At 35.9% G+C, this 72089-nt stretch overlaps 1 protein-coding gene across 1 annotated transcript; it reads right to left on the reverse strand.

The window, feature by feature from the left end:
- Positions 1-37854: 37854 nt before the first annotated feature.
- On the reverse strand, positions 37855-39590 carry LOC130882470 (elongation factor 1-alpha 1-like). The gene has a single exon (XM_057782600.1). It carries the CDS (start codon positions 39527-39529, stop codon positions 38141-38143), a length of 1389 nt encoding a protein of 462 aa, XP_057638583.1. The 5' UTR covers positions 39530-39590; the 3' UTR covers positions 37855-38140.
- Positions 39591-72089: the final 32499 nt, after the last annotated feature.

The raw sequence follows: 72089 nt of genomic DNA on the forward strand, positions 1-72089 counted from the left end.
AATATTACATACAAAGTTTAATGGTCAGAGGGACTCAGGGCTGTATTTCAAAGGGGTAGTTAGATAATTAATTTGATTACAAATGTTCCCACTGTTATAAAACAACTCAAGAAACTGACTAAACTGTCTAACATATTAACCCCATGCTTTTATAGAAAATCTTCTTGATGTCACTGATAAACATCTACACAATTATTTCTATTGACGAGGAACCTACAGCATTACTGACAATATATTTCATTCCTGAAGTCCATGTATTCCTCTATTAAATGTCATTACTCTTTTAACTATTTCATACATTGTTTTATACTTGTTACATATAATATTACTATTTCCTACCCTGTTGTTTCCTGCTCTGTTAGTATAATATTATTCATGTGCATGTTTTCATGGATAACCATTTGGTACTGGATAGCCAACTGGTCACTATCTCATATTCACATGTGTAGTATGATTACTTAAAACCTAGAGACAGATATTAGGGTTCACTTCCCACAGCTCCTTACAATCTAATCACTCAGAGTCTTAACATTAACTATAATTGTTTGTCTGATGGCTCAGGCTTATTATCAACTAGCTCTTTCATATAAATTAACCCATTTCTATTAATCTCTGTATTGCCACATGGCCTGTGACTTGCCAGTAATGCGCTGGCGTCTTACTCTTCCAGGCAGCTTCTTTCTTTCTATATTTAGTATGACTTTCCTGCCCACCTATATTCTGCTCTGGCATAGGGAATTTTAAAGAACCTCTCAATATAGTTACTGATTCACATATGCAGAAAGAGTTGTCTTATATATTGAATTTATATCAGATGATACAGATTTGACTTTATTATTCATTCAGGTGCAAGACATAATCAGGCATAGGCTTTGTCCTATATACATAACACACATCCTATCCCATATGAGTCTGCGAAGTCCTCTAGAAAAAGTTAATGCAGAAATTGATCAATTATTGATTGGAAGTGTGTTGCAGGCCTCTGAGTTTCATAAAAACATCATGTCAATAGCAAAGTATTAAAGAAAGAGTTTCCTATTACATGGCAACAAGCTAAGGAGATTATAAAGAGATATCCTTCTTGCTCTTTCTATAACCAAACACCATTGCCTGCATGGAGTAAACCAAAGAATACTCAAAGGAATGAAATCCATCAGATGGGTGTGTTAAACTTTGCAGAATTTGGTAAATTAAAATATGTGCACCACACCATAGACATGTACTCTTGTTTTCAATGGGCAACTGCCTTGAGCTCAGAAAAGGCTGATTCAGTAATCACACATTTTTTAGAAGTTATGGCCATCATAGGCATTCCTGCATAAATAAAGACAGACAATGGTCCAGCATATGTATCTAAGAAAATGAAATGGTTTTTGTTTATTATAATATAAAAGCACATTACAGGTATACCAAATAAACCTACAGGTCAGGCAGTTATAGAAAGGTCAAATTGTACTATAAAGGATATGCTGAGCAAACAGAAAGGGATAGAAAATGACCTTGAGTTTTCTTTTCTTTCTTTCGTTCTTTTTTGTTTGGTTTTTTTTTTTTTTTTTTTTTTTTTTTTTTTTTTTTTTTTTTTTTTTTTGACAGGGTTTCTCTGTAGTATTGGAGCCTGTCCTGGAATTAGCTCTTGTACACCAGGCTGGTCTCAAACTGACAGAGATCCACCCGCCTCTGTCTCCCGAGTGCTAGGATTAAAGGTGTTCACCACCACCACCCGGCTAACCTTAAATTTTCTCAACATTAATGAGAAAGGACCAACAGCTGCAGAGACACATTAGATAATGGGGAAAAAATCTTCTGAACTAAATCAACCAATGTATTTCAAGGATGTGTTGACCTCACAATGGAAACCAGGAGATATGATACATTGGGGAAGGAGTTTTGTTCTTGTTTCCACTTGATATCCATAGATGGAAAACTGTGGATATCATCAAAATTAATTAAGATTCACTTTGAAAAGGAGAATCCTCTTTAAAAAAAGAGAAATGACAGCTCATCCACAATGGTGACAACCATACTTGTGGTAAGGAAAGCATATAGGGTTGGGGCAGGGTTCTGCTTTTATCTTTACAGGAAAGTACACATCTTCAAAAATTTAAGAGACCCTGGATGTTTGGATGCTGAAAGAAGGAAAAATAACTATCCACTAAGGATCATCTAGAGAAATAAATATGAATTATGAGGGTCAGGTACTGGATACACATACATTTAAACACACACACATAAACTTGTATATTTGTAAATATATTCAGCTGGTTTTGGAGTTGGACAATGCCTCTGTACTTCTCTAAATCCAAGCTTGTTCTTAAAAGGAACATTCAGAGTTTCTGTCTCATATTTGGAGTCATCTGGTATGGGATAGAAGGAAGACTTTAGGAAAAAATTTACTTTCTCCATGTCTATTTTGTCTATATTGTATTTTTTATTGAATACGTGTCTCTATGAATAATATTAAAGATTTCTGTGATGAACAATAGATTTTCCTACAGATCCTTTTCCTGCAGTAATCTTTGAAGTTTCCAGGAAGAAGATGGGGCCCCACAGCAACAACTCCACCTGGTTGAGATGACATCATGATGCTGATAGTATCATGAAGACTGTATATTTTTTGGGGGGGAGGAGTACCAGCTCCTGAAATGATGTACCTTCTCCTTTGACCAGAACTCCAAATAAGAACTTTGGCAAAAACCCTATCGACTCGGAAATTGTTTGCAACTATACTAGACAGTAATCTTGAAACTTAACCATAATCACTTTACTTTTGCAGGATCCCATAAAGAGAACATCACCCCCATGACAGCAGGAAGCAATTTTAGAGCACGATACCCCCTCCCCCCAAAATTTGTCCTTGGGGTTGGGAATACTGTTTAGGGGTTGTTGATTGTTACTTGTTGTTGATTGTTACTTGTATCAGGTAGAGGGTTGGGGTGGAAACTATATTTACTTAAAAAATGAGAAGAATAACAATAATGGGTATTAGAGTAAATACTTGTGAGTTATTATTTATGTGTAATTTACATTGATATAGTTTTTATATATTGATACAAGTTCAAATTATACTTGTTACTTCTGTTTACAATTTTTGTGCAGCTATGCAAACTTATTCTGTCAGATTGTATACAAGCATGTTTCTACCTCTTTTTAGGATATTTTGTATATTGATACAACCTTTAGGATATATTTTCATAATGAACTATATATTATTCTTACCTCTAAACAAGATATTTACACATTGTTTACTTTTTGAGTTAATTGTACTCATTTGCTGCACATTTGTTTACAGATTATTTAATGTTGTGACTTTAAGTTATACAAGTATTAAATATTAGGTCAATAGTTGTTCATATTTGTTATGCATACAGTCAGATTAATTAGGTTCTTTAGATACATAGAGATTGTATTCTGTCTAGATAGAAAATCTTCAACCACTTCAAGGATCTGTAGAACATGGCATTTAAGGAACTTAGGATTCTGTTGACATGAGACATAATTGCTCCTGACAGAACCAATCATTTCCCAAGAGAATGTTGAGCACAGAAAACACTCCACTTGGAGTTTGTTTTCTTCTTGTCACATTTAGCATTTGGGCAAGGAATTTCCCATGCCTCCACCACTGACAAAGTACATAGTATCTGGAAATGGATAAGAAAGGACACAAAGAAAAAGACTGTAAAATCTTGCCAAGGTAGGGTAAGACGGTTCTGAAATTTTTCCTGCCTCTGAAAATGGTCTTTCAGTTATGCTAGGCCTTAGCCAAAGTTGGTCGCTTCAACATTACAAATGAGACTTCAGATGATTGCTTAGGTAGCTAATTGTCTCTGTCATATATTGCTTGCTTTGGAAGCTGCTTGATTGCACTTCCTGCCTGCTCAAGTAATATTACTTCCCTCTCATGCCTTCGATGGGGTTGAAGATTAGATAATTGTAGCTACATTCCTCTTATGATTTACTTAGGCTTATTTATGATACAAGATTTAGACTCTTTGGAATAGAAAGTTTATTGAAATATTTGTCATGTATTCCTTGCTTAATATGGCTCATGTTGTTTTTAATTTTATACTTGATAACTGTTCCTATTGTATATAGTTTTTTATTGGATTTGGATCACTCCTGTTTAGACAAAAATGGGAGATGATGGGGAAAGCCTTGTTAACCAAAATTTTTAAGAGGTGAGTCTTAGTTAAGGCATGACTTGGCTGGGACCCAGGTAAAAAAGTATGCATCTTTATATGTGGGCTCTCTGTGTGTCTTCCCATGCGGTTGAGGACAGTCTGGATCTTCCATTCCTGTTTTGTGAGTTTTTCCCCTTATAATAGATAAAATATAATTGTTTTATTTTTAGTTATCCTGGTTATTTTTACATATGCATCTATTTATAAATGTGCAAATATAAATAAAAGTTGCTCAGTTAATATGATGTTATTCATGTGTATGTTTTCAGGGCTAATCATTTGGTACTGGATAGCCATTTGGTGTGCTCTTCTCTAAAGAAGACAATTTATATCACTCTCAGCATCCATTAGCTGGCTGTTGTTCTTCGTGTAAGGTTGAGGACTCTGGGCTTTACCCCAGTTCACTTTGGCATATCTATTGTTATTGTCTTTGAAAAGCACATGTGTAGACAATGATGCTGATACTTTTTGGGCATAGCTTCTGACATTTCTAGGATGCACAAACTTACAGCAAGCTCCCTGATCTTCCATATCTTATAATTTTTCCACCCACTCTTCAGCAATGCTCCATGAGTTTTAGGTGCAAGAGTTGTTTCCTGGAATCACTGTGGAAGTCACAAAAAGCTTTTAACATAAACTCAGTGGTTTGAAAGGAGAGGATTTAGGATAATGGGTCTATATGAACTTTGTTAGAAATATTATGCTTTGATTAGAATGTATCAATGCAGTGAAGAATACAAAGACTTCTGTGTGAGGAACTGTCCTGGGACTAGTCCCTCTTCACAGAACTGCTCTCAATTAAGGACTAGAATTACTCTGTACTTCCATTTCTGTCTCTCAATTAATTTATATTTTCACATCCCTTTGAAAAATAAGTAATATAGCTAAATTTCTAGAACTGACAGTTGTCAGAGGAAAGCATGCAATAGAATATCCTGGTATTTTCCTACTTCTTGAAATCTAAAATTTATTATGCGATTTTATATAAGGATCTTCAGTGCTTCTAGATTCTTGTTTCCTTACTTAGTCTTGCAACCAGACCCAATGAAGGCAAAAGTAATATTAAATATTAAAATCACGGTATTGATATTTAACTCATAATGAGAACAGTTTTCAAATCTTCAAGTCTAAATCTTTCTATTTCTTCAATCATTTATTCAAATTCTTTTATTAAAGTTTCTTATTTCATTATAATATCCCTCTAAATATTGTGGAAGTGTGTAGTATACTTTAAATTTTAATAGTATGAAGCTTATCCTTACCTTGCTTCTTTTCTTTAAAATCAGAAACCAGAAATTAAGTAAATTTTCCAACTTTTGGCTTATGTTGTGCATGTATGTAAAGATCCTAGACTCATTAACAGTTTAACGTGGTATTTTTTGTCAATTATCAAATAAAACAGTATGACAGTGTCCTGGGATGAGTTCTTTCTAGAAAAACAGTTCACTTCCTATATAATTTATCTCCTATGTAAGGAAACAATGTTCACTTCTATTCCTTATAGAGATTATATTTGAGGTAGAAAGTAAGAATAAAAATTATGTGTAAAACATATTAATAGATTTTAATGGTAGAAATAAAGGGGCTCTGGTGACTTGAGAGTCACAAGAGTTTGACAGTCTACTCTGTGAAGATTGTAACAGTAACAGTTCAGTTAAGTTTTAATGAGGTGATAAGAACTGTGTAAAAAATTGAGGGAAGGAGATGAAGCAGGTTATTGAAATGACACTCAAACTTATCATGGAATAAATAATAACATGTGGCACATGTTCTATAGATCACCCTGTAAGGCAGATGTATCAGCTGGTGATGAAACATATGAAAGATAAATAAAAGGCATGGCCTTTCTTTAAGTTATTTGAGAAAAATAAGCATAATTTAGTTTTTCTATATAATTATGTATTTATGAACTTTTGAGTTTCAATATAGTGCTCAGTATTTGGGATTTTACATTATATTGCTACTATGTGTACTGATTGCACTGTACTTTCTCTTTTTAAAGTGTTGTCCTACTTTGGAATGCATTTGGTTTTAAACATTTATATGCCAACAGTTACCACTGGGGATCATGCATTGCATGATGATCGCAAAGTCAAATATGTATGTAGAAATGGATGAAAGAAGCATTGGGAAAGTCACTGAATTTTCATAACCGTGCTCACACAGAAACTTGCAGCGTGTGAACACGTTCTGCCTCTTCACACATACATAAATGTGAATCACTTTTCAGGTTTTTTTTTTTTATTTTTCATCTTCATGATAAATTGGGAAAGCAATTAGACTTCAAAATTCCTATTTATCCAAGTTAATAGTGTTAAATGCAGATGAAGAATGTGTAGGCAATCTCTCTCTTTCACATGTGCACTCACCCTTCAAGCTGATTCCTACAAAACACCTAGCCAACTGTGTCAGAAAGGAAAAAGCCTATTCGAGATAGTAGCAAATCTTTCATGCATTATCATCTCTCTGCCTTCTCTTGCCTAGCTAACCTAATTTGAGTCTGCCTTAGCCACTCACCTTTGACATAAAGCTTTCAGGTGGTGATTCTGTGAAGAAATTAGCTTTGATAATATAATTCTATCTTTTGGATGTCTTGGCCTAGAGTATTTATCATCATTTAGGAAAGTGGTTGAAATGTCAGCTTTAGGATGGAAGTTGCAGGGATATGATATATGTTGAATCCCTTTGGTTGGCTTTACCTATGGCTTGAGCATAAAATGGATCGCAGAAACCTTTCTTTTTTTTCCTTCTTCTTTCTTCACAGTGGTATTCAAAATTTATCTTTATCACTGAAACAATTCAGTTAGTGGCTCTTCAAGAAACAGAATATAGTCCTACTATCTACACCTTATCAATGTCTATTTATCATTGTAAGTTGATGTCTATGTAAAACAGAATGTAAATGGCATTGGTCCAAAGATTTTTATTAAAGGAAGAATTAAATAGATGTTGATTCCATTCTCATAATGCTTTCCTTCTGTATTTTAAAAAAATTCTGACTCTCATTCTGAGCTTTGTAGAAATTACCATTCCGAAACTAGTTAAATAATTTAATTTGTAGATAAGCCATTAGAACAATAGGAAATCATTTACCAGTTCAAGCCTGTTGGTGTTGCCAGTGAACAGTTCAGCAGAATCTTTCTGCTAGTGTTCCAGTATCAGGCATACTTTCACTCTTCACGGCCTAATGTTTTCTCTCTTTCTCCCTTCTAGTATGCCTCAGAGCGAAGCAGAAAATTTTGATCCCTGCAGAATGATGTCATGATGCCAGGGCCTGTTCTACTGAATCTCTAGAAAAATATACGCCCTCATCCCTATGGGTTCACTTATTTCTCATCTTATTATTGTCTCACAAAGCATATAAGAAATGAATTAGTGCCTGAACAGAAAGGTGGCTTTCCCCATTATCTCTTGCCATCCGGTGTGGCCCTTAGCAAAATAGTCTTCCTAATCTAAAGTATTTCCTTCAAACCATAAGATCTATTAAAAGACTGTGCTGGAAAAAACAGGTAATTACAGAAGTGGAGCATGGGTTCATGGGTAAGGTGGTTGCAAACCAGTCTGAGATGTATTCTGGTCTGGATACTCATGAAACTGGAGGGCCAGCATAGTTTACCAGGGGAGAGGGAAAATAAAAAATTTGATTTTTTTTTCAATGTATTCTGGTCTGGAGGATACTCATGAAACTGGAGGGCCAGCATAGTTTACCAGGAGAGAGGGAAAATAAAAAATTTGATTTTTTTTCAAAGACCATTATCCAAATCAACTTTCCTCAATATATCTATCATGGAAATCACTTTAACTTTCAAGGAATGAATAACTTATTTCAAACTGCTGACCTGCTCTCCGTATTCCTTCAAACTGTTGAACCATTGGACAAAATATTCCAGCAAGAGGGCTTTACGTGCACCCTCCCTAGGCTTTGAGCCAGACTTTGTGTTGCTCCTGGGATGATTAAGCACATACCTACTTTTGCACCTGAGTCACTCAGATATTTTCTTTCTTTATTCTCCTAAATACTGCCTGCTTAAAACCAACTTATTGGGCCATCCTTCTTGCCCTGCTCTTTCCTGCAGAAATTTGCTATTCTTATACATATGGAAGACTGATCTCTCTGTTTTTTCTCTGTTACACTACTTCGGTGGGTCATCTTGTTAAGTAAAAGCCCTTGATATCATGGTTTTCAAGCTGATGGTGGTGGCACATGACTTTAATCCCAGAACCCAGGAAGGAGAGGAAGGAGGATTTCTGTGAGAGTGAAGCCAGCTTGGTCTACAAAGAGGTCCAGGACTGCCAGCGTTACACAGAGAATCTCTTTCTTGGGAAAAAAAAAAAATATCATTAGAAAAAATGTCCTTGTCAAATCCCTTTATATCCCTTCCCATTACATATCTGATATGATGACCTGACAGAGTAGTCTCTGCCTGTGTTTTGGCTCATTTTGTAATGAAAATTACCTAGAGAATTTACAAGAAACACCATAACCTTTACTTTCCCAGTCTTTTTTTTTTTAAAAAAATATTTATTTATTTATTATGTATACAATATTCTGTCTGTGTATAAGACTGCAGGCCAGAAGAGAGCACTAGACCTCATTACAGATGGTTGTGAGCCACCATGTGGTTGCTGGGAATTGAACTCAGGACCTTTGAAAGAGTAGGCAATGCTCTTAATCACTGAGCCATCTCTCCAGCCCCACTTCCCCAGTCTTATCAATGTGTGAATAACTGCTTAGTCTTAATGTTCAACCTACTTCTTTGCTTCTTTTCATTGAAATTTCTTTACATGAGCCCAACAAAAAAACTAGTTGGTTCCATCTTCATTGCTATCAACCTTTACCTATCTATGTACTTTATAATACTTGCATAACTTTGGATCACGTACCACTGTGCATTCCTCTATTAATTCCTATCCAAACCTGTAATTTTTTGAAGGTACAAGATAAGCTCCACTTCCAGATTTTCACTGTAACTGATGAATATTTGATGCTTGGTGAGTATCATTAATAGTAATTTACTAGAACTTCCTCTTTTATACAATTGAATTGAAATAAAATTTCTCCCTTCAGAAAACTAGGATCATCTCACCTCTCTCATAAAGAACAATAGTCTTAATAAATGTTCCTATTAAGCCAATGTGTATCAATTGGTTGGGATTTCAAAGCACCATATCTGAAACTACAGAGGTTAACTCAGTAGGCAGAATTGAAGAATTGCCAGGGCACTCATGAAGCAATTCAGCAAGCAGTGAAGAAATTTCTCTTTCGAGTTTTAACAAAGAACATGCTGAGGTTACTGCACAGTGACAGATTGCAGTATTGATCTCTCAACAATCATCCTAGGAAATAAACATTTGATCACACAAAGAGTGGCATTCAAAAAATAAAGTTTAAAATAAGTGTGATAACAAAAGCTGTAACTATGGGAACACTCCACTCCCAGAGATTTGAATTAAATTATGAAATCTCAGAGGAATTTTTTTCATCATCCCTAACAAAAGGTGATGCTTAGCAAAAGAAATGACAGCTTGTAAGTTCTTAGACGTGTTTCTCATGCAGGCCTGTCAGTCATATGGCCCCTCCATTAGGAGGAAAGATTAGTGATAAAATTCTGAGATAGCACACAGACTCAGAAAATGGAGACTCAGCCATCCCTGTGGCCTGGCTATTTTCCAGTGGTCCTCAGAAAATCTATTTCATCTCAAGTGCTAGAAAAATTAGTAAATGATGAGATAGATCCCTGTTCCTTGTGGTTTTGCAGGTAGAAATGAAAGAGTTACAGTATATTTCGAGACATAGCTCTGAAATAATTTGCATTTCAAATAAGAGCAGAATGTTATGGGGGAAATTATATCCCCTTTGGCATGTTTCCAAGCTAAATTTGGGATACCAGAAAAATCTGAATAAATTATGAAGCCTACACAAAGTATCTTAGAAAGTGATTTAAACCTAGCCTTCCCCAGTTTTGATGCTTCCAAAAACCTACTTGACATCTTGACTTTTGTGGTGTAATGACATTCTGTAATGTTATTTTTAAATTACTGAAGTTTCTACATTAAAATAAGATCAGAAATTTTATTTAATAAAGAAATAATAAGCCAAAAGTTTGGGTCAAACTTCAACTCTCAACATAGATGAAGAAATAATAATCTTTAGAAATATTTGACTTAAGAATACTTTTCCCACCACCCTCCTTACCTCCGTCTCTCCTTCCCCATCTCTATGCTAATAGGAGACATGAGGGCCAAAATGGACAAGTTAGGGAGGAACAGAGAGGTGGAGCAACAAAAGAGATGTCTTAATAGAAAGAGCCATTATATCATCAGAGAGAAAGCAGGTGCTAGGGAAATTCCCAGGAATTCACACAAATGACCCTAATTAAGACTCCTAGCAGAGTGAAGAAGGTGCCTGAACTGACCTTTCTCTATAATCAGAGTAGTGACTACCCTAATTGTCATCATTAAATTTACATCTAGTACCTGATGAGAACAGATACCGTAAACAAAAATAAATAAATAAATAAAATAAAAGGCCGGGCGGTGGTGGCGCACGCCTTTAATCCCAGCACTCGGGAGGCAGAGGCAGGCGGATCTCTGGGAGTTCGAGGCCAGCCTGGTCTATAAGAGCTAGTTCCAGGACAGGCTCCAAAGCTACAGAGAAACCCTGTCTCAACAAAACAAAACAAAACAAAACAAAACAAAACAAAACAAAACAAAACAAAACAACAACAAAAAAAAGAGAACAGATACCGTGATCCACAAGCAAGCACTGGACTGAGCTCCTGGAGCTTAGTTGAATAGAGGAAAGGGAGATCATATGAGCAAGAGTGGTCAAGATTATGACTGGGAAAACCACTGAGACAGCTGACTCAAGATAGTAGGAACTCATGGATACTGGACTAGCAGCTGTGGATCCTGTATGGAATCAAACTAAGCCCTCTGAATGTGACAGTTATGGGCTTGATTTGTTTGGCAGTTTTTAGGCAGTGGGACCAGGACTTATCCTAAGTACCTGAACTGCCTTTTTGGAGCCCATTCCCTATGGTGGGTTAAATTACTCAGCCAGATACAGGGAGGAGGGTTTGGTCCTACCTCAACTTGGTATACCAGACTTTGTTGACTCCCCAAGGGAGGACTTAACTCCTCTGAGGAGTGAATGGGAGGTAGCCTGGGCAGAGGCTGGGGTCAGGAGAAATAGAGGGAGTGCAAACTGGGGCTAGTATGTAAAGTTAAAATATTTTAAATTAAAAAAAAAGAACTAAAAGAACTTGAATATATGCATATGTACAGGAGGTAACGTGATTAAACTCTGGGTTTCTCTGGTTCAGGACAAATTATTCAAACTATGTAGGGGTTGTTTCCAGAGATGGTTCAGCACTTAAGAGCATGCACTGTTCCTTCAGAGGACTTGTGTTTACTTCCTGGAATCCGAATTCCAGAGATGCAGGGATGGTACAACATAAGAAAATGAGTCAGTGTAATCCACCATGTAAATAAATTAGAAAAACAAAACAAAACATGATCATCTCATTAGATGCTAAAAAGCCTTCAACAAAATTCAAATCCTTTTGTTTAAAATTACCTGCTGCTTCAGTTTCAGAGTGATCATACCCTCTGAAATCTAGAAACAATTGAATTGATATTTATCTCCCAATACAAGGCACCCCCCCCCCCCGCCTCTCTCTCATTGGAAGCCCCACATGGAGGGCCATCTTTCAGCTTCCGGCCTCAACTTGTTTGGTTTATAAGTTCCAGGGTAGGGGTGTGTGAATTAGAAATGTTAGGTAGAAAAAACAGAGGCACAATACACACATACACACACACACACAGATACAGAATAGAGTCAGTGGGTAACTCAGTTAATACTGAATCAGCCCGTTCTTATTTCTAATGATATTTAAATACTGGAACCCAAACAAGGGGAAGAAAACAAGACCTCTTTACTATGTTACAAGCAATGTAATTACCATTTTAATACCCAGAACACCATTAACCACACCTTAGGTCAAGACATCCCTTCAGTAGGCACAACTTAAGTAAAACTTCCTATCAGTAAACTTGAAGGATTAAGAATAGGGCTGTGCAATCTTGTCTACTTCCCCTCTCCATGCGGATGACTATATGATTTTCTTTGGGTTCACTTTCTTATTTAACTTCTCTAGGATCACAAATTGTATGCTTAATGTCTTTTATTTATGGCTAGAAACCGATTATGAGTGAGTACATCCCATGTTCCTCTTTTTGGGTCTGGGATACCTCACTCAGGATAGTGTTTTCTATTTCCATCCATTTGCACGCAAAATTCGAGAAGTCATTGTTTTTTACTGCTGAGTAGTACTCTAATATGTATATATTCCACAATTTCTTCATCCATTCCTCCATTGAAGGGCATCTAGGTTGTTTCCAGGTTTTGGCTATTACAAACAATGCTGCTATGAACATAGTTGAACAGATACTTTTGTCATTTGATGGGGTATCTCTTGGGTATATTCCCAATAGTGGTATTACTGGATCATGGGGTAGGTTGATCCCAAATTTCCTGAGAAATCGCCACACTGATTTCCAAAGTGGTTGCGCAAGTTTGCATTCCCACCAGCAATGAATGAGTGTGCCTCTTTCTCCACAACCTCGCCAGCAAAGGCTATCATTGGTGTTTTTGATTTTAGCCATTCTGACAGGTGTAAGATGGTATCTCAAGATTGCAGGGCAAAAACTGGGAACTTGCGGGTGAGATGGCATGGGGCAAAGGGGAAATAGGATGAGAAACATGAGAAGGGGAGGATGGGAGGAGCTCGGGGGACTGGGATGGTTGGGATATAGGAAGGGAGGATACGGGAGCAGCGAAGTATATACCCTATCTAAGGGAGCCATCTTAGGGTTGGCAAGAGACTTGACTCTTGAGGGTTCGCAGGTGTCCAGGAATATGTTCCCAGCTGGTACCTTGGGCAACTAAGGAGAGGGAACCTGAAATGACCCTATCCTATACTGATGAATATCTTGCATATCACCTTAGAACCTTCATCTGGCGATGGATCGAGGTAGAGACAGAGTCTCAATTTGGAGCAACAGTCTGAGCTCTTAAGGTCCAAATGAGGAGCAGAAGGAGGGAGAAGATGAGCAAGGAAATCAGGACCACGAGGGATGCACCCACCCACTGTGACAGTGGAACTGATCTATTGGGAGCCCACCAAGGCCAGCTGGTCTGGGACTGAATAAGCATGGGTTGATTCTGGACTCTCTGAGCATGGCGGACAATGAAGGCAGATGAGAAGCCAAGGACAATGGCACTAGGCTTCGATCCTAATACATGAACTGGCTTTGTGGGAGCTTAGCCTGTTTAGACGCTCACCTTCCTGGACGTAGATAGAAGACCTTCGTCTTCCCGCAGGGCAGAGAATTTGGACTGCTCTTCAGTATCGAGAAGGAGGGGGAATGGTGTGGGGGGAGGAGAAGAGGAGTGGGGATAGGGGGAGGGGAGTGGGGGGAGGGGGGAGGGGGCAATATTTGGGAGGAGGGGAAGGAAATGGGAAACGGGGAGCAGGTGGAAATTTTAATTAAAAAAGAATAAAAAATAAATAAAAATAAAAAAAAAAAGAATAGGGCTGAACTCTGTATCTTAATGGGTCCACTTCTGTGGACTCTAACACTTTCTCCCTCTTCCCCTCTTTCTCTCTCTCCCCCATCTCTTCTTCCCTCTCTCTCCCTCCCTCTCACAAACACACACACACACACACACACACACACACACACACACAGAGAGAGAGAGAGAGAATAAATATTAAAATATATGCAAACATCCCTCCTCATTGAGTTAATGTACTATTCCAGAGTATTTAGCCTTGTTTATCCTGAGATTTTAAACAGCTACTATCAGCATTCATTCCTTCTGTGAATATTGGCATGCAGTTTATGAGGAAGACTCTGTGCCTCTTCTACTTTTTCTGTTTACTTTGCTCTTCTGCTGATCAGTTCTTGCTCCCTTAATTTTAAAGGAAAATCATAGGAATGAAATGTACCCAGTCACAAAGAAAGAAGAATTGCCTGAATACCAAGGAAGGACACTCCTTAACTCTAGTCTTGCTCATACCGCTGAATGTGGCATAGTCATTTTTCTTTTTTTTTTTTTCTTTTTTTTTTCTCTCTGCTCTGTATTTTCTTTGACTGGGGTTGAGTTTTGTCTCCTGTTTTTGTTTGTTTGTTTGTTTGTTTTTTGGTCTGAGTGCTATTCCTTGAGAGAAACCACAGTGGCTGTGCAGGTGGAAGCCAAGACTATTAGTAGCTAAATGTTCTTCTCAAGAGTGAACTGCCAAGGAAAAAGCCAAGGCCCATCTAAGGGATAGCTACAGAGCTGTTATCTGTTGACATGGTGCATATTTCCAAAGTCTTTTCAGATAGACCCATCTTTTAAAATTAAATAAATGATACAGCTTTTAAAACTTTTTCTAAACTTAGAATTATTAAAAGAGCAGGCAAGATCGCTAAGTGGGCAAAGCTTTGCAGATAATACTGATGATCTGAGTTCCAACCCTAGGACCTACATGGTAGAAAAGAGAACTGGCTCTAGCAAGTCTTCATTTGACCTCTAAAGGGTCACTGTGACATATGAATACACACATACACACACATACATACACACACTATATATATATGTAAATGTATTAAAGTAAATAATGATTCAAGTTGTCAAGTATTACAACTGTCAGATGGTCACCATGATGCAGTATATAGACACATTGAGACACAATGACACACGTGTATTCACAGAGATACCCACGTGTACACAATATTTTTTTTACTCACTTATTTTGAAAAGTCGTGAATGGCAATGTGTGTATGTTTATTTCAAAGTCACCCAGGATTATAAACAGAATGAGAAAAATGTTTTCTGTCACCTAATGTAAATTGCTCAATTCACTGTTGCATACTCTGCTTGAGACAATATCACATTCAGAATAACATATATGAGGTACCTGTTCTGTAAACTAATGAAGGAATTCTATCTCTGGGGCTGTCAATTACTTTCAGTCTTGCTAAATTCATTTGAAAATCAATCTGTTTTCCAGGCATGGGTTATTTGTCTGAGCAAACGGAAACATTTTGCTTAACAGACACTGTTCTGATTGTGGCTGCCACCCGAGCTACCTCATCAACGGTGTACTATGTAGCAACATGTTTTCAGCCTCTTTACATCTGATGAAAATTAGAATGTTCTATTTCTCCCATGATAAACACTTTACCTACCATTTCATCTCCAAATTTAAAAAAAAAATCACGCTTTACAGAGGTACCTCAAAATCTGTAACCAAAACAAAATTGGCCTTATGTGTTTTCCCATATTCTATTGGGAATGATTTCTTATTTCCTACTGCTCATGAGCTCAGAGCATCCTTTATCTGTCACTACACTTTGGCCACGTGTATGAAATCAATCCACCATGGATTTGATCCTATGAAACTTTAAATAAGATATCCTCCACCTAATTTTTCTTTTAGGGATTAATGCTGAAGATCAGAGAAGCAGAGCAGCCACTAGAGAGTTCTTACAGCTACCAATGCTGAGACCAAAGACATGATCCTCTCTTCAGACTGCCTTCTCAGACTGCATCCTCTGACTGCGTGGATAGACTGCATCTCCACCAGAACCTCAGACTGCACTGAGCTCCTGTCTCCTCCCGTCTTATCTTTCTCTCTGCCCAGTCATATCACTTCTGTCTCCACATCCCTAGTGCTGGGATTAAAGGTATGTTATTCCAAGCACTGGGATCACCTTTGTGTAAACTGTTTCTCTTTTAGACAAATTCAATCTCATGTATCCCAGGGTGGGCTTGAACTAACAGAGATTCCTCTGCCTCTCCTCCCAAGTCCTACTATTAAAGGTGTGTGCCACCACTTATTGGCCTCTAGTGACTTAGTTCTGCCCTCTGATCTTCAAGCAAGCTTTACTTGTTAGATCAAAAACAAAATATCACTACAGAGAACCAGTGCTCTAGGCATTGCAAACTGTCTCCAGGGACACAGCTGCTTGAGAAAATGTTCTAGTCACTGGAAACACAGACATTTATGAGGGAGTGAAGGGAAAGGAACTTCTAAGTACATTATTGAAACAGCTCCAAATACTGACTATTTATGAAGAACTCACTATGTGTTGAGAACTTGTTTATGTTAACAGTCACCATTCTAATCAGCAGTCACTGTAACATTCAATAAAACAGTGCTACAAATGAAAGTATTGGGATTAAAAAACAAAGTGACTTTTGCAACGGAAGATTATGTAAATCCAATAGACACACCTAAAGCTAAACATGGCTCAGAGGGGAAAGATAGACCTGACTGTAACTGTGAAAGAGTGTACACACCTCTCAGAAACCATATTTGGAAAGTAGCTGGCAAACGGGCCAAAGCCTGGGAAGTGCTGTCTAATGCTTGCTCTTCAGTGACAGCACTGGGTCTTTTCATTCCTGCACCTTTCTTGGCTAGCATCTTCCCTTCACCTCAACCAAGTCCAGGCAAAACTAATTGTATTCTTTTTCCAACTCTGTTATCCTAAGTTAGAAATGAAGAGATATATAAATTCTCTGCTAAAACATATCTTACTGGTCTGTAGCAATCATCCCAATATATTAACCACATTCAATTAAATCCAAATGCATGCTCATTCAGATATTTCAGGTATATTCTATAAAACATTCCTATTTTTTTTTTGGTTGTTTATGGCAGGTAGTTGGTGCCAATGAAGAAAACAAAAAAAATGACTACACTGCCTTTCTCTTTGGCTTATCACATAGATGCTTTTGTATTAAAAATACAGATACTCTTTGGAAGGCTAAGTTTACCATATTGATTATTTATTTAATCCTTTAAAGAAAATATACCAACCTCTATTCTTATCAATGACATTTTGCTGTATGTTAATAATATATCCTTATGAAATTTATTGATTGGATTCTTCTCTATAATAATAACTTGAGGAATAAGGTACAACTGTTGGTAGAGAGTTTTCTGAGCATATGTCTCTGGGTTTAATTATAAAAATAAACAGGTAAATTTAAAAGTTAAAACCTTTAGAAATCACACATGTATGAGTCAACATCTTCTTCTAGTTAATCACTAATATGAACACTCACTTTAAACAGCTTGGAGGTTTCAATGTCTGAGTTCTTGGAATTTGCTGTATCAGCCAGTACGTTCTTATGATTTTGTTGACTTCACGACTTTTCATGACACTATTTCTAAAGATATTGCAAGGTTCATTATCTATTTGAAAGAAACTTACTATACTGAAATTACATAGGACTACCACAAAGTTACTTTTGTGGGCTTTTGAATCTGCTACTACAAGCTTTTTTAACTCTCACTTTTGTTCACTATTTAAAATAAAAGTAGACTAGCAATCCCTGCTAACCATTTCAAAAAGTCATATATTTTTATTTTCAGAAGAAGATGGAGAGAAAAAAATCTAGACTTCTTTATTTTATGGTCATTACCATTTAGAGTAGCATGGGTTCAATGTTATAAATTCCCCATCTGGTTGATTGCCATCCAGCTCCATTATGTTTAGCTAATTAAAATTAACTGTGGAGTTGTGCTGTTATTGTGTAGATATGGCACCATTCAAACAATTGATTCGGATAATTAAGGAAAGCAAATTTGGTTTAGGAATTAAACCCTGACACTGAAAAAAAGAGTGAGAAAACTTAGTTTAGACCCCTACACTGCTACCGCAGTAGCTGTCATGATACTTTTAGATCAGTGGTATTGCAGGTGACAGAAGCTTAGGAAAGTCATCACAGATATGTTTTCTCCTACTGTAGAGAATAATGAGGTTGAGGTTTATTATAGATTTTCATTGTAAGTTACTTGTCCTTATTTATTTAAATTTTAAATTGCATTAGTTCATCATGAAAATAAATGATAAAATTTTAATTTATAAGGAATATGTATTTGAGATCAGGGTATATAAATATATGTGTACTTGCATGTATGTATATGTGTGTGTGTGTGTATATGTGTATGTATGTGTGTGCGCTAATCAACCCTTTAGTTTGTACATATGGTTTAGAACATGCTTTGTTTTTCTGCTCTATGGTAGCTCAGGTCAACCAAAATAATATCTTTCAGACTTTTGAATGACAAAGTAAAAGTTAGGGTTCCATTTTATGAGTGAGTAAGTATTCTGTTGTATGTGCTAGTGTGTTTATTTGTCCATCATCTATTGGTTGGCACTAAAGCTACGTGATAATCATGAATTGTGTTGGTGGTAGTTTGAATGTTTAGGCTTATATTAAGAATGGTTAGCTTCTTTGCCAGGCGGTGGTGGCGCACGCCTTTAATCCCAGCACTTGGGAGGCAGAGGCAGGCAGATCTCTGTGAGTTCGAGACCAGCCTGGTCTACAGAGCTAGTTCCAGGACAGGCTCCAAAACCACAGAGAAACCCTGTCTTGAAAAACCAAAAAAAAAAAAAAAGAATAGTTAGCTTAAAAACTGATGTACAGTTTGGGAAAGATAAGAGGTCTGGCCTTGTGGGAAGAAAAGTATCACTGGGGGTTGGCACTGAGGTTCCAAAAGCCCATGCAATTCCAAGTGTCACTCTTCCTGGTGATTGTGGGTTAAATGAAAACTCTCAATTTCTATCCTAGTGTCATACCCACATACATGCTTCCATGCTACCCACCATGATGGTCCTGGACTCTAACCCTCTGAAACTATAAGCCCTCATTAAACTCTTATATAAGTTCCCTTGTTCCTAATGTTTCATCACAGAAATAGCAAAGGAACTAGGGCAATGTTTTATTAACATGTGCGTAGAAATCAATCTTTGACACTGAATAAATTGCCCACAATAATTTGAGACACAGGAGATAAATGTGATATCCATCATTATTTGCAGCTTCCATTTCTTTGGATATCTGTTATCCGTAGAATAGCAATAAATTTGGCTATTTTATGTTTGTCGTGAATCTGTTCCAAAAGTCACTACTTCTTAGTGTCTGTAAAGATAAGAGGTCAAATAATTATCTCTCTATGAGTTCATTGGTTGATTGTGTTAGTAGTTCATGAGGATTAATTGAGATTATGCATGTTAAAAGACCAGAAAAAATAAGAACAAGAACCACTGGTATTGCTTTTTATATGTGCAGCAGTCCTTCAATGGAAAGAAATGTGAAAGCCTCCATAATTTACTTTATAAAAGAACCATTGAGAGTTCATTATGTTTTCTGCTGACAAAATTCAGTCATATCTTCATCTGTTTATTTGACTGACAATATCTCTGACACATATACAAACAATTCATAGTCCTTAAACTTGACACACTTAAAACCTTGATTTCACACTTACATAACAAATTTGAAGTGATCAGGGTATTTTGGAGTTTAAACTTATGTTTTACCGCTTGCATAAAAATGATGGATTATGGAATTTTACATAGGTAAAATAATGGAATTGTACTTTCAGTGAAAGTAGTTCACAAACTCCTCAAATGACATATTACAAAATCCCAAAAGTCCCTTTGATCTATCTCTTTGTTGAGAAATAGAGTGAAAACAAACTTGCCATGCGTTTTTAGGAATCTCTTAACCAAAATCTCACTTGGAATTCAAGCAGAAAATGAGAAGGTTTGAAATACACTTTAGGAGATAATTACTACCAAGTAATTTATGATACCAAGCAAAGCCAGAGGACAAAATTCTACTGTTCAGAACCTAGTAAATGGAAACCAAGCAGTCTGCATGCCTGATATTATGTTACAATTAATTGAATAATAACAGAAAGTATACATTATAACAATCAAATGCTGGGAGCTATCATAAAGTTTGAAGTTATGTCAGTGTATATTCATCACATACACACCTTTTATTTATTGTCAGTTCAAAGAGATGTTGATAATCTATAAAAATAGCTTGAAAAGATAAGATGGAGGGAGAAAGTGATGATTGTCTAAAAACATGAGAGGAAATATGACAGATGGAGAAATTGCTACACCTTACACTTACATAAAGCCTATTTTTTTCAAGTTCAAACTGAAGCTGATTTATTATCTCTGCACTGAGTTAAGAAACTAGTTCAAAACTCTGGAGACAAAGGCATGAGACAAAGAAAGAGAGGAGGGAAGCCTCAATAGAGACGGTCTGGTTTATTGTATCAATTCCTTAGCTATAATGCTGCATTTATTTGTCTAAAGAGTATATTCCTTTGAATTATGCCGTTTTGAAAAAAAGTAATGCCTCAATGAAAATTTTATTAATGCAAATAATAAATGAAACCTGGAATTTAACTCTTGGTTATGCCTTGAGTATTTTCTGCATTTTCCATGTATATTGTTTTCTACCTTGTCTTACTTAGACTGTCTACTAATCTGCCAAAACACCATGACCAAAATAAACTTGGGGAGTGGTATAGGAGGTTCTCCTGTTTGTGTGTTGTTTGTGTGTTGCTTTCATTGGTTAAATAAAGAGACTGCTTTGGCCTTTTGAAAGGGCAGCCCTTAAGTGGGTGGAATAGACAGAACAGAATTCTGGGAAGAAAGGAAGTGTGGCAGACACCATGAATCTCTGGCCTGAGAGGGATGTAGGTTAGAATCTTGCCAGTAAGCCACTGTCACATGGTGATACACAGATTTAAGAGAAATGGGTTAATCAAGATGTGAGAGTTGGCCAAGAAGAGTTATTAAATTAATACAATTTCTGTGTGGTTATTTCAGGTATAAGCTAACCAGGCGGCAGAAGGCAGCCCGGTCCCCTCCTACATCAGGGGAGTTGTAAGTTAAAATGGCCAAATGGAACAGGACACTAAGCAATCACTGAGGAGCCTGTCTCTGAACCCAGAACCAGTGAAAGAAGCACACCCTGGATCTGAGACCTGAACCAGGCAAAGAAACAACTTTATCCCTGAACCCAGAACCAAACAAACATGCTGTGACTCTGAAATCAGTGCCAAAGAAGCACACTTTGACCCAAGAATCAGAGCCAGTGAAAAATAAAATATGTCCTGGTTCTAAGATTAGAGTCAAAAGGCTAAAAATGACCAGTGAAAGAAACACAGTTTAGCCATAACATCAGAGCCACCTATGCCCCTGTCAATCTAAACTATCCAATCACTGGACAGGGAAAACTAACCAATGCCTCTTCTCCCTGGGGAATTTCTGCTCCTTAGAAGCACTATATAAGCCTCTCTATCTTTGCAGCTCCACAGCTACAAGACTTTCCCCTACAGGAGTGTCTTAGTTACTGGGCTGTGCAGCAACACCATGACCAAGACATGCTCTTATAAAATAAAGTGCTTAATGGGGTCTTGCTTGTAATTTTAGGAGGTTACTCCATGATCATAATGACGAGAAGCAGACAATTATGGCACTGAAGCTGTAGCTGAGACCTTTTTCATCCTGATTTCTAGACAACAGAAAGGAGAGAGAGAGAGAGGGAGAGAGAGAGAGAGAGAGAGAGAGAGAGAGAGAGAGAGAGAGAGAGAGAGATTGGTCCTGATGTGGTCTTTTAAAACCTGAAGCCTGCCTTCAGTGACATAGCTTCTCCAACAAAGTCGTATCCAAAGTGTATCTACTACAACAAGGGCAAGGGTACACCTCCTAATAATTCCCAAATAGTTCTACTAACTGTGATCAAACATACAAGCCTACAAAAGCCATTCTCATTCAAATCACTACGGAAACAGGATTTCTTCCAGGTTGCAACTCTCAAGTCATACTCCAGCACTGAGGGAAGTCAATGCAAGAACTTAAAGAGAAACCTGGAGGCACAAGCTGAAACAGAAACCATAGAGTTATTATGCTTACTGGCTTGATTCTGCTTGCTGTTTATTCATGTCTGTACTATCTGTTCAGGTTTGCAGCACCCATAGAGGGCGGGATCAGTTGTTAAACAAGAAACTTCCATATTGGCTTGCCCAGAGGTCAATTGGATAGAGTTATTTACTCAGTTGATGTATTTCTTCTTAAACTACTCTACCTTCTGTCAAGTTGACAAAAAACTAATCAGTAAGTAAACAGATTACAGTTATCATCATTCCCAATCATGATGAATTGAAAATTTACCTTATTATGTATAGTAAATCCAACAGGATTAAGCAATAAATACATCTCCCTTTTTTCCATATATTTTAACATTTTTTAAGCATATGAGTAGCATTAAAATGTAAAAAAAAATGTCCATGGCTAAATAACAGTTTTTTTAATCTTGGCACAGGGTAGGTCATACACATCATTTCAGTATACAAATGTGAATACCACAGGTGTGAATATTACCTCTTTCCTTTAGCCTTGAAACTGAAAGCATTTACACATACATTAAATTTGCCTTGTGGATAAAATCAGAACAGTTTAATTTCAGAACTGGCAAAGCAAGTACTAGACAAATTGGTCAGTCTTGAAAAACACTGGCTTCTTTTGCAGATGACCTGGGTTCAATTTCTGGAACATATTTAGTGACTCACAACTTCAGTTCAGAAAATCAAAACACTGTTTTGACCTCTACTCATTAGGCATGGATTCAAAACACAAGCGGATATTCAGGTAAAACAGTCATATACATAAAATATAAAAAGATAATTAAGGAATGATTATAACTTTTGCTAGCTACCATCTTTCCAGCCTTACTCACCTCTTCACAGACACACAAACACAAATACACACACATCAATCAAATTAATCTTTTCTTAATAGGACTATATTATATAGAGATGATGTATAATATTTATATCTATTGTAATTTCAATTTTGTTGTAGTTTATAATATAATATGAAGTTTTAATATCTATTATATATTATATATTCTTTATTTTCCTCATGTCTCAGAGTGTTTTGAACACAAATAATTTATGCATTATAGAAAACTTTATAATACATTTCTGTCGCTCCTCAAAAATGACTTGATCAACTAAAGAAGCACAGACCTAGAGGATTTTAGAAAACTCTAGAGTCAATATGGAAAAGTCATAAATAATACTAGTTCTAAATACTTAATTCTTATTAAAATTCAATCTTAAAGTAAAAAAAAATAAAAAAGAGGACAGAGAGCAATCAACTTGATACTTTCACATTTCTGGCTTTAGAGGATTAGGGAGACAATGTGGTGTCCAGGACTGTACTGGCTGTATCAAAGATCCAGCAGGGTAAAAACTGTGGTCAATTGCTTTAATAAAGGAAATATAATTGATGTGCTGTTGCCTGGAAGCATCAAGTACCTGAAAACAAAGAATAGGAGAGGAAGAAATCAAAGGGTAACATTAGCAAAATGGGATAAATGGGTCGCAAAGAGTGTATAGACCACGAATCTCACACAAGATATCAACATTAGGAATCTTTCTAGAAGCTTGTGATTGTGGATCTTCATATAGAGACATTGAGCTATGATCTAAATGCCACTTCAAGGAAGAAATGAATCTGAATGTCAGACTGGGTGGTGATTAATTTGCTGTGATTTATTGTTGAGGTGATAAAGAACAGAATTTGGTCCTATTTCATAAAGAACTTTAACTGATAAAGCAAAGTTTGGTCCTTGTCAGGTAATACCTGTATATCAATGTACTTCATGGTATAGACACATTAAAGGAAAAAACTTTATCATCTCAATAGCCCTCAAGGTTTTCTCTTTTTTTAATCTGATGCTCACCATGACTAAAACAATTCGAATTCTTACAAAACATTTATTAAAGTTAAATTTCTAATACCAATAAAAGATATCCAAGAAAGACAAATAGAAAATAACCAACTTAATGAAATATTTGAAGTCTTGCCCTAAGAGTTCTTCACAAATCAACAGTTTTAATAAGGTCTGTATTAACAAACTTTGCTGAACTTCAAGGAATTTAATAAGAAGAGTAAGAGAATATGATCATGAATATAAAGTTTAGAAAAATGAAAATGATTTCTCTTTCTCTTTTCTCTGTCTCTATATTTCAGGTAGATTAACTTAAAGTTTAGAGCTGCTAGAAGTTTTCACTGGCAGGGGAGAATTTAGGACCTTCTATTGTGGTTCAGATCAACAGCATTCACTGGAATCCTCCCTCCATATCTATGACAACATCTGAGCTGGATGCCAAATATACAGTCTCAGCATTAAAAAGTGATATCCTGTACAAATTCATAATGTACAGAGGCTAAAAGGTATTAGTGACTACTTTTAGAGTCACAGAGTTTCCTAATATGTATCCACTGGATACAAGTTGAATTCTACCTTCCATTATATTTCCCAAATTTAAAATTAGACCACATCTCACCACTTAGCTATTTCTTACAAACAGACTCAGGAGAGAAAAAAAAAAAGATTTATTGCTTCATTACACTTTTAGGCTCAAGTGGATAATTGCAATCCTGTGATCTAGAGATGGTCTTCCTTAAACTAAGTAGGTTATAAACAAAGTCAAAAGTCAACAATACAGGCAATAAACAAGTTGAGAAGAGGGGATAATAGGAGTGGGAAGGAGGTAGGAGAGGGTATAGGCATAATCAGAATACATTACACACATGTATGAAATTGCCAAAAAATAAAAAGTAAAAATAAGAATGCAGGTTGTTCATGGATACATAAGTTGCTATATTCCTCATTTAAAATCAGCTAGAAATTGCTAGACACAGTGGGCTGCATCCGTAGTTCTAGTTACTAGAGAGGCTAAAGCCAGAAGATCTTTTGGACCCAGAAGTTCTTTGTACACTATAGACTTCATCTTCATCTTAAACAATACTATAAAAACAATCAACAAAGGTTAATGAATGCTAATTCAGTTCTTTATCTTGATTTTCAAAAATTATATTAGTTCTAATATGACTTTTATAGCAAGTTCATACTCCATCAAGTGTATTTGCCTGCTGAACCATGACATCTTTATGTTTTTTAATACTTCATATGTTTTGTTTGTCTTTTAGTTGTCAATATATAACACCAAAATCAGAATTCCAGAAAATATGTTTTTCATGAAAAAGACCATGAAAGAATGAAATAATAATAGATGTTATTGTATTCTTTATTGCGGTTTTCTGAAAAATAGCTTCTAATAGAATCACCTTTAATTCTGGAACTTGGGAAGTAGAGACAGGAAGATCACTCAAGAGTTCTTAGCTACACTACATATTTCTTTCTGTGGGTACAAAGTGAATTCATAGAAAAAATTATTAATGAGCAAATAGTTCCTGCAAATGTAAAATCACTTGCAACAGTTTTCAAGCAAAAGTAAATACTTGTACTGAAATTAGACATATGGTAATACTAACTATAATTATTTTACAATATAAACATGAACTGTAATTGATTATAATTAGAATAAAGCATATTGAAGTATAATTAGCCATTTACGTCTAACACCTAAGAGTTTACAACTTCTAAAGCAAATTTGAATAACAAATACATTTTTCTGAGTACAGAATAATAAAAAGAAAATATTGGTAAGGTAACAAAAGAAACAAAGTTCAATAGATAAAAATTATAATGCTAAGGCACAGTTTAGTATTTCAGTAATGAATAGATTCTTCACAATAAGGCATATATAAGCAGAGAATAAATGCTGAAAATCATTTAAAAGGTAGTCTATATTATGCTTTCTTTTGCTATTCAAATGCATAATGAAAAAATGAAGTAGAGGAGGAGAGGGAAATAATAAATCAAACATGACATGAAGAGAAGAGAAGACAAGAAAAGAGAAGACAAGAGAAGAGAACAGAAGACGAGAGGAGAGGAGAAAAGACAAGTCAAGACAAGAGAAGACAAGAAAAAAGGGAGAAGATAACACTAGACATGAGAATAGACATTAAACCTCTTCCTCTGATGGCAGTCACTTAGGCAGATGGGGGATAAAAGGTCTGAGTAATTCAATATTTAAAGGTAAATAATTCATGAAGTTCATGTGCCTTACTATGCTAAATGCCTGTATTCCTGTACAACCAATCCTAAATAACAATTGCTTATGCCCATGTTCCCAGACAACAGCAGTAATTTTTACTACAGTGCCACCATGTTTCAGGTTTCTGGGTTCTTTATTCTTAACAGCTATGAAGGAAAGAAACGTCTCTAGGAAAATACACACAGGGCCATGAGAACAGGGAAGAAACCACAGCAAGGGGAAGCTGCTTCAAATGGCTTAGCAATGTGACCCATGCTAAGTAACTGTATCTCAGTTTTTGAAATCTAAAATGAATTGTTGGTTTTCATGAATCTGTGAGACTATGGGGAAAGTAGTTTATTTGTAGTTGTTTGCCATCTGGGACTTTGACAGTTGAGTGTGTGGTGAGTGACTCAGATGTATTAAAGTTCTATAAGGAAAGAATAGGAGGTGTATATGTGAGAAATTACCAAAAATAAACAAATTTTAGCCATAGACTGTAAAGATGTCTCAGTGGTTATGTTGTTATAAGCATGAAAATTAAAGTTTATATACCAGCACTCATATAAGAGCCAGACAGTTCCTCGTATTTATAAACCTAGCAATGATATAGTTGGAGAGAGAATTTCTGAAAGTTCCTGGATTTCACTATGCTCCATGAACAAAAAGAGACTCTGACTCAAAGGAACAAGGAAAGAGGGAACCCAATACTTCCTTTGATCTCCCCCAAATAAGCATAGACCCATGCATACATATATATATGTATATGACATTAAACACACACATACACATCAAACACAGATACACACATTCACATGTACATGAACACACATCAAAATAATTTTTAAAAGGATTATTTGCAATGCCGATCAAACTTGGGTAATATAACTTAAAATAATAAATAGAATACATAGGAACTAGCTAATAACATGAAACACTTTGTATATGCACACTACATTTTGTGTGAGTAAAGCTCAATATTTGAAATCATCTACAATCACTATCTAAATGGTCAACTGTTTAAAAAATAAATCCACATCCACCACTCTCCCTCCTGAGATGTATGAACCCCTAATTAAAAACTTCCACAAAAGAGTGAAATATTTGTTACAAGTGGTTAACCAGAGCTAATATGTATATGTTAGTACATTCCATACACTCAGTTAGGATCCACTATTGGTGATGTATATCCTATGGTTTGGAAAAACCATATATAATGAAAATCAGTTCCTACACCTCACCTATATCTTAAAGGATACTTCCCAAGTGTTCTTCTAACAATTTTACTGTTCCAGATTTCAAGCTGATATATTTGATCCACTTGGAATTAATATTTGTGCAGGGTAATAGAAACAGTGCTACCTTCATTCTTTTGTATGGGAGCATCCATTTCTCCAGTGGCCTTTTGCTTTGTTGAATATGCTATACTTTCTCCAGAATATGATGTTGGAATCGTTGACCAGATGTCTGTAGTTAAATATGTTCATGGTTGAGCCTTCTGTTTTGTTCCATTGGATTAAGTCTCTCTTTTAGTGTCAGTACCATATGGTTTTATTAATTTCTCAATAACATAATTTGATATATGCAATGATAATCGCTGCAGTATTATTATTTACTCAGGAAGGTTTATATAACTCCAGTACATAAGTTACTCAGAGCCTGTAAGTGACCATTCCCTGGCCCTGGCGACCTCCAACCACAAGGTTGTACCCACAGAACACCCTAAGGACCAGTCCTTCCAGAAGCAGGTGACCAGGCTCAACCCTATAGAATAAAAAGTCCAAGCTCAGAAACTAAAATCTTACCAGTGCTGATCCTGGAAATCCCCACTCTGTTGAGCTCCGCACCCCAAGAAGCCCTATAAAATCCCTGTCCTAGGCTCAGGTCTCTGCTGTGTCTTGCCTGAGCAGAGGCAGCCACCCTACTAGCGTTTTCCCTCCCAATAAATCTCTTATGAGACATTTGTTGCGTAGTGTGACTATGGTATTTTTTGGCTCCCTATAGCCAGAATACCTTTGCCCTATAAACTGGAACACTTGCATTGAGGAACCCTTCCTCTCTAGATCAGAGCTGTAACACTTACATTTAGAAAATCTTTTTCTCTGGAGCAGAATGATAATCCTTGCAATAAGGAAGCCTTTCTATTCAGAGCTAGAACATTTTCACAGGATGCTTTCTGGTTAATGTTCTGTAGAGGTGTTTTTTTTTTTAATTTCTATTAAGAATGTTATGATAATTTTCATTGACATTACGTTGAATCACTAAGGTGTTTTTAGTTGAGTAGTCATTTAAATAATATTATTTCTAGGACTCAATGAGCCATTGTGATGGTAGGGAAACTGTGTATGTCTGTGTGATGCACGCCTATCTACATGTGATTTCACACTACACAACAAATCTCTCTTAAGAGATTTATTGGAAGGTAAACGCTAGTAGGGTGGCTGCCTCTGCTCAGGCAAGACGCAACAGAGACCTGAGCAGAGGACAGAGATTTTATAGGGCTTCTTGGGGAGTGGCGCTCAACAGAGTGGGGATTTCCTGAGCTCGGACTTTTTATTTTATAGGGCTGAGCTTGATGTCTAGGGGCCTAGCTTCCACAACCTGCACTAGACTGGATCAGCTGAACCCATGCTCTGAGTATTTTCGATTTTAAGAACTGCTCAATCTGTGATTATTTATTGAGCTTTGAAGAGTTGTAAGTGTTATATGTTCTCTATCAATACATATCGATCTAAGAATATATTAATCTATGCTAAATCTTGTTATATTAAACTGCACAAAATAGTTTCTCTGAGCCAATGATAATCGCACTGGGATTTGTCTCTATTGCAATGCACTGGCTTTTTGGGATCCTAGTCTATTTAGATGCACACTTTCCTAAGCCTGGATGGAGGGGGGAGGACCTTGGACTTCCCACAGGGCAGGATACCCTGCCCTCTCTTAGGACTAATGGGAGGGGATGGTGAGTGGGGGAATGGGAGGGCCATGGGAGGAGGGGAGAAAGTGGAAATTTTGAATGATATTATTTATAAAAAATAAAAAATTATTAGAAGAAAACAAAATAGTTTCTCTGGTTATTTTCATTTGTTCATAGCTTTAAAATGTTCTTACTTTAGAAATACAGGCTTTATTAGACATTCATTTACTAGAAATTCTTGACTTAATTGTTATACAAGCACATAGCTGATAAAATATTAGCAGTAAAATAAAAAAGGTTTTGTTATATTTTTATTAGTCAATTTTGCTTGGATGTCTTTAAATGTGATATAGTTGTATAAGAACTCAGTATAGATTGGTATGGAGTAGACTGTATTTCAAATGTTCTAGTAAAATGTGTGTGTATACACACACACACACACACACACACACATATATATATATATACATTCAAACATGAAGAGACATTCCGTCACGAATAGAAACAGAGTTTTGGGCTGATGATGGTCATCCTTTTCAGTATTATGTGCCCCAAAGTATTTACAGAAGGTATGGAGGGTGCTTTACTACACTGGAATATTTAGGAACTTCTTTTAACAAATTTTAAATATATTTCACTTAAAACATTATGACATCATAACCCCTTTCCCTATCCTCCCTCCAATTTTTTCTCTGTGCCCCCAATCTAAAATTGATAATCCCTTTTATACACACACATCCACACTCTCACACATACAAATAAATACAAAGTGTTGAGTCTCTTTTTGTCATTTATGTGTATATGGTTGCAGACTGACCACTATCAGGAAGTTTATTCTTTGAAGAGGTTAATCTTCTATCTCTCTGCAGTCATTAGCTGTGTTCAGGAATTTCTTAACTAGAAATACAATATTTTCAAGGAAGAGAAAAAATTTTAAATATACAATGATAGCAAATCTCAGCTGCTCCAAACTACATCAAATGACATGTAGCAGTAGACGGTATGAATCAAGAACTCAGACACTGGGTGTTTTTACAAAAGCATTAATTGTGACAGGGTACTCAGTGGGAATCTATTCCTTACTACTTTTGCCATAATAAATTAAATTATTTCATGACAACTGTGAAAAGTTATGTTTTTCTTTTACAAAAATGTTCATAGAAAAATATGACCAGTTGGCAAATTAAAAAAAAAAGTTGCAAATCAAATTCTAACAGAAATTGACCTTTTTTCCTCACTCCTCCACTACCTAAAACTGGTAAAACACACTCAATATTTGTAGTAAAATTTGACAAGACCACATATTAGAAATGTAATTTTCCTGACCTCCTAAAGAGACCACTTGTTTGAATCTGTAAATCAATAGTGTCCTACTTTTCACTGCTAGTCAACTTCTTCTAAGAATAATTATTTCCCAAACCAAATGTTTGACATTGTATTTAAGGTTTCCTTCATCAACTTTATTTCTATGTACAGTTGCTGTAAAAATTAGAAGTATAAACCATTGCCTCTGAATACATGAGGTAATGTAGTGTTGTGCTATGAAGGGTTCTATTGTCTTTTCCTTTAAAAGTTCTGCCCTAGATATGGTAACACAGCTTAGTGTGTGACTGCACTTGCACTGGAACCTGGACACCTGAGTTTAATACCTGGAACCCATACAAAAGTGAGTGGAGCTGGGCAGTGGTGGTGCACATCTTTAAACCCAGAATTCAGGAGACAGACGCAGGCAGATCTCTGTGAGTTTGAGGTCAGCCTTGGCTAAAAGAGCTAGTCCCAGGAGAGCCGGGCGGTGGTGGCACACGCCTTTAATCCCAGCACTCGGGAGGCAGAGGCATGCAGATCTCTGTGAGTTCGAGACCAGCCTGGTCTACAAGAGCTAGTTCTAGGACATGCTCCAAAACCACAGAGAAACCCTGTCTCGAAAAACCAAAAAAAAAAAAAAAAAAAAAAAAAAAAAAAAAGCTACAGAGAAACACTGTCTACAAATAAAAGTGACTGGAAAGACAAATCTTCCACAGTGTTGTCTCTGACCTCCATATATTATACATGGAGTTCTCTCTCCTAGACACAGACACAGTAATAAAGAAATAATCATTGTTTGATGGTGGTGCTGTACACTTTTAATTACAGCTCTTAGAAGATGGAGGTAGGCGGATTTCTGTGAGTTCTAGGCCAGTCTGGAATAGAGAACTAGTTCTAGAACATCCAGAAATACACACACACACAAAACTGTTTCTCACAAACAAACAAACAAAAAATCAGTGAAAGAATCATCCATACCAAATGGTACATGGTTTATGAGAACAAACTCCAGTTGTCCAATCAAAAATAAAATTGATTTTGGATACTTCAGAATTTATTTATTTTAAAAAAATGTGATGAGTGTATATTTCATTCTACAGAAATGACTAATAATGTAAAGATACGTAAAGCAAAGAATTGTACCCTAAAATAATAACAGTAGGAAAGAAGAAAAGTGAGAAGAATCCAAATTCATGTGATTGTAATTGATGTAATTTTAAATACATCAGGTACAATTTCAACAGAAAACATAGGAAATTAGTTAAACAGGAAATGGAAAGATAAATAAAACATCAACTTATAAGGAAAGAATACAACACACAGTGACTTCATTATGTTTCTTATTGCTGTGATAAAATACTTTCACAAAAGTAACTCGAGGGACGGAAGGCTAAGTTCTCCTTCATACTTTGAGTTTATAATCCACATTGCTTTTGTAGTCAAGACAGAGACAAAGAGAATAAGAAACACAGAAGCTCATTTGGCAACATTCTTTTTAATTTTAGTTCATGATTCTTGGTTGTGGCGGTGTAAAACCAAGTAATTATACTGTCCTCTGTTGTGAAGGGTCTTCTCACCTCAGAGTCATCAACATTACATACCTGACAGGTAGGCCAGAGGCTAAATAATCTGTCACCTCTGTACCTGGATGCTTATCTTCTAACTGATTCCAGATTATGTTAAGCCGACACTTAACCTAGTGATCTGTGCTTATAATAATTTAGAGCTACAAGCATTTTAGTTCCACTGGGAAGTGATGTATAAAAGGATTAAGACTCACTAAAGAAGTTAGAGTATTTTCCAGTAGTCCTTCTTTTCTCAGAATGAACTTCCTTTTTCAGAAGCTCTAGCCTTTTAAATTCTGTTTGCCTTATATTGTCCTCCTGTATCACCTTAATCACAACAGAATGACTCCTTTAGTTAGTTTGGGACTATAGAAGCTATGAATAAAAGGGTACATAATCCCAGTATGTCTGTAGACTATGATAAGGGTTCCAATATCATTCTTAAGTGTGTTAACAGACTACAGAATGGAATATGGCAGAAAGATCGAAGAAGGTGAGTTCAGTAAAAAAAGAATATAGACAACTTTCCTTGTAAGAAGAAAGATTTTTATAGAGAAGCTTTCTAAGATGACAGAGGACAATAATCTAAAGTTTTGACTAACCATAATCAAAATTATTTTCTGAAAAAAATCACTACCTGTTAGGAAGACATACAATGGAGAAAGGAAGAAGAAAAATTAGGAAATGAAATTCACACATTATTAAGAATCTAAATATCAATGTAAAGAAACAAAACAGAATCAGACAGAAACAAAACAATGAGTTGTTATGTTGACATTCCAGCTTACATGGAATCGAATGTCTGCTGTCCACCATTATCATTCTGGAAACCACTGAATCTGTGAAGCATAGAGGATGATAATTAGATATTGTCAATTGAAATAATGAAGTAATTGATGACATCTATTAAGATTTTACTTTCTTGAAACTCATAACATGTTTAATGTTTAATTTTTTTTAAGTTTTTGTTTGTTTGTTTGTTTGTTTTTGATTTTTTGAGACAGGGTTTCTCTGTAGCTTTTTAGTTCCTGTCCTGGAACTAGCTCTTGTAGACCAGGCTGGCCTCGAACTCACAGAGATCCGCCTGCCTCTGCCTCCCGAGTGCTGGGATTAAAGGCGTGCGCCACCACCGCCCGGCTTAAATTATTTTTTGATTTACTTTTATTATTTATGTGTGTCACATGTTGTGTGAGAGTTGTGGAGGCCCAAAAGATGGGATCCCCTTGATGCTGGAGACCAAGATGTTTGTGAGCTGCCAAATGTTGGTGCTGGATCTGAACTCTGGTCCTCCTAATAGAGCAGCTACTGCTCTTAATCATCTCTATCTACAATTATTAGTTTTTAATCTCTCCAATTGTAAGATAGTTCTGTAGTTCATCTTTAAGAATCTCAGGCAATGAAAGGAAAAATAACACACACAACTGTTTTTAGCTAGAGAATAATTTTGCAAAGTATCTGCCAAATACTAAGTTGGCTTGTGTATGCCTCTCATACATTTTTGTAAGCAGTTTTTCAATGATCAAATAGAAAATTTTCACACTGCCTTCCCTCGTATTACAGGAAAAACTTCATTTAAAAAATGTCATTCAGTCAAAGCAATGATGATATTTATTTTATTCATTAATGGGCAATTTGGTCAGATATTGGCGAGAGAAGCAGCTCTTGGTTCCACCTGGCAAAGGTTACCATGGCTCAAAGCTGCAATTATCTGGAGCCTTGCTCACTCTCATATCAGGCCACAATGAGACCAAAGGCCTTTCCCCGTGTGTTCTTGGACTCATATTAGCAGAAGGACTTAGTTCTCAGTTTAGTTCTCAGGGTCAACAATCACAAAAGAGACTAGACCAAGAAACAAACTGAGGAAGAAAGAGTAAGAGAGAGAAAGGTAAAAACAAACAAACAACAATAATAGAAAACAACCTGCTGTGTTTATGTGGCCTGGCCTCAGAAATTATTATAGATGTACTGTTCTTCAAATTGAATGTATCATTATAACTCTGTTTCCCATGTCCAATCTCCAGTCTTATTCCAAGTTCTGTAGCCAAATACATGTGGCAGTCTTTCTTGGCCCCCTCCCATGTTTTGACCTCCTGTGGAACCCAAAGGTCTTTCACTTCTAACCTCCCTATCCCATCTAGTTGCTTTGTCCCATCACCAACTTCAGGAAGCACTCCCTGCTAACACAGTGCCACTCCTACACGAACAACAAGGAGACTGAGTGGGTATCCACACCTCTCCTTCTGCTCCTTCAGATTCAGTCTCTCCCAGCCTTATACCCAGCTCTGAGGTAGAAAGCCTTTTAGAGACCTTCTTTCCTCTTTGACAAAGGAAATGTTAAATCTAAAAAAAAAAAAAAAAAAAAGTTCTAACACAAAAACTCCAGAAAATATGGGACACTGTGAAATCTAAGAATAATAATATAATAAAGAGAAAATTCCCTACTCAAAGGCCCAGAAAATATCATCAGCAAAATCATAAAAGAAATTTTTCCTAACATAAATAAGGAGATGTCTATAGGGTACAAGAAGCATATAGAACACCAAATACATTGGACCAGAAAAGAATGGCCCCTTAACACATATTAATCAGAACACTAAATATACAGGACAAAGAAAGAATATTTAAAGTGCAAGAGGAAAAGACCAAGTATCATATATAGGTATACCTATTGGAATTAAACCTGACAGCTCACTGGAGACTCTGAAAGCCAGAAGGTCATAGAGAGACATGTTATATACTCTACGAAACCACAGATGCCAACCTATACTACTATACCCAGGGAAATGTTCAATAACCATAGATGGTGAAAATAAGATATTCAACGAGAAAAGCAAATTTACTAAATATTTATCTGCATATCCAGCATTACAGAAGGTGGCAAAAGAAGAACTCCAAACTAAGGAGATTAAATACAACCATACATACATAGGAAATTGATTATTGAATACTATCAAAGCAAAGGAATTGCAATACACACACATATGCACACACACACATACACACACACACACACACACAACTACTACCACCACCACCAAAATAACAAAACTCATTGGTCATTGATATCTCTCAACATATGTTAATTCAACACAAAATGGATGTGAAAACAGGACCCATTCTTTTACTGCATCCAAGAAACACACCTCAACATCAAAGATAGACATCACCTTCATTTAAAGTCTGGAGAAAGGATTTCCCAAGGAGATGAACCAAAGAAACAAACTGGTATAGCCATTTTAGTAACGAAAAAAATAAACTCGAAGCCAAAACTAATCAGAAGATAGGGAAAGACACTACATATTCATCGAAGAAATATGATCCTCCAAGATGACATTTCAATTATTAACATCTATGTCCTAAACCCAAGGGCACCAAGTTTGTAGAGGAAATACTACTACAGCTTAAATAACACATTGACCTTTAAACACTGATAGTGGGAAACTTCAGTACCCTACTCTGTGTCTAGATAGGTCATTTAGACAAAAATAAAGCAAAGAAATACTGGAACTAACACATATTATAAGCTAAATATCCTTAACAGATATTTCCAGAACATTTCACACAAAGGAATGTATACTCTTATCTGCACTTCATGGAATTTCTCTAAAATTGATCACATACTCAGACATAAAACAAGTTACAACAGAAACAAGAAATTGAAATAATCCCCTGCATCCATCAGTCTGCTACGGACTAAGCTGAATATCAATAACAGAAACAGCAAAAAGCTTACAAACTCATGGAAACAGAAAAAAAAATACTCTGTTGAATGAAAAGTTGGTCAAAATGTAAATAAGTAACACCGACTGAGACGGTGGGGCTGAACTAATGGGAGCTCACCAAAGCAAGCTGGACTGGAACTGATGGAGCATGTGATCAAACCGGACTCTCTGAACATGTCAGACAAGGAGGGCTGACTGAGAAGCCAAGGACAATGGCACTGGGTTTTGATTCTACTGCATGTACTGGCTTTGTGGGAACCTAGTCTGGATGCTCACCTTCCTAGACCTGGATGGAGGGGGGAAGACCTTGGACTTCCCACAGGGCAGGGAACCCAGACTGCACTTTGGACTGGAGAGGGAGGGGGAGGGAGGGGGGGAAAGGGGAGGGAAATGGGTGAAGGGGAAGAGATGGAAATTTTAAAGTAAAAATAAATTTTAAAAAAGACATTACAGAACTGAATGAAAACAAATACGTGTTATACCAAAACTTATGGAACAAAATGAGAGCAGTTCTAAAAAGTAAGATCATAGCAATAATTGCCTACGTGAGTAAACAGGACAGATCTCATTCTAGCAACTTAATAACATACCAGAAAGCTTAATAGAAAGCACAAACAAAGCAGAACAAACAAGTAAAAAAAATGTTAAGAAATAATCAAACTCAGGACTTAAAAATCAATAAAATATAAACAGAAAAAAACCAATACAAACAATTCATAAAACAAAGAGTTCCCTTTTTGAGACAACCAAAAAGATGAGCAAAATCTCCAAATTTGCTAAAAGGCAGCAAAATATACAAATTAATAAGATCAGAATCCATAAGAGGACATAACAACAGATACAGAAATCAAGAGAGTCATAAGGGCATACTTTAAAAGTCTGTACTCTATCAAATTGGAAAATCTAAAATAAATGGAAATTATTCTTTAGATAAATATCACTTACCAAAGTTAAGCCAAGATTACAAAAGCAATTTAAATAAGCCTATCACCCCTCCTAAAATCAAAACAGTTATTTAAAGTCTCCCAACCAAAAAGCACCCAGCGTCAGATGGTTCTTTTTTAAAATTTTAACAGACTTTCAAGGAAGAATTAAAGTAAATACTCCTCAAATTACTCCACATAAAAGAAACAGAAGGAACATTGCTCAAATCATTTTATGAGGACAGTTACCTTGATACCCAAATTACAAAAAGATCCAAAAAAGAGAGAAAATTACAAATCAATTTCCTTTATGAACACAATGTAAAACTATGTAATAAAACACACCAAAATGATTATTCAGCATGATCAAGTAGGCTTCATTCCAGTGATGCAGGGATATTTCAATATAAGAAATGGTTTCAATGCAATCCACCTGATTAACGCACTGAAAGAAAAACAAGCACATAATCATTTCTTTAGATGCACAACAGGCCTTTGACAAAACGCTTCATGATAAAAGTCCTGGAGAGATTAGGCATACAAAGTGCATACCTAAATATAATGAAGGCCATTTACCACAAGCCCATAGTGAATATCAACTTAAGTGAAAAGAACTACAAAGCAATTCAACTTAAATTAGGAACAAGACAAGGTGCTCCACTCTCTTCTTGTCTATCCAAAATAGCACTGAAGTCTTAGCTATAGTAATAAACTAAAGGAGATCAACGAGATTCAAATAAGAATGGAAGAACTTAAGGTATCTTTATTTGCAGATGATATGATAGTATACATAAGTGAGACTTAATAATCCTCGAGGGAAAACCTAAAATTGATAGACAATTTTAGCAAAGTAGTTGGCTAAAAAAATTAACTCACAAAACTCAGTATTATTCTTACACACAAATGACAAATAGAATAAAGAAAAAAATCATGGAAACAACACTTTTTACAATAGCCTCATATAATGTAAAATATTGATGTAACTTTAACCAAGCAAGTGTAAGACTAGGATGACGTAAACTTCAAGTCTTTGAAGAAATTGAAGAATATATCAGATGATGAATGATTTTCCACACTCATGGCTGAGTAAGAATTAACATAGTAAAGCTGGCCATCCTATCAAAAGTAATCCCTATCAAGAATTCTCCCACAATTCTTCAAAGGTATAGAAAGGAAAATTCTCAGTTTTTTGTGGAAACATACACAGTTACAAAACAAGATTGAAGAAAAAAAAAAAAACAAAAAACAAAACAAAAGAAAAAAAAAACTTCAACTGTGTAAGTTCTCACCATTCCTGAACTCAAGCTATACAACCAAACTATAGTGATAAAGGCAACCGGGAACTGGCATAAAACAGATTGATGAGTTAATCAAATTGAAGACACAGGCATAAATCCACATACCCATAGAAACATATTTTTTTTTTCTCATTAAACTTGCTTTAATGGGTCTCAAAATTCTGTGACAGATTTTTGGTCAAGTTGTTCCATTAAAAAGTACTGATTTTGAAAACTAATAACTTAAAACTGCCACACACAAAAAAAATGGTCCACAAAACATTCTCCTTTCCTTCTGAAGGTTTTACGATGCATTGTTATCATTAACCAGTCTTTTACTATTAAACTTAAATGGCCAATTGAGACAAACAGTTCTGAGACCGTTCTTCCACCACTGATTAAGACTGGGGTGGCAGGTGTTAGGGATAATATTCATTTAGCCTTCTGAGCTTTCTGGGCAGACTTGGTGACCTTGCCAGCTCCAGCAGCCTTCTTGTCCACAGCTTTGATGACACCCACAGCAACTGTCTGCCTCATGTCACGAACAGCAAAACGACCCAGTGGAGGATAGTCAGAGAAGCTCTCGACGCACATGGGCTTGCCAGGAACCATATCAACAATGGCTGCATCACCAGATTTCAAGAATTTCGGTCCATCTTCCAACTTCTTGCCAGAACGACGATCAATCTTTTCTTTAAGCTCAGCAAACTTGCATGCTATGTGAGCTGTGTGACAATCTAGTACAGGAGCGTAGCCAGCACTAATTTGGCCTGGGTGGTTCAGGATAATCACCTGAGCAGTGAAGCCAGCAGCTTCCACTGGTGGGTCATTTTTGCTGTCACCAGCAACGTTACCACGTCGAACATCTTTGACAGACACGTTCTTCACATTGAAGCCCACGTTGTCCCCAGGAAGAGCCTCACTCAAAGCTTCATGGTGCATTTCAACAGACTTTACTTCTGTTGTCACGTTGACTGGAGCAAAGGTCACCACCATGCCAGGTTTTAAAACACCAGTCTCCACTCGGCCCACAGGGACAGTCCCAATGCCACCAATTTTATAGACATCCTGGAGGGGCAGTCGCAGAGGCTTGTCAGTTGGATGAGTTGGTGGCAGGATGCAATCCAAAGCTTCCAACAGGGTGGTTCCACTGGCACTACCATCTTTGCGAGTGACTTTCCATCCCTTGAACCAAGGCATATTAGCACTTGGCTCCAGCATGTTGTCACCATTCCAACCAGAAATTGGCACAAATGCTACTGTGTCAGGGTTGTAGCCAATTTTCTTAATGTAGGTGCTGACTTCCTTAACAATTTCCTCGTATCTCTTCTGGCTGTAGGGTGGCTCGGTGGAATCCATTTTGTTGACACCAACAATAAGCTGTTTCACACCCAGGGTGTAAGCCAGAAGTGCATGCTCACGGGTCTGCCCATTCTTGGAAATACCAGCTTCGAATTCACCAACACCAGCAGCAACAATCAGGACAGCACAGTCAGCCTGTGATGTGCCTGTAATCATGTTTTTGATGAAGTCTCTGTGTCCTGGGGCATCAATGATAGTAACATAGTACTTGCTGGTCTCAAACTTCCACAGGGAGATGTCAATAGTGATACCACGCTCACGCTCAGCTTTCAGTTTGTCCAAGACCCAGGCATACTTGAAGGAGCCTTTTCCCATCTCCGCAGCCTCCTTCTCAAACTTCTCGATGGTTCGTTTGTCGATTCCACCACATTTGTAGATCAGGTGGCCGGTTGTAGTGGACTTGCCGGAATCGACGTGTCCAATGACGACGATGTTGATGTGAGTCTTTTCCTTTCCCATTTTGGCTTTGAATTAGCGGTGGTTTTCACAACACCTGCGTTCTGACGGCAAACCCGTTGCGAAAAAGCGAAACATAATTTTTGATAAAAAAAAAAAAGCCAGAAACAAATTGGAAACAAAATAGCATCATGAACAAATGGTGCTAGGCAAACTGAATGACTCTGCGTAAAATAGATCTATAATGTAAATAGATCTATACTTATCACCCCACACAGAAATGTACTCCAAATGGATCAATGTTCACATAGAACCAGGTACACTAAACCTGAAAGATGAGAAAACAGAGACTAAACATGGAATCATTGACACGGATGACTTCCTGAGCTTAACACCAATAGGACAGGCACCATGATCAACAATTAACAACTGGGATCTCATGACAATGAAATGACAATGAAAATCTGCATGGCAAAGGACACCATCATTTGGACAAGGTGGCTATCTACTGAACTGTAAATTTTCTTTCCCAGCTTCATATTAGATAGAGGGTTAATATTCAAAATATGTTTAAAAGTTAAAAAAAATAACTGATTTCAAAAACCAAAGTTAGACAATTAAAAAAACCAGTATACAGATCTCAACAGAGAATTCTCAATAAAGTAAACACAAATGGCTGAAAAAATGACTTAAAATTATTCAACATCCTTAGCAAACTGCTACTGTTGAGGAGAATTCACAGTGGGTAAATGGAAATGGAGAGAAAGTTGAATTGGAGTAAGAGAATGAAGCACGAGAAATCATTAGTAGTAAAGTTGACAGGTAAAAATGACAAAGAAAAGCAAACTAACAATTAATGTGTATTTATGATGAAATGCTAAAGTTTACCAGTTTGGGGGAGATTTGATTGTGTTCATGAATGTCTTCCCATTGTTGGTTGAATGTTTTCAGTGTATTCTGCAGTGGGATCAACTTTCATGTCTATCTCATTCATTTTCCTAATCATATGATCTGCCCATCATAAGCTAGCTTGATTACATTGTGAAAGCTCTCATTCAAAATAATAATAAAATATGGTTCAGTATATATGTGGGCATTTTGTATTTTTGGCAGAGAGACTGTTACTTTCTAGAAAATATTTGAAGTAAATGTACTTAGAGTTATCTAATATAACATCCACAAGTAAAATGTAAGATAGAAAGGATCAAGATAAATTCAGTATTTTCTAGCTAGTAAAATAATGGGGTGGGGAAGATTTCAATCAATCACAATAAAATAATGATCTAGGTGAAGGGGGAAGTCAGGTAGTGTTTGAATGAGATAAATGTGTACTACATTGTTACTACTTTTATTGTTATTACTATGTTATGTCAAGCTGCTGCAACAATTTCAACTAAAATATGAGTAATTTACCTCACTAAAAATACTGTTACCTGTTGAATGTTTTTACTAATATCATCATCATTATTTTGTAAAATGTTTCAATAACTGACATTTAGGATATTACAGATGTGAAAGGGTTAGTAAGATTTTAATTAACTAACAAGTTCTTATTATGACAATTAGATAAATATGACTATCTTTAGAAAGCTTAAAAATATCTATTCCACTTATTCTGTTTTTTTAAAATATTACCTTCTGTACATGAGCTATAACAAAAACTTAACTAAAGTTTGGGTAAATTTATAGTAAACAAACTTACTATTTTCTTTATAATACATGCCTAGTATGAAAAGATATCAAGATTCTGAATCTTTACTGTTGATATAAAATATATTTGTTTTAGTTAGAGATAAATGTTGTGTGTAAAATGGGTTAATATTATTAAATATATGTTTGCTATATTTCAAAATTATTTGTCCCCACTTTAAAATGTCAAATTCTAAAATCAGTTTTACAATAATGTAGTAATTTACTCAGAAAACCTGAATACTAGGTAAGGAGACTAAAAATAAACAGTTGCATCAACGTCCCTGCTATGGAAAGATATCATCATAAGACAGAAAGTGTTATAGACCAAGATCTGTGAAATTTTAAATTTGATAAGATACAGCAAGGAGATTATAATCAAACTGACATGTTTTATAGTAGAAAATGAGTCCAAGAAAATGACTTATCTAAAGCTCATGATAAGTCAGTGTTAGAATCATCCTCTAACCCAAACTTCTGTACCATCTTGGTTTCATCTCCTAAGCCAGATGGTAGGTTTTCCATAAGGCAGCCCCCCCCCCCCCAAATGGCTCACTCTCAACTATTTTACTTGTTTTAGGGAAATTTTAGCAAAAAACATTAAAATATGCTCCCAATTTCTCTGAAATATTTACTCTCCAAAATTCACCAGAAAGACTCTGACCAAATTAACCCCTAGTCAGTGGTTTGCCCATATTACTGATAGTTGAATATTTCTAGAGAACCAGAACCCTATCTCTCAAACTATATCCCTACTGTATGTCCTTAATAGTTAAAACATATAGTAATTGAATACTGGAGACCACAAGGTATTAATCATAAATCAATGAAATATGCCAATATTGCCTTGCCTAGAGAAAAGTATGTAGGCTAAATAGAACCAAGAATTTCTCTGTAAAATTTGAGTAGACACTAAAAGCCACCTCAAGTAAACTTATAAGAGAGAAGAAAATTAATCAAACACAAAGGCACAGAATAGAAAGAACTGTGGAAAGGGAAACACCAAGATATCATGCTATAATTCTTCAGAAAAATAGAACATTCTTTCTCTCTCTCTCTCTCTCTCTCTCTCGCTCTCGCTCTCGCTCTCGCTCTCGCTCTCGCTCTCGTTCTAGAAGAAAAAAATTATGTCATATATCCAATATCATTTTCTATAGATACTATCTATGACTAAGAACGAATTAATAAGCTAATGATTGTTCATATGCACAAAATCTCAGATTTGAGGTTCAGTACTACATACATCTGGGCATGTGAAATATGACACACGCATTATTCCCATCACTGAAGAGGTAGAGTCATCATGGTTTCAGAAGCTAAAGATTAACCTCTGGTAAGCAGTGACTTTGTAGTCAACATGGGCTACGTGAGAGTCTTCCATATAATGATAAATACATGAATAGATACTAAATATAAGAAATAAATTATCAATTTATGCCAATATATTATGGTGGTGTTAGTGAAAATGTGAGTATCTTATATTAACAATTGACTGTATTGCTTTTTTTGGTTATCGTTTATTTTAGATTGCATTAGTAATTAAGGGAAAAAATTACATAGATTTCCAAATGCAAAATATCGAAGGTCACAGGGTCCCTTAATAGTCTATTCTCCATAAGTTTCTTCTTTGTTACATTAATCACTGCACTATTAATAAGGACTTTTAGTGTAGCTGAGTAGGAGACAAAAATTAAAATGCTTTTGTTCAAAAAGGTGATTTTAAAGAAGAAAAATAAAATAACCATATAACATTTAGGAATTTCATTTTAGTTTAACATTAAAGGAGACCCCGACCTCAGAAAAAAATTGATATGATTAACTGAAATAGCTCAAGCGTGTTCTTCATCAGACTGACCTGTGTATAATTTTCCCCGGTTGCGTTTATCTAACTACAGCTGTGACACTATCTATTTTAAAGTGTTATTTTATGGGTTAAATACGGAGCTGAGGGTAGAGCTTAGCAGGTAATACGTCCTCAGGTTTTTGTTCTTTTCATTTAGCATTGTTCCCGTAGGATTTCGGTCAGTATTATACCTATAGACAACCATGCAGTGAAGACCCAAGATTAGCAATTAACAAGTGATCAAATCAATTGTCATTGTCAGATTAAAATTGGAAGATAGCAAATGTGTCTGTGATGAAATCATTATTATTGTTAAGTAGAATGGTCAGGAATGCTTCTCTGATTCATGACTAAAAGATACAATGAATGAGAAAGACTCATTCAGTTTTAATCTTGAGTCACGGCATGGTTACATTGACAATGCTGTTTACAGTCCTGAAATTTCTTACTTCGCAGTAAGTGAATTAAAGGCAAGATCTACTGTCTTTTAGCATATCAATTATTCAAAGGTCATAGGTACCTGTTGGAACTGATAAGTGACATTCTTTTTTTATTTTTATTTATTTATTTATTTTTAATTTTTTAAATTTATTCTTTTATTGAAAAAATTTCCATCTCCTCCCCGCCTCCCATTTCCCTCCCTCTCCTCCCACTTCTCTCTTCCTCCTCCCACTCCTCTCCCCTCCCTCCACTCCTCTCCCCCCTCTCCCCACTCCTCTCCCCCTCCCTCCACTCCATTCCCCCTCCCTCTAGAGTCTGAAGAGCAGTCCGGATTGTAACATTCTTTTCGATATCTCACTAACTGTCACTCAACTGCATTAATGTGTATTTGGATTATTATTTGGTGGTGTTATGAACTGATTTTTTTGTCTGCAGTTGATCTGGAGCACAAACAAATTCATTGGTGATCTGTAATGATAATCACATACCACAAAATAAGCTGGAGCTAATCCTATCTAACAGTTATACATGGGTATGTGTTGTACACACGTGCGCGCACACACACAAACATATATTTTACTCATATATCACTTAGAATAGTGTCTGGAACATTGTAAGTGATATGTGTAAATTTAACAAATACCACACACACACACACACACACACACACACATGCACGCACATGTATTTTAATTTCACCAATCTGGTTGGCCTTCGTTACATCCCTTTCATGAAAATCACTATTCCTTAAGAGAAGTTTGGAAAGAAGAAACTAAACAGACAGTGTGTAAAAGAAGAAAGATCAGGCGGAGGTCCAAGTAGACTAACTTGTGAGCCTATGGAGAATACAAGGGATTTAATAAGAATTGCCGTGGGCCGGGGATGCTGGCACCAATTCTTGGAATGTATGCTTCTGAAGGTAATTTGTCTCCATGGATCACGTTTACAATAGTTACCTGATCACCAAGAGGCCCTGCCTGGCTTACAACCAGAATAGGCCCTGTTGATCCTTTGCCTGGGGACTTTGGCAGTCTCAAATGCTTCTGTGGTTAGTTGTGGCTATGGATAATACATGTGCAGTAAATCACCTCTCATCCTCTCTCAAAATATATGACTTACAGCAATTAAAAATATAATACAGTTGTGGAGGAATCCTACAAAATAGCAATTTAGAAAATTGTAATTTTGTTTAATAATTGAAGAAAAAACATATTAACAAGTACAACATTTTTATGAATTAACCAATCACTGGATAATGCTGTTTCTTATCCAATCAATCTAGGTCCTAATTGTAGTCACAATACCTATGGGGATTCATGCATAATTTGTCCAGCTAATTATAAAACTGAGGTGAACTTAAGCATATCAAATTATTGTCGAGATAAAAGATCTGTAAATATGGTCAGATATATTGCTCATTAAAAACTGAAATTATTAGAGAAATCTATATCCATATGCACATGTAGAAACGCATTGCAAGTATACAAATACAGTGGAAAATATTGACTAGTTTTAAATTTTTAACATAAAGTGTTCATATGACTGTGAAATTCTACTTTGAAGTATTTATATTAGAAATACAAACACATTTCCGTGAGTAAATGTGCATAGAAATGTTATTCATAAAGCTATTGTGTTTTGCATATGGCTGGAAAATGATCCCTAAGGGCTGAGACAAAGTAATTATATAGCTGATCATGGGGCCCAGGGAAGGGATTAATATATTTTTTGAGTGACATTTTTTAGATACCGAAAGAGTTGAGAGTTGCTGCAAGAAAGGAAACCTTCACCCTCCCTTGTATTACTTTGCTGTCATTCGGTCATTCTGTCATTCTCCTTCTCTCTCTCTCTCTCTCTCTCTCTCTCTCTCTTGCCATCCACCATTCCATAATATAACCACAGTAGCTTTTTGATGAGCTGAGAAGATGCCAGTGCCATGTTGTTGGACAAAAAGTACTGTATACTACATTATTTTTCTTTACAAATTTCCAAGTCTCACTTAACTTCTTTAACCAACGGAGTGAGTAGCCCTACAGATTTTTATGTTTAATCATTTTAATATGTTTAACAAAGTAAAATTGCATTACTTTTTCTCTTTCATTACTACTACTCTCCCTTGAAACCCTCCTATGACTCCACCGTAAATCGATTCTCTCTCTCTCTCTCTCTCTCTCTCTCTCTCTCTCTCTCTCTCTCTCTCTCTGTGTGTGTGTGTGTATGTTTGTGCATGTGTGCTTATATAGAACATACACACATACAACCTGGATAAATTTTTGTTGCTTGAATTGTATTTAATTTCAAGGCTCAGCACTCTGCACTGGACAACCATGAAGGGGCTTATCCCTGGAAGATGCTAATTCTTTCTACCAACATCTTTTATTTTCCTGTAGTTCTTTGTCTAGCACTGGTATCTTGTTAAATTTCCTCATTTCTATGTTAATATGCTCTTTGATATTGCCATTTTTCCTCTCATTTTTATATATTCTGCTGGGAGATGACCTTTCTGTATGCTGTGAATATGCATTGCTCCCACTGGTTAATAGTAAAAGCTGTTTGGCCTGTTGCAAGGCAGGATGAGGTTAGGTGGAACAATCAAACTGAGAACTCAGATGAAGAGGGGATGAGTCAAAGGAGATTGCAGCCAACTGCCAGAGGAATAGATGCATTAGAGCACAGATAAATCCATGAGACACATGGCAAAACTTAGATTAACAGAAATGGGTAAATTTAAAATAACTAAATACTAAAAATCCGAAGATGTTTGGCCAAGCATGTAATTAATATTAAGCCACTGAGTAATTATTTAAAAGTGATTGGGATAGGGGGTAGGACAGAAAAACCTCTATTTATAATAGACATTTCTAGAAAGGGTGTTTCAAAACAGTTTCTGGTGTTCTGTCTCTTACAATCTTTCTCACCTCTCTTCATGGTATTTCTTGAGTCACTGATGCAGGGGTTGTGGTTTAAATGTGTCTGTAGGGGTTGGGGTCTCCATGATATGTGTTATGTCCATTTACGGCTTTCTGTGAAGATCTCCATTTTCTGTAAAGAAAGGCTTCAAGTCACATAGTGAAATCATAAACCTTAAGAAGAATCACACCTCTCCTTCACTAGACCAGTGCAATTCCCAACTATATTCTAAATCGTAGGCTTACACCCATACTTTAGTGAAACTACTACAGTATCTATAAAACGGAAATATTCACGTATCAAGTCCATTCATGCAATGAAATATTATGAATGAAATGAATAAAGTTCTGCTACGTTCTAAAACTAGGATCAAATTCCAATGCACTGTCCTATGCAAAAGAAGAGTGTCACAAAAGGCTGAACATTATGGATCTATTTATGTGAAATGCAGAGACTAGAGAAAGCTGATTTTTGATTTATTGTGTAAGGAACAAGAGTTAAGGGGAAGCAGAAGTGTTGGGAAGTTATCACAAAAGATTATGTGATTCTGTTATGATAGATAATGGTGTTATAAAACTAGTACTGTTACAATTTTTAGTAACCAGTTATTTTATTTAATCTTTGATAATTTCATATAATATGTTTGGATCAAATTAAATACACTAACCCAACTCCTCTCAGATCCAACCCCTCTACACGGTTCATCCAATTCTTTGTCTCCCTTTACACTTTTTCTGTTATTTAAACCCATAGCACCCAATTTGTGCTATTTCTGTAGTCTAGGTAGCTTGACCTTCCACTGAAGCATGGTTGACTTACCAGAGACTACACATTTGAAGAAACTTGAGTCTCTCTTAGCATCACTACCAATTGCCAACAGATCCTATGTTGGGCATGGAAATTAGTGGCTACCTTCCCTCTGTATGCAGGGATTTGTACTGGCCTAATTTTGTATAGATATTATGGATACAGATACAATCACTTTGTGTATATACGTATAGCTGCCCTTCTTGTTCAGAGGAAATAGTTTCCTTGCACTTGTCTACGACATCTGGCTCTTAGAATTTTCGTGGCTCCATTTCTGAAATTATCACTCAGCTTTGAATGTGTGATATTAGGACTGAGATTTTATTTTCAGTCTCTTATTCTCTGCTCTTTAATCAGTTGAATTTCTTTATATCAGTTACCATTACACCAAAAGTTAATTTCTCTGCTAAATAATTACGGGTGAACTAACACATGGGTATAGCAATAGGTTATTAGGAACTAGCTTAGTGCTATCAGTTTCATGTCCATTAGGAAGAGTAAGAGGTGGGTTCACCCCGGGGTATATCACCTGAGTTGTCATAAGTTCTTGACAAAGAAATGATTATGCGAATTTGCTACAAAATTTCTAATCTTTTATGATAATGATAGTTTCACTATTCTGTGAATATGCATATGTTTACATTATATACTTTTAAAGGGTTAATTCTATGATGTGGAAATTGAACTTCGGTAAAGAATTGTAGCACAATTTCTGATTGATCTTAATAATGAGAACCTGGAGTCAGATATTGGGTTAAATGCTGGAAGATCAGAAAAGTCAAGGAGCCAGCTACTAAGAATTCTGTTTGCTTCCCCCAAATCCCCAGACCAAATGGGTTATCCTGTCTCTACAAATCCTCAGGCTGAATGGTGGTCTCTACAATACCTGGGGCTGAATTCTGAGCTCCTATCTCCTCTTGCCTTTCTCTGCCCAGGCATAAAACTTCCCATCTCCACTTTCCTCATGCTGAGATTAAAGATGTGTGTCTTTCTAGCACTGGGATTAAAGGTGTGAGCCATCACTACTTGACTCTGTTTCTTTTTTAGACTAGATCAATCTTGTGTACACCAGGGTGGCTTTGAACTCACAGATATCTGTCTGCCACTGGCTCCTGAGTGCTAGTTTTAAATATGTGTGTCATCACTGCACATCCTCTATAGATACTTCAGCTCTCTGATTTTCAGGCATGGTTTATTTGTTAAAGCAGAAACAGAATATCACCACAAAGAATACCATTTATTTATTCATAAATACAATGAATATTTGGGATAGAGAGCCCAAAAACAAGAGCATTTGCATAATTAAATCAGAATTACAGCATCTGTTTTCACATTGGTCGGTAAAGTAGAAGAGGCCTCATGGATGGACTGAAACCAGGTAGGGTTGAGAACATGAGGGATCATGTTCCTGGTAGACAGAGGGGAACAGTGCTAAAAGAAATCACTGGAAAGGGGAGGCATTTCTGGGTCAGGTAAAATCTGGTGCAAGGAAAACTCTGAGTACTCTATAAGGATATTTCCACTTAAACTTCTAGCAGTATCACATATATAACCTTGGACCATGCAAGAGTTAAAGTGGAGGGTATTGGACACCATCCCCACCACACAACCTGTGACATGCAGTATGTCCTGCTTATAGGATATGCTAGCACAAAGGTGGTGTAGAAATTGTGGAGTGGCCAAACAATGACTGCTCCATTCTGACAACCATGATACAAGAGTGATCCCACCCCTGACACTCCCTGGAGTACAAGGACCCAGAGGCTGGATAGCACAGAGACCTAGAATAGAACCAAACATGACTGGCAAAAAAACAAAGTCAATGTAGTGATTCCTAATGATATTCTGCTTTGCTCACAGTTTGATAACTACCCAAGTTGCCATCAAAGAACCTGCATCCAAGAGCTGATAGAAACTGATACAGAGACCCATAACCAAACACTAGGCAGAGCTCAGGGAATCCTGCTGTAGAGAGGGAGCAAGAATTGTAGTGGACAGGGGCTTCAAGGACTTCACAAGAAAACCAACAGAAATAACTAACATAGGTGCTCTTAAAGTTCGAACCAGCAACTAGGGAGCCTGCATGGGATGACCTGGGCCCTCTGCATATATGTGACACTTGTGTAGCTTGGTCTATTTATGGAGTTGCTAATAATGGATGTGGGGCTGTCCCAAATAAACCTATTCCTCAAGGGTGGTTGCATTGCTCAGACTCAATAACAAGGGTGTGGTGTTAAGTACTTCTAGAACTTGATATGCCATGCTTTGTTAATACCCACTGGAGGCCCACCCCTTTCTTAACAGAAACAGAGGTAGGATGGAAGGGAGATAGAGGCAGGAGTAGGAACTGGGAGAAGAGGATAAGGGGAAAATGTGGTCAAAATGTAAAATAAATAAGTTTATAAAATAATAAAAATATGTGACCCTTAAATCTTTACACGTTATTGCAAGAATAATTTAGAGACTAGCCTCCTAATTCGTGTGACTACACACTCCTTCCTTCATTAGCCCTGTGAATTCTATTTCTCTATCTACTGTTTTAAATCATGATTTATGACATTATTTTGTGTACCTGTGTAATGTGGGTTTTTTTTCCTTTTGCATCTTTATTTTTATTAGTTTAGAAAGAGCAGGGCATTTTTCAAAAACTTTGTTTTAGTTGTTTCTCCCGCCTGCTACTGATTTTGTACTCCTGATATCCAAAACTCAGAGAAAAAAAATGGATATACCTTATATTCATGATATTTGTGGCACATTATAACAATAGAAATGGAAAAGTAATATACAAATGTAAAAATCCATTTCAAAGGGGAATGTGCAGAAATGAAAAACAAAAACTTAACTAGTCTGTGTGATATTTCCTCTCTCCTTTAAAAAAAACCTGAAAAAAAGATAATAAAACTTACCTATATTTACAATGTTTAACATCCTACTGCAATGCAAAGTAATGCTCTTGGCGCATTTCACTTTTCCCTGCAAATATCCTCTCAACACTGTTTAATTCTAATGGGTCAATCTAATTAATGATTTTATAGTTCAGAAATACTAAAGTTTTGACATAATTTCATGACTACCATTTCAGACAATATAGCATCATAAAATTGGTGCCATTTAATATCAAGAACATAAAAGTGAAAAATTGATCATCATAGAACTTTGAATGTAGCATGAACTAAAACAGGAAATGAAATCTGGAAATCAGGAAATGTGCATTTTTCTTTATCTTTGTACCCACAAATAAACAATTTACTGGAACACATATACAAATCTGAACTCTTACTCTAAAAAGAATATTATTTAATGTAAAAATTCATCTTTATTGAAGACTTTTATATATTAGATTTTCAATAGTCAAATAATTTTCTTCCTAATAGGATTGAAAACATTGAAATTTTTGAAAAACAAAATCTATTTTAATTAAAAATACATGAAAGTAAAGTGAATCAGAAATCCAATCTCTCTAGAGATAGATAGATTGATTGATTGATTGACTGATAGATAGATAGATAGATAGATAGATAGATAGATAGATAGATGATAGAAGAAAGAAAGAAAGAAAGAAAGAAAGAAAGAAAGAAAGAAAGAAAGAAAGAAAGAAAGAAAGGCTTTGTGAAACAGGATTTCTCTGTAAATTTGGAACCTGTCATGGAACTCACTCTGTGGAACATGCTGGACTTCAGCTCACAGAGATTCACCTGTCTCTGCCTCCCGAGTGCTGGGATTAAAGGCATGGACCACCACAGCCCAGCTCCAAATTATATTTTTATTGAGAATTTTTTTTCATTTAATATATCCTGATCAGAATTTCCCCTCGCTCGTATCTTCCCAGATCCTCCTTACCTACTTATCCGCCCAATCTTATACCTTACTTTTCTCTTTAGAATACCAGCAGGCAGATCAAATTTTTTGAAAAGTATACAATAACATAAAAACAAGGAAGAGTCAGGAAACACACACACCGAGGAAAGTGAAATCAGTAAAAACACAAAATTAGAAACAATCAGTAAAGTAAGACCAATAAGATAATAAAAAAAAAAAAGCCCAAACAAGAAATATGAAGAAAATACTCCAACAATGCCAGTGAGATTTTCTTGTATTGTCCATCTACTGCTGGGCATGAGGTCAGCCTTTGAATATGTTTGTATACCCTGTGACATTCCATTGACATTGTGTGTGTATGTGTGTATGATTATATGTATTTACATAATATATGAAATATATACTATATATTATATTGTAAGTAGCTGCCAATTAGAGATAGATTCTTGGATATGGATGAGAGCTTTGTGCGTTTTCCTCTGTCAGTGCTGGGACACCATTCTGCTGCATAGATTCCTATTTTAAATAAGTTTTAAATTGTTTTGGTGACAAGAGAGGATAAGGCAATTTGACAATTATACTTTTCCTTCATCGTGTTCCCATGAAAGCTAAACTAATGCCATATTTGCATGATTAAATTGAAGACAATATGTATTTAATGTATTGTAATACATTTAAGACTTGGATTATTATTTAAACAGCTATATCTGAGAACCAACTGGTCATTTACTTTCATTATGAAAAATTGACTGAGCCCTTTCAAAGCCAAATAAATCAACCTCCTAACTGGCCTCTGTGAGGTGCAAGCATGGCCTTTGATTATACTCAACACTCCTATCCTTCAAATAATAGCTGTGTCATTTGATTACTGTTATAATGCTTCAGTTTTACAAAGTCGTAAGAATTCCTTAATCATGAGGTGGAGTAAGCAAAGTTATATTTCATAGAAAAGCCAAAGACAAAGCTTAATAGTAAATTATCTTTTCATAGAAAAAAAAATTCAATGTCATATTCTACAAGGGAAATTCAAATCTAAATACTTGCTACATAAAACATTCACAAATTTAAGATATTGTTCAAAAGGAACTTGTACCTGAATATTATTACCTATTAAAAGTAAAAATTAATCTGTCACTGAGAAATTTAACATAATAGCTTTTCGTGGAATTTTTTTCACCAAAATTGAATCATTTAGTCACATTATGTTTTCCACCTTTGTATAAAAATTTTGTTATTACTCAGGCATATTAATTAGATCGCTTAATACAAGAATTTTTAAAATGGGCCTCAAGCTAATCTTTTTGACTCTATACATTTATTTCATGAGTAGACCCCCCTATATTTCTTGTCATTGGAATTTCTCTGGTGGCTGAGATAGAACTGAAGAATTCTTGGTTTCATTTTCTGTCTTATTTCATTGGACCTCTTTGTAAATTTGAAATATTAATTTTTATGGTTTTATTTATTTATTGAGAATTTTATACATTGTAGTTTTATTATATCCTTTTCCCTCACCAAATTCCTTCTGTATCCTTTACCAGTTACCCACCAAACTTCATATTTTGTTCTCTTCATCAACCCCCACCCCAACACACACAAAACACATGATTTGCATGGCCCAACGAATCCTCACCTTGAAGTCTGCCCTAGAGTATGGTCAATATACTCAGCATGATTGCACTAAAGATAATGGATTTCTGTTTTTCAAGCAGTTGGGAATATCAAATAGGTTCCTAGGTAGGAATAGAACATTTTTCCCACCTCACCTTTATAAAGCTAAGAGGTGTCTTACCTGAATGTATATATGTCTTGTGCATGCTGTCATTCTCTATGAATGCGTATGTGCATCAGACCTGTTATAAATGGAAAATGTTGGGGCTGAAGAGATGGCTCAGCGGTAAAGAGCACTAACTGCTTTTCTGGAGGTCCTGAGTTCAATTCCCAGCAACCACATGGTGGATAACAACCACCTGTAATGAGATCTGGTGTCCCCTTCTGGCCTGCAGGCAGATATACAGGCAGAACAGAGTATACATAATAAATAAATAAATACATACATAACTATTTAAAAAATAAATAAATAAATGGAAAATGTTGTTCCCTTGAAACCATGTGCCACCTCTGGCTCTTTTTTTTTTTTTTTTTTTTTACTTATTTATTTATTTTTATTCTTTTTTAATTAAAATTTCCACCTGCTCCCCATTTCCCATTTCCCTCCCCTCCTCCCAAATATTGCCCTCCCCCCACTTCCCTCCCCCTATCCCCACTCCTCTTCTCCTCCCCCCACTCCATTCCCCCTCCCTCTCGATACTGAAGAGCAGTCCAAATTCCCTGCCCTGCGGGAAGACCAAGGTCCTTCTATCTACGTCCAGAAAGGTGAGCGTCCAAACAGGCTAAGCTCCCACAAAGCCAGTTCATGTATTAGGATCAAAACCTAGTGCCATTGTCCTTGGCTTCTCATCAGTCTTCATTGACCGCCATGCTCAGAGAGTCCGGAATCAACCCATGCTTATTCAGTCCCAGACCAGCTGGCCTTGGTGGGCTCCCAATAAATCAGTTCCACTGTCACAGTGGGTGGGTGCATCCCTCGTGGTCCTGATTTTTTGCTCATGTTCTCCCTCCTTCTGCTCCTCATTTGGACCTTAAGAGCTCAGACCGTTGCTCCAAATTGAGACTCTGTCTCTACCTCGATCCATCGCCAGATGAAGGTTCTAAGGTGATATGCAAGATATTCATCAGTATAGGATAGGGTCATTTCAGGTTCCCTCTCCTTAGTTGCCCAAGGTACCAGCTGGGGACATATTCCTGGACACCTGCGAACCCCTCAAGAGTCAAGTCTCTTGCCAACCCTAAGATGGCTCCCTTAGATAGGATATATACTTCGCTGCTCCCGTATCCATCCTTCCTATATCCCAACCATCCCAATCCTCCGAGCTCCTCCCATCCTCCCCTTCTCATATTTCTCATCCCATTTCCCCTTTGCCCCATGCCACCTCACCCGCAAGTTCCCAGTTTTTGCCCTGCAATCTTGTCTACTTCCCCCTCTCCATGCGGATGACTATATGATTTTCTTTGGGTTCACTTTCTTATTTAGCTTCTATAGGATCACACATTATATGCTTAATGTCTTATTTTATGGCTAGAAACCGATTATGAGTGAGTACATCCCATGTTCCTCTTTTTGAGTCTGGGATACCTCACTCAGGATAGTGTTTTCTATTTCCATCCATTTGCACGCAAAATTCCCTTGCTCTTGGATAGGGAGGATCAACATAGTAAAAATGGCAATTCCACCTCTGGCTCTTATAATCTTTTCCCTTCATTTCTATTTAGGTTCATGAGCCTGAACTGCAGCCATTAGAGAGACACTCTATAAGGTCTGAGTGACCTAAATCTCTCATTCTCACTATCGTCTCTGTTCAGTTATTGGTCCCTGGGTTAATTATCATCTACTACAGGAAGAAATTTCTCTGATAAGGGCTGATTAATACATTGATCTATGGGTATAGGAGTTGGTTTTGTGTCTTTGTTTGTTGTTGCCATGAACATTTAGCTAAATAAACACAGGCATTTCTCATAAGGCTCCTAACAAATCCAGACTCCTGTTATAAGCCTCATTAACAGTAACAAGTATGGATTTTACGTCATGGAGAAAGCCTTGAGTCCAATCAAAATGTGATTGAGTAGAGTCATACTGTTAGTGCCTTTGTGGACCAGGGTCATATCTTGCAAGCAGATTGCTATTGTAGCTTGGTAAGATTGATAACTACTATAGTCTTCTTCACTGATGTAAAAAATGTTCTACAGTATTGGTACTAATAACATATAGTTATAGAAAATCTCCACATGAATGACCTTTACAAGTTTTCAAAAATTGGCACAGCATCTATTCAAGGTATGACTGTTTCCTGCCTATTGAAATTCATTCCCAGTCCCTGCTGACATCATGTCTGTGGTTACACACCATAGGCAAAAAGACTATTCTCATTCCAACAGCTCTTGTTGCCTCGGCTCTTTCATCTGTAACATCAGCAAAGACATGATCTTGTCTCTGTGCTTTAGGTAGATTATTTCAAAACACTGTACTTCATTGCCATCATAAAAGAAGGAATGCATTTCTCACTCTGAAAAGGCAAAAGTTGCGAAAAGAAAACTGAAAGAGCAATAGCCACACTAGGCCAATCAGTTTTTTTCCTCTATACTTGATATAACCCTAACTAACTCAAAAGAAAGACCATGTAGAATCAAATCATCCAGCATCTCTAAAACATCATCATTTGAGCCTGTGTGATCTCACTCACCTACCCTGAGAGACAGAGAACCATTTTCTGAGGGAAAGTATGTACCTAGAGTTTGCAGGTTTGTTCTAAAAATGAAATAACTTATGCAAAAGTTGTTCAAATATGTACACAAATAAAGCAATAAAGTTGACAATTGTACCACTGCGACTGAACTGAGAATCTTCAATATTGAGAAAAGTCCTTCACTGTTTAGGTGAAATATAGGTGGAGATAGATATTCCATTATTTTATCAATTATGGTTAACACTTTACTTGTTGTTTATACAGAAAAAGGTCAGAGAGTTAAGGGAGCCTTTGAAAGTGATACTTTTATTTTTTAACACATTCAGGCAGTATTTCTATTTAATTGATAGATTTAAAATAAAAATAGGCTCCAGTTTCTGCTAGTCACCATGTCACTGACAAGTCCCTGCTTCATATCTACATAATCCCTGTGGTGTTTGGGTATCATTGGTGCAAGTACAGTAAGGTGCATTGAACTGTCCCCTAGGGAACTGTTCAACAAGGGGAGTTTTAAAAAAGCAGACATTATAAGTAAAAGCAATAAGCTTTGGGGAAATGTGGAGATAGGAACAGTATTAATAGACATTAAGCCTGCCTCCAGCATTATAAAATTCAGCTTACATTCAGCTCAGATGCCAAGGCAATTTACACTCAATGTTTGCCCATAAGAATTCTCTGCATGGCATGGGCATTGTATTGGTGTCAGCCTATAATTCATTCCCCATTCACAACAGTCTCCTTCCCACATTCCATTTAACATTCACCCTGCAGAACACAGATGGATAATTTATGAACTTAGTATTGCTAAGGCTGCCTTTGAACTTAAGTCACATTAAATTTCTCTCAAACACAAACATCCGGGTACCAAAGAGGGAGCATTATTTCCAAAAACCACACCCGAACTCCAGGAGCATTCTCTTCCTCCTTCAGTACTGCTTAACAATTTCTCTAAGCACAAGTCAAAGTTTCTATAGAAATCTTAAGTTTGAAATTTTTTTCAAGGGAAATAAATGTTGGTTCCTGAAACAAAGGAAATCAGGCCAGATGGAGCAAATGTCACAAGTAAATACGCACTGGTTATAAAAATTTTAAGGCTGTGTTGCTAAAATTGAGATAATGGCCCATAGAAGAAATGAGTGTAACCATGCATTATTTAGTTTGACATTTAGTTTTTTTGTGAAGTGATTTGATGTTGCAGAGCCTAAAAATGTTGTGTAATGTATTTGATATTTATGTAGCAATTTATATTTGTTAAAAATCTTCTAGGACATTTATTGCTTTATGATTCATACTCCCAAGTGCACAACCCACTTCTTACATATTGAGGGAGAATTTTGGAAATTGATCTTTTATTCAGGCATAATATGTTGACAAGTAATAAATTGTTGCAAGATTAAATACCCAATATGTTCTAGAACTTGTCAAAGTTCAATACAAATTAGCCCAAGTCTAAAAGCAAGACTACCATTCATAGATACGTCTATTTTATGCTTGCATTATATCCAAGAGCCCTTATTTATGGTCAACTTCAACTACACTGAATTTGTAAGCACCCCTGGCTATATCTATGAGGGGTTTTCATACAGCATTGACTTGGGGGAAAAGCCTCACCCTGAAGGTGGGTGACCCTGTTTTGTATTCTGGGAGGTCTAATAATGAAATGGTAGTGAGAAGAAAACAAGCAGAGATCTAGCATTTCCCCTCCACTGCTTCATAACCTACCTTTCTTTCCTGTTGTACTCTGACATATTAATGCCTCTGGAAACAAAGCCAAGTTAAATGCTCAGATTTCTCTACGAGCTTTTGTAGTCACAGCAATGTGTTCAAATAACCATATATGTTTCCACAATTTATATTTCCAAAATTCATAAATTAGGATTTTAAAAAGCTCAGAAACTTCAATATTCAATATATTATATTTTTTAGATTTATTTGTACTGGTTAAAGTAGCATCAGTGACTGTGGATAATCAGGTACCTAAGTTTCAAGAATATGTGTTTATTTTAGTGATTCATTTCACACCTGTTCATCTGAAATGTTTAATACTTGATCAGTGTAGTGCCCAAACAAGGATATTGAGATATGTGAATGAGTTTGACACTCTGTCTTTCTCTTTGTGCTCTATAACACAAATACCATGAGAATCTCAGTTTTTAAGAAATCAGGCAAATTATCCAAGAACTTTCCTGGATGTGGCACTTGTTTGCAATGCTACTAGAACAAGAATATTTCACTCTTTAATAATTTTTTAATAAGACAGCGAATTAATTTGAATGCTTTATTTTGTGGCTTAGTTATACTAACTTAATGTCCTAAGTGAAATATTTAAAACTTTCTACAGCCGGGCGGTGGTGGCGCACGCCTTTAATCCCAGCACTCGGGAGGCAGAGGCAGGCGGATCTCTGTGAGTTCGAGACCAGCCTGGTCTACAAGAGCTAGTTCCAGGACAGGCTCCAAAACCACAGAGAAACCCTGTCTCGAAAAACCAAAAAAAAAAAAAAAAACTTTCTACTAATTAAAATTCTCTTGGATTAAATAAGCAGAATCCCAAACTACAAAAATTGGTGATTTTTACTTTGTTGCATTCAAATAATATTTCATATATAATAATTGTCAATAACATATTGAATAATGAATGTTTCCTTCTTTTAACCAGAAGACATGAGAGAGAAACTTTCTTCTTTCCTCATATAAAACATCTGAACTACAGTTTCCCTCACTTCTCCCTCCCCAGGCTCTCCCCTCACCTCCCCTTTCCCCAAATCTATTCGCTCACCACCTGTTAGAAAAGACTTGACCTTCTAGGGAAATTAACCAAACATGGCATAACAAGCGACAATAAGATCGGGCACAAATCTTCACATCAAGGCTGGAGAAATCAAATCAATAGTAAAACAGGGTACCGTTATTTGGCAAAAGAGATGGGGTTAGTGGTGGAGTAGGGAAACAACTCTAGGGTAACTCAATGGCAGGCCGGTCATTTGCCTGTTTTTCTGACTGGTGTGGCCCTCAACTGTGCTCTAACTGGTGTAAGAAGAAATCATTTTTAAGGAAACCTTCAACATTGATGTTGACTGCAATTTTTCAACATTGATGTTGACTGCAATTTTCTATTCTAATCTGTTGTTTAATTTTTTTCCTTATACATATAGTGGGGATAGTGTTTTGCGTCTCACAGAGTAATCATTTGAGAATCAATTAAACAAATAGAGTAAATGCCTTCAACAATGATTAGCTTACTTCTATAACATCTTTCAATCAATAATGATGTTTCAAACATTGAAATTTCTGTCACTGATAATTAGGTGACCTCTGAACTCTAACTTATAATTGCTACAAAAGGGCATTGAAAATTGTCACATATACAACTTTGACCTCTCTGCAAAATGCTGGATGCTTTGTCTATACAATATACTCATTTCCAGAAACTGAGCATTTAAGTTTTCTGCCACACTGTATACATGTCCAGCTATGAATACTATAACAGGAAGGGAAGGAATCTTTTGGGTTTCAAAACATTGCAGAATCCAGATGGTTTAGCATGTAGTCATTTTAAAAAAAGTGTCCATAAATTAGATTAGTCTTTCTCCCTTTTACACAGAGAAGCAGTTTCCTTTGCAATGGACAAAATAAGACTTAATAGTCTGTATCCTTGAATATGATATGAAGAGGTAGTTATGTGTTATTTTTGAGACTGGATCCCTAAAAAGTTAACAATAATTGTTTCTTGCTCTCCCTCTTAGACTCCTTCAGTTGCAAAGGTCAGAGAAGTCTTCATGTGCCTCAGCAACTGAAAGGCGAGGCCCCATAATAAAGAACTCAAGTCTCCTTCCTGTAATCATCTGGACGCAATATTTGAGAGACCCTGAAGTAAAATCATCAGTAATTATCTGGAATTTCTAGCTAATGGATAGCTATCTCTGTTTATGAGTGTTTGCCAGGAAGTGTTAGGGTAATTAATTTTGAAGAATAGATATTTAACCAATGCAATACTATCCCAGAAAGTGAAAATGGATAAAGCCACCAAAGACCTTAGATAATTTATTAAAGTACTGGAGTGGATCTTACTAAAGTTGTGTTGAGACACATATTTTAAAAATAAATAAATAGAAGTTAAGAAAAGAAAAATTGCATGATTCCAATGCAGATTTGAGCGGTGATATAAGGGTGTCATTTTTCTTTCAAGAAAATAATGTACCGTTTATGTCATGATGTTTATGTGTCAGATAGCACTTCTAGTGGATCATTTGGTAAGAAAAAAAAAGATACCTATCAGAAATATTTTTCTTTTTTCTTATTTATTATTCTCTCATACAATATATTTTGACCACAGTTTCCCCTCACTCTCTCCATTCTTCCTAGTTTCCTCCACCTCTCCTCTCCCCCAGATCTATTCCATCTCTTTACTTTCATAAAGGAACAGAACTTCCAGAGAAATCAGCTCAATATGGCATGGTAAGATTCAGTAAGACTAGGTAGGCATAAACCTTCATACCAAGGCAGGGACAAGGCAACCCAGTAGGAGGACAAACGTACCAAGAGCAAGAAAAAAAAGTCAGCAACACCATATTCCTACTGTAAGGAGTCCAAAACACCGAGTGTAAGAACACCAAGTTACATAACATATATGCAAATAATCTTTCACAGATCCAAGCAGGTTCTGTAATTGCCACTTCATGCTCTGTGATTCTGAATGAATCCCACTTATTCAATTCTGCAGGCCATGTTCTCCTGGTATCCTCAACCCATCTGGCTCCTACAATCCTTCCTCTGTCTCTTCCATGGGGTTCCCAGAACGCTGCCTAATATTTATTTTTTGGGTCTCTGCATCTGTTCCAATCATCTGCCAGAGGAAACCTCTCTGATGATAATTGGACCAGAATCTGATCTATTGGTATAATAGAATATCATTAAGTCATTTTATTGATTCCCCCCACCCAGTTGCATTTGATGCTCTTCTAGGTCTAGACTCAACATGACTCTAGTAATTGTAATTGGAAACAAAATTTACCTGTGAAGTGTGTGTATATTTCCTGCAAACTAACAAATTGAGAATCACACCAAAGAGAAAAAGCTGCTGGGGCACTGTAGGAAGCATCTAGCACCAAGCTCAATCAGCTCAGTGGACTAAAGGAAACATTTCACACTCCAGTTTAACTATCCTACAGCCATGTCTTTTCTGAGCTAGATTCTGACATTTAAACTTAGAGTTCCAGTATCATTCCTGGAAAAAGTAGAACAGTTTTCTGTACAACTCCCTAACCTCCTTAACATTTGTATCCTAGTCAATGATAGTTTCTAGAAGACAAAATCTTCTATGATGTTTAATAAGAGTTATTAAAATTAGTTTTATTAATAGTACAATGCAATTTTATAATAAGGAGAGAAATTTAACAGTCTGTTCTCTGCATATTTTATATTTCTTTGACTAATTCATCCTTCAGTAGAAGCACACCCACTTAATCTTATAACCTACTCAAGGCACACTGTAGGAATTGATGGGAATTACTATATGTATGTATACTATATATATATATATATATATATATATGTGTGTGTGTGTGTGTGTGTGTGTATGTATATATACATAGTAATATAGATGAAATGCTAATTGGTATGTTTCAGTTTTTCAGTGAAACACATTGTCCTCTTTGATCTGCTATATAATGCCACTAATTTGGAAAATAAAGCAATTTCATTAAAATCTGAAGAAGTTATTTGATCAGAGACATAAGCATTGAATTACTTTGACTTTTAAGGAAAATGAGAGAAGATGAAGAGCATCATACTTTTGGGAAACAAATTGTCTTCCTAAATAAAAGCCTAATGATTTGAGATAACATATCCTTTTGGAATGCACAATTTCAAACTTGAGTTCTGAGATATTGCAAATATCTGAAATATTCCTTTGAATTCTGAGAATGGAATTCTTTTAAAGTTCCCATTAGCCTGTTCTAATCAATTTTCTAACATCTAATCAGTGTTCTAACATCAATTTTCATATGATAATGCACTTTCAATATATCTATTTTTCTTTCTTTTCTTTTAAAGAAAAAAACCTATAGGCTTTATTTTCTGGTTCATGCTTTAATATACATATAACTACTATATCTACAGCAGTGTGAAGGGACAGTTATCTTTTCAGTTTGGGGAGGAATATTAAAGTTAAGTGTCATAGATTAGGCTGCAACCTAAGAGAGAGAGAGAGAGATCCATAGAGATCTACCTATCATGCTTTAAGTATGTATATATACTCCTGGATAAAAGAAGTCCTGAGTCCACTAGGCATGTGGAGAATACATAGATTTTCTTGGATTTACGGTTTGCATTTCTTTCTTATGAGTAGACATAATTAATGGATGACAGCTACCAAGAAGTGAGGATTCTCATTAATAAATGATACCCATGTAACAGAGAGATCCCATTTCACAGATTTCTTTTAAATCTGCTTTGCCATGAATTCTCATCTCTTTGAGTCACATTTCCTCCCTAACTTCATATTTCAGAATTCATTCAGCTACAAGCAGGTTTGAAAATTGTAGGGGTCTGTGTTGAGAACATACATATCTGCAGAAATGGACTCATACAGAGTCATAGACAGGCACCTCTACATTCTTAATTATTTTCCTAATGGGATATATCAAAAACTTGTAAAAGTCATTGATAACAATTAGAAGGACTGACAGTGGAACGGAACACTTCTCCCCTTTCCTTGGATAGGCTTCTGTTATAACCAGCAGGTTCTCAATAGATTCTTAGTGAGCTTGGAAAAGATTCATGTGACCCTTGTTCCCACTTCACACTACACAGTAGAATGTTGTTATTTCTCACTGCTGCCTTAAGCTAATAAATTTTAAAACCAGGTCTTTGTCTTCATCTGTTTTGTGAAAACAAAAGTGTGAAATATGAAGAATCATAATAATTTAAATAATGACTCAGAATGAGCTTCTTATATTTTCTCTAACTAAATATGCAATTTTAACCCTCTGTAACACACACACACAAACATACACACATGCACACATGAACACACATGCATATATCTTTCTACTCTCTACTACATTTTTCCTTTCTAGGATCTGTTTATGACACAAGTAACAGGAACTTTCTCTAATATGCTGGGTGTTATACTATAAATTCATATGACAGTGGATGGGATATTATTATGTGATCAATTAAAAAAAGACATTTACTGATTTTCTTAAAATTTTTAATATTGTCATATTAGTTTGATTATAAGCACTCAAACTTTCATTAACTGCTTTTTAATTCACTAATTAAACAAAAATCATAAGCAACTAGTGCTGTATGTAGGTGCTCATGCCACACTGAAGGATAGCATGGAAATCTATACTACCCATCTAGAGAAATAAATGGAGAGCTCTATGGGTAATATTTATATCAATAACTTAAAAGATATATGATAAAAAATTAATTTTCTCCAATACACTTACTTTCTTGTGTTTAAGATGCTTTAACAATATGCTCAGTTGTGTGGCTTATAAACAATAATCTTTTTATATAACTCAAAACAACCATGCTTGATGTGTCATTGATGGAGATTAGGAGTCACACATGGCATGACTAATAAACAGACTATGCATCCATAAAGTACTCAATTACAACAACAGAGAAGTATCTAGCAAATTTATATAGAGAGCTCATCATCCAGAAGCATGTTAGGGAGCACAGTGATAATGGGGAAAAGGGAACCAGACTCTGACAACTGTAGGGTGTCCTCTGGCATGAGTAATGCATGGTTTATCATCTTCGAAATAACTGATCTTGCTAGACTTCTCAAGATGTTTGGCGCCTTGAAAAGCACCATACAATCCACTTTGGGAATCATTAGTCCATGAAGTTAGGATTGAATTCTATCAGGCTGATGCATACCTTGGTGACCTGCAGGGGCAAGAAGGAGGCATGCATACCCACACATGTGAAGGTTCGGGATACAGTGGATGTGCAGTTTCATGTTACCACATTCAAGCCTGTAAGGCACAGTAACTTTCTAACATTTTGGAGTCTCTAAAATGCAGGATCAAAGCAGTAGCAGAATCTGTGTCCAGTGGGAATCTTTCTTCCCAATTTACATGTGGTGCTCTTTCTCTTTTCCCTTATTGAATAAAATGGGTTAAGACAGCTCCTATACAAGAGATTCTCTTGGGACAAGCTCTTAGTGCCTACTCAAGTACAATGACCTTATCTCCTAATATTACCTTGGCACTGAGATTTTAACTATGACATACGTTCATATTTAACTATATAAAATGATTTTCATATTGATGTAAATATAAAATGATAAAATAATTCTGTAATAGTTAACATTATAAAAAATCATTACTTTAATTTTTTATTTTTGAGAATATAGTTATATAATTTTCTCCTTTCAAACCTTCCCATATATCCTTCTTGATCCCTTTCAAATGTTGCTAGATCATCTGAAAATGGATGTCTAATACTGAAGAAGATAAACTTCAACAGTATGTCTATAGTGCCAACCACTAAGAAAATTTGATCCTGAGGGTTGTTTGAAGCTAGGAATGGGAAAAATGTCAAAAAAAAAAAAAAAAAAAACTTAGGAAACTTAGGAAGACTCTATCTCAAAACAAAAGAATTGGGAAAACCACATCAGTTGATTATCTGGACAGGATGTGGGGTAAATGGAACACTCCTGCATTGCTGGTGGGGATGCAAACTGGTACAGCCTTTTTGGATATTAGTATGGTGATTTCTCAGAAAATTAGGAAATATCCTTCCTCATGACCCAGCAATACCACATTTGTGTATATACCCAAAAGATGCTCAATTGTACTACAAGGACATGTGCTCAACTATGTTCACAGCACCATTGTTTGCCATAGCCAGAACCTGGAAACAACCTAAGTGTCCCTCAACCAAAGAATGGATAAGGAAAATATAGTACATTTATACAATGGAATACTAAACAACAAAAAAATATGGTATCTTGAAATTTGCAGACAAATGGATCATTATTCTGAGTAAGCATTTCCTGATTTTGTTTACCTTTCATAAGAATAATACTTAATGTTTTAGTTTCTTTTCCATTGCAATAATAAAATTCTATTACCTAAAGCAAATTAGAGGAGGAATTGGTTTATTTACACCAATGAACTATAAAAGACAAACTAATTGTTAGGTATCTAGAGAGGCTTATGGTATAGATAGGTTTTAGAATTGTTGCATATCTAGTATGGGATGCTTGATATAATTTCCAAGACTTTCAAAATAAAAAAAAAAGGCAAAACAAGAAAACATTGCTTTCTATAATCCGTTATCAAGTGAAGTCAGGGCAGGAACTCATAGAGAAACTTGGAGAAACTGTGGAAGATTTCTGTTTGTTTATTTATTCACAGACACACCCTCCCTCCACTTATTTGGCTTTCTTATGCAGTTCAGGAATACCTGTCCAAGAAGTGGTGCCACACAAGGTCAACTGAGTCTTCCAATATCAATTAATAATCAGGACAGACCTGACAGAGGCTAATTTGATCTGGGCAATCCTTCTATTGGAATGCTCTTTTCAAGTGACTCTAAGTAGTGCTAGATTGTCAGTTAAAATAAATTTGGATGCTTAGATTGTTTTTGTTATTTTTCCTTTCTCATTAGTTTGTTTTTCTCTGGTATTTTCTTATCATTACTCATATTTCTTTTGGGTTGTTTGTTTTCTTGTTTTGCCTTTTTTTTTATTTTGAAAGTCTTGGAAATTATATCAAGCATCCCATACAAGATATGCAACAATTCTGAAACCTATCTACACCATAAGCCCCTCTAGAAACCTAACAACTAGTTTGTCTTCTATAGTTCATTGGTGTAAACAGTTGGGTTTTCAGATTTAAAAATTGTTGTATTTGAACATTGTTTAAAATATGTAAGCTAATTTTTCTAGGTAAATGAAGTCCAAACTTTGGTTGTGAGCCTGGCATTTAAAGGCTCCCAGGAATCTAAAATGATAACCCTAGCTAATACTCCTAGAAATAGTGGGTATGTAGCCTGAACTGGCCTTCTCTTGTGACCAGTGGAGGGATTGGGACAGCAACCCAGTCACACAAACTTTGACCTATAATTTGTCCTGTCTATGGGATACGCTGGGTTAAGAGTGGAGCAGATATTACAGGAGTGGCAAACCAACGACTGGTCCAGTCTGAGACCCAGACCAGTGCTTGAAGCATCAGTTGCCAGACGTTGGATGGCCCAGATAACTAGGATTGAACGAAACATGATTAGAGAAAAAAATAGTTAATATAATGATGTGGCAGACATAATCAAAACTTAGCAGTTTACTGATTATATAAGAACATTTTTGTGTAAATGCCACATTTTATTTTTGTACTTATAGAACTTACACTTTTTACTTTAATTTTCATTTTGTACAGAAAAATTGTATATACTTGGCTTACATTTTTTCTAAAGAAAGAGTAGATTAAATAAGATATATTTATGCAAGAATATATATGTGTGTATGTATGTATATCACTAAAATAAATACATGTAGATAGATTTATATATGTATATATGTGTAACAACAATTAATGTAAAAATGGTCAGTCTATTTGAAAAGAAGGCAAATAAAGTATATGGAAATGTTTGGAGGCAGGAAATTATAAATACTTTTTGGAAATAATTGAAATGAACAGAATATTCTTTATTTAGATTATATTTTTATAGTCATATAACGTGGTATTATGTAGGCATTCAATACAAATATTTATTATTGTTGTTATAAAAACATGTTTTAATTTAAAATTCCTAGGATTGATGTTTGTGTTTCCATTGTGTTTCAATCCAACTAAGGTTTAAAATATTATTATAAAAATTTATCTCAAAGAATATATTGTTGCACTATTCTCTCATTCATTTTTATGTTACTTTCCTTGAGGATTTAAGTACATAAAGTACTAAATTATAACAAATATTGGCAACCAAGCCAACTGAATAAATTTTTCTGTTTAAAAGAGTAGAGGAATGAAATTTCGAACCAGAATGTTTGCAAATGAATGTTTGAATTTTACCTAATGTTTATTTAAAGCATATTTAATAAATTCTATACATAAATGCTATATATTCAGCTTCCCTAAAATGAATATTTACATTTTCCTTATTTATGTTTATATTCAGACTAATTACTGATCTTTACCCTAAAAGAGTAAATGTTAACTTCCTTAAAGCAAAATAAAATTAAGTTAATTCATATGCACTTAAATTTTGGGATTGTTCTAAGAGATGAAAAAGGAGGAGGAGGAGAAGTCATTCAGGTACTAGAATTAATACAAAATTGAGAGGACTGGCTCATTTATAGTTTATGGTTTTATAAGTTCATAAGATATTTATATAGATAGTGGTTTGTTGGAAAGTTCATAGTAACAAATGGTTTGTATAGGAGTACTAACTTAACGAATTTTGTTTTGGGTTTGGCATTTCTTTTTTGTTGTTGTTGTTGGCAGGGTTTCTCAATGTAATAGCCCTGGCTATCCTGGAACTTGCTATGTACATCAGACTGGCCTGAGACTTACAGAGATCTGCCTGCATCTTTCTCCTTAGGACTGTAATTAAAGGGGTGGGCCACCATGCCTGGCAACCTATCAGTTTTTAATACGGTATTAAATACTACATTACAATGCTTTATACATAATAACTTTATCAGTTTAAAAATGCTTTATTCATTTTTTTCTATAGATGAAAGAGAAAAATCACATAAAACTATCTGGTTAGGTTCTCTTTCTAGCCAATAGCATTTAAACACTCAATATGCCACATAGACTTCTAGTCATAACTTGGTAAAATGATGACTTGCTTTTCATCACTCTGAGATAGTTAAGATTTTAGGTTTTAACACTAGTTTTTTCAAGGACTTTGATTCACATGACATCACTGCTAAAGTTCTGCTTGTGTGCATTTGACAAAAATATCAAAAAAAGCCCCTCAATTGGGGACAATTTGAGTAAAACCAGTGTGGAAATATTGTGGTCACAAAATACTACTTTCAAACATCCTTCATATTAAAGTTAAAGTAGTGAAATGCTAAAAGAAAATTACAGCATGTGTGTGTGTGTGTGTGTGTGTGAGAGAGAGAGAGAGAGAGAGAGAGAGAGAGAGAGAGAGAGAGAGAGAGAGAGAGATGCAGTCCATTGGAAGTAAAGTAACTAACTAAAAATTCCTTATTAATCTAAATGTTTTACATTTTTTAGATAGAATCTCACTATGTTTTCCACAATATGGTGTGTCTGACATAGCTTAGATTGGCTTTGAATGTATTTATAGCAGACTTTCTGCTTCAGCTTTCAAAGTGCTGTGATTATTGGAGTGATATTGTGTTTGTGTTTTAACAAATAAAGTTTGGCTGAAGATCAGAATGCAGAGCTAAGCCATTAGAAGGCAGGGGGTGGTGGTGACACAAACCTTTATTTCCAGGACTTGGGAGACACAAGCAGTGGGATCTCTGTTAATTCAAGGCCACCATGGGCTAAAAGAGATTGAATTTCTTTAATAGAGAAACAGAGTTCACCCAAAATTTATCCCATCATTTGGGATCCCTGCACTAAAGATGTGAAGACAGGAGTGATATGGCTGGGTGGAGATAAGAATTTAAGGCAGAAGGAGGCAGGAGCTCATTGTAGTCTGAGGTTTGGTGGAGACACTTGCAATCTGAGGATGCAGTCGGAGGACGCAGTTTGAGTATGCTGTCTGAGGACAGGTTTGCCCTTTTGGTCTAAGAATTTGATAGAGGTAAAAGGTCCCTTTAATGACTGGCTGCACTTCTTCTCTGATCTCTCAACTTTCACCCCCTGATAGGTGACTCCAAGTTTTTATTATTAGGAACAATTAAAATTCAAGCTACAGATTATACATTTGAGCCACCTTAGAATCTTTTTCTCACAGAACCCAAATCTATGTTGTCTAAGGCATCAATAACATAGAACATATGGAGCTCTTTATTCTTGATTTACTCTGAATATCTTCAGGAATATCAATAATTAACCACTATAGCTAGGTTATTCCATAAGTTTTTTCCATTGAAGAATTAATTGTGTACTCACACAGAAAATCTTTATTTCATGGAAATTACATTTTCCTCTCTAGACTTATTTTTAGCCCACATACTAGTGAAGCTACCCACCTGTTTAGTCCTGAGAGGAAGACACCATAAATCCAAAAGCGAGGGCTAATAAAAAGCACTTGTCATTTGGAACTGGCATGCATCTGTGTGAATTCAGCACTCAGCTCTCTCCACTGAGGCCATTCAAAGTCACTTGCTGTTCTTGTTCCTAAGGTTATGTGTGATGAGAAACAGATGCAGAGGTTTTGAACTTTTCTGGGCTGAAAGATGCCATGCGGCTAAAATATTGTGTGATTGATGAAACTTCATTTTGCTTTTGATAGCCTTCAATGATGATTCAAGTTTCTAAATTAATTACAAAACCTGTCTTGGTGAGTAACTGCTATGGTAGTTTGAACTGGTGTGATCTTTAGAATATTTTATTTCTTTTTTTATTTAGATTTTATTGAGCTCTACATTGTTTACTCTGCTCCCTTCCCTTCCTCTCCCCTCCCCTTCAACCCTCTCCCATGGTCCCCATCTCCCAATTTACTCAGGAGATCTTGTCTTTTTCTACTTCCCATGAAGATTAGATTCATGTATTTCTCTTTTAGGGTCTTCATTATTTTTTAGGTTCTCAGGGATTGTGAATTGCAGGTTGGCTTTCTTGCTTTGTGTTTAAAAACCACATGAGTGAGTAAATATGATATTTGTCTTTCTGGTTCTGGGTTACCTCTCTCAATAGGATGTTTTCTACTCTCAACAGAGAATTATAAAATGGCTGGAAGGCACTGAAGGAAATGCTCAATACTCTTAGCCAGCAGAGAAATGCAAATCAACACAACTCTGAGATTTCATCTTATACCTGTAAGAATGGCTAAGATTAAAAACACTGATGGCAGCTTATGCTGGAGAGGTTGTGGGGTAAAAGGAACACTTCTGCATAGCTGATGGGAGAGTAAGCTGGCACAGCCCCTTTGAATATCAGTATGGAGACTTGTCAAAAAATTAGTTAACAACCTTCCTCAAGACCCAACAATATCATTTTGGGTTATATATCAAAACGATGCTCAATTGTATCACAAGGACATGTGCTCAACTATGTTCCTCTTAAGAATTTTATATTAATGGAATAACGCAGATTAATTGGGATAAAAACTATTTTATTGATTATCATAAAAACATAGTTTTTTACTATATATATTTTATATCTTTTAGTCATCTTCATTGGTCTTATTTATTTTCTTATATTTGTCCATACACACTTTTGATGTTGGTATCTGGAGCTCTGTGTACTAAATAAAACTATTTGAAACTTTTTAAATACATACGTTATTAATTTAAATTTTCTTCTAAGTCTGTGTTACCTGCTCCTTAAATTTGATGCTCTGTGTTTTCAGCCTTATTCAGCTTGAAATAATTTCCAATAACTTATAATTGTTATTTTCTTGGCAAATATTTTTGTTATTTAGTCTTTACATATTTGCAAATTCTCAAGATATTTGTAATTTTTTATGAATTTCTAATTATGTGCTACATAATTAAAGGACATACTTTGTGCTTTTAAATTGTTTGAACAGGGCTGAGATTTGGTTTTAACTCCACAATAGGCACAATTTTTATAAATGACACATGTTGATATGAAGATAATACATACTCTGCTGCTAGATGGAGCAGTCTGTTCCATAAGTGCAATCTGAATAAATTTGAGTGATGCTCTATCTAAGGCCTTTTCATAGTGTTTGTTTCGATTTTCTCACTTGTTACCGCAAGTTTTTCATTTGTGGTAGAATAGTTTAATTAATGCTGCCTAGTTTTGGAAATTATGTTTAGAATTAGTTGTACAATAGATTAATCAAGCGTTATACTACAAAGATGTTATGGAGATAGAGACAGAGACTCACATTGGAGCACCAGACTGAGCTCCCAAGGTCCAAATGAGGAGCAGAAGGAGAGAGAATATGAGCAAGGAAGTCAGGACCGCAAGGGGTGCACCCACCCATTGAGACAGTGGGGCTGATCTATTGGGAGCTCACCAAGGCTAGCTGGACTGGGAATGAAAAAGCATGGGATAAAACCGGACTCTCTGAACATGGCAGACAATGAAGGCTGATGAGAAGTCAAGGACAATGGCACTGGGTTTTGATCCTACTGCATGTACTGGCTGTGTGGGAGCCTAGCCTGTTTGGATGCTCACCTTCCTAGACCTGGATGGAGGGGGGAGACCTTGGACTTCCCACAGGGCAGGGAACTGTGACTGCTCTTAGGACTAGAGAGGGAGGGGGAGAAGAGAGGGGGGAGGGGAAGAAGAGTGGGGGGAGGGGGGAGAGGAGTGGGGGAAGGGGAGAGGAATGGGGGAGGGGAGAGAAATGAGAGGCGGGGAGGAGGCAGAAATTTTTGCAATTATATATATATATATATATATATATATATGTATATAAAGATGTTATTTTTCATATATTTTTCTTCACCCTGAAGACATTTGTCTCAGAGAAACACTTTTACACAAAATCAACACTGTACTAAACATAAAATATATCTGGAATTGTCTTCATACACTAGACAATTGTTTAGTCAAAACCGTGTATCCTATAATTAAATTACATTTTGGCACAGTCAATCTGGGCTTAGTGTCAGATTCTGCAGGTTGAGGCTCATTAAGTACCAGCCAGAAGTCTGGTCTTGATAAAATTTCCTGACTATTGGCCATATGATTTTTGAACACATGCTATCTGCTTTGGGATTTATTGAATTTATTTATTAATCAATATTTTCTCTTCAATAATTAGCTAATGTAAAAGCTAGGTGTATTATTTAGTATAGTCTTAGTCAATGTTTTATCATTATGAAGAGACACTATGACCTGCAACTCTTACAAATAAAAACATTTAATTGAAACTGGATTCCAGTTTCAGATGTTTAGTCCACTGTCCTCATGATGAGAAGCATAACAACACAAAGACAAATATAATACTGGAAAAGTAAATAGTTCTATATATAGATGGGCAAGTAGCAATGAGAGATGGAGAGAGAGAGAGACAGAGAGAGAGAGATAGAAAGAGAGAGACTGTGTCTGGCTTGAGCATTTGAAAGACCAAAGCCCACCCACAATGAAACGCTTCCTCCAACAAGGTCACAACCACTCCAATAATGCCACATCTCCTAATCCCTGTCAAAAAGTGCCACTCCCAAGTGACCAACCATTTAATTCTATGATAGATGAGGACTTGTCGTATATACCATAAGTTACTGTCTTTTGTATTGGAAATTTATTATAATCTACTTTCATAAGACATCACACATTTTCAAAATCAAATTTACAGAATAAATATAATCTTTATTCCTTCTGCAACATCTCCATTTTTATGTTCCTACATATCTTATAAACTTCACAATAACTTCTTTTCTTAAAAACCATTATCTAGATATTAAAAAACAAATCTATCCATATTAATGTCTTTTTATCTATTTATGACCTTTTATATATGTGTATGTGACATTTATATATTAATGATCTATTTTTTATGATTTATCTGTTATTTCTGGTTTTCATGCCTCTGTGTAGATACAGTATTAAATACTTTTTATTGATGGCTTTACTTAATACATTTTATAATTCATACTTGATTATGACATATTCATATACTTTGTCTTTTTCCCTTAATTTTCCTTCATCTTCAAAATGTTCCTCTATTATCTCTAGTTTATATAATTCCCAAAAAGAAACAAAAATCATTATTACTCTATTTTTTA

Source organism: Chionomys nivalis, chromosome 10 (assembly GCF_950005125.1).
Source record: "Chionomys nivalis chromosome 10, mChiNiv1.1, whole genome shotgun sequence".
NCBI lineage: Eukaryota > Metazoa > Chordata > Mammalia > Rodentia > Cricetidae > Chionomys > Chionomys nivalis.

What these genes read in the sequence shown, in the direction of transcription:
- LOC130882470 (XM_057782600.1), bottom strand. Translation starts at nt 39,529, where the DNA reads ATGGGAAAGGAAAAGACTCACATCAACATCGTCGTCATTGGACACGTC.